The 72,089-nt window shown below is 33.8% G+C and overlaps 2 protein-coding genes and 3 pseudogenes across 5 annotated transcripts in view; 4 read left to right on the top strand and 1 right to left on the bottom strand.

Annotated features, from left to right (window-relative positions):
* The first annotated feature begins 5,391 nt into the window (after window positions 1-5,391).
* LOC120115274 lies at window positions 5,392-15,524 on the top strand (annotated as a pseudogene).
* A 5,707-nt stretch (window positions 15,525-21,231) lies between these two features.
* LOC120115270 (NADPH-dependent diflavin oxidoreductase 1-like) lies at window positions 21,232-28,191 on the top strand. 4 transcript variants are annotated; one of them, XM_039136015.1, is made up of 12 exons: window positions 21,232-21,413; window positions 21,505-21,582; window positions 21,687-21,791; window positions 22,291-22,382; window positions 23,153-23,337; window positions 23,610-23,707; window positions 24,609-24,683; window positions 24,767-24,877; window positions 25,706-25,840; window positions 26,428-26,547; window positions 27,121-27,337; window positions 27,441-28,191. In XM_039136015.1, exons 1-12 carry the CDS (start codon window positions 21,273-21,275, stop codon window positions 27,968-27,970), a joined length of 1,887 nt encoding a protein of 628 aa, XP_038991946.1. In that variant the 5' UTR covers window positions 21,232-21,272; the 3' UTR covers window positions 27,971-28,191. The 4 variants fall into 4 exon arrangements, with proteins under 4 accessions (XP_038991946.1, XP_038991947.1, XP_038991948.1 ...); XM_039136016.1 differs by lacking the exons at window positions 21,232-21,413; window positions 21,505-21,582 and having other exon boundaries at window positions 21,698-21,765; XM_039136017.1 differs by lacking the exons at window positions 21,232-21,413; window positions 21,505-21,582; window positions 21,687-21,791; ... (2 more) ...; window positions 23,610-23,707; window positions 24,609-24,683 and having other exon boundaries at window positions 25,706-25,850.
* Window positions 28,192-33,787: 5,596 nt separating this feature from the next.
* LOC120115273 lies at window positions 33,788-49,076 on the top strand (annotated as a pseudogene).
* Window positions 49,077-63,193: 14,117 nt separating this feature from the next.
* Window positions 63,194-64,444, bottom strand: LOC120115247 (annotated as a pseudogene).
* Window positions 64,445-66,322: 1,878 nt separating this feature from the next.
* Window positions 66,323-72,089, top strand: part of LOC120115269 (dihydropyrimidinase-like) — an 18,246-nt gene continuing 12,479 nt past the window's right edge. The window contains 8 exon segments of the mRNA XM_039136014.1: window positions 66,323-66,509; window positions 66,822-66,948; window positions 66,951-66,991; window positions 67,380-67,431; window positions 68,443-68,624; window positions 68,626-68,713; window positions 68,854-69,065; window positions 69,499-69,619. Of these exon segments, the coding sequence (XP_038991945.1) occupies window positions 66,429-66,509; window positions 66,822-66,948; window positions 66,951-66,991; window positions 67,380-67,431; window positions 68,443-68,624; window positions 68,626-68,713; window positions 68,854-69,065; window positions 69,499-69,619 (904 nt within the window). The 5' untranslated portion in view covers window positions 66,323-66,428.

Raw genomic sequence — 72,089 nt, 5'->3', positions numbered from 1 at the left:
CTGTCGGATTGCTTGTTGTTGGTGAAGTCTTTATTTCAAACACAGATTAATCACATAGCGAGAATGAAATAAACAATAACACTAAAATATATTTGTTCTACTAAAGCAATGTATAATACCAATAGAACTAAAACAGAAAAATTATATACCTTCTTTCTTGTGTCCTATAAAAAAAAGACAGTAGGAAATCTAAGTGTAAGACAACTCTGTTTTCTTAGGAGTTTAGTGTTTAAGGTAAAATCACTACGTTATTTCAAACTGACATCATGTAGTTTTCTAGGGACGGGTTATTACTTGATGGTTCCTGTTAGTGAACTTCCTATTCTTATAATGAACTATGTTCTTTTGCAATCCCTTAAGATTTTATTTCTTTTGCAACTATTTTGTAGTCTGGAAAGAACAGAGCAATCCTTGGAGAATTCCACAGCCGTTGGTGAAGAGAAGAAACCAGATATTGAGGTCTCTAGCTCAAAAGAGAACGTATGAGTTCGCGAAACCAATATTTAATCGATAATTTTTCTGAACTCGTTTCTTTATTATACCGATGAACATCGAACAAATAATTTTGAATGTAGATTGGTTATGTCAGTGATTGTTTAATTAAACGGTTAGACAATCTTTCAATACATTTGTCTCCGGTAATATTTTGATTGTTGAGTTGCTCATATAATTACAGGAAAAGGGGGATTTGATCCACAATTTACATGAAAAAAGAGAGGAAAACGTTGTTATGAACTTCATATGTTTTCCTTTTGTACAGATTACATAAGGAAATAAACACAAACACGCCAGACTGTACATGAAAATATGTTTTTCTTCTTCCTTTTTCAAGTTATGCCTCAGAAAAAAATCAAGGATCAATCTTCTTTGTTGCTAAATGAACAAAGAACAAAAAAAAAATTTGGATCCAAGCTTCTTCTCAAGATAGCCTCAAGTTAAAAGAGTTTGATCTTTTTCTTCATGAGTTCATGTCTTCATGTTGGTGGGTCAGTGCTTGAAAGCAATGACGGTGTCGATAGTCATCATTAAGATATGATAAAAATCATGTCTCAATAAGCAAGTTGTGTATATTTATTTTGCATGTTGATATGTTTATGTATAAGTATATGAATGATATATTTATGAGTCACATAACATCATTTTGCATAATTTGTATGTTACCTACATGTGCATAACTTAACCCCTATTACATAATTGGATTAAGGGTTTAGGGTTTAGGGTTTAGTGTATATGGTTTAGGGTTTAGGGTTTAGGGTTTAGGGTTTAGGGTTTAGGGTTTAGGATTTAGGGCTTATTACAAAGACATTAATTAATCGACTTGGTACCGATTTATGAGGTAAGTACAATATAATATTTTGATATTAAATGCTCAAACCCTTGATATTTATGATATTTGAAGCCGAAACCTCAAAATAATACAACATTTTAAATAATCACTCTATTTTCATATATTTCTTAAAATAGATTTTTAAGATATTAATGTAAGTTAAATGAGTTTTTTAAATTAAATCATATTTTTATTTTATTATATTTTTAAAATTTTATAGAATTTTTAATGTATTTTTAAAATTTTATAATTATCAATAATGTATTTTTAATATATTTTTAACAATGTAATTTTAAAAATCTAAAATTATAATATAATATTTTTTCGAGCTGCTCACGAACTTTTCGAGTCGAATATCGAGAAGCTCGTTTCGGCTCGTTAAGAACTCGAGTGGAGTCCATTCGATCCGAGTATTTATCGAGCCTTGATCGAGTCGATCTTGAGTAGCTCGCGATCTGTCTCATCTCATTTACAACCCTAATTCTTAGTTTCTTTAGTGATTGTCTGAGAATCTTTTGAGTTAGACATTAGAGAGAGAGAGAGAGATTATTGATTTCTAATTTCTTTAGTGATTGCCTGAGGATCTTCTGAGTCAGACATGAGAGACAGAGGTTATATTATATTCTAACCAACACTAAAATGTTCACATTCACGTGCAGAGTCTTCGTGGGGTAATATTTAGGGATCAACATGAGTCAGGTTAGGTCATGTTTTTTATTAATTTGATTTAACCCGAAAATATAAAACATTTTATCTAGGTTTTCGATGACTTCACCTGTTCCAAATTCGACCAGAGTTTTTTAGATAAAACCCGAATAAGACTGGACCTGACTCAAAATAAATATATTTATTTCACTTTAAATATATAGAAAATATTTTTATTCAATAAAAATATGGATCTAATTGAAAAAAATAATATATAGACGATTATTATTATAATATCCTTATATATATAAGGTATTTTTCGGGTCAAGTTAGATATTTTTTACCCTAAACTCAAACCCAATTTTTTTTAAACAAATTGACTCGATCGGATCGAGTCGGAATCTGTTGGGTTTGAGTCTCATGTTCATTCCCAGTAACATTAATTTACACCAGAATTTCCAATTTTTTTTATTAATCTATGTAAGATAGTATTTGTTCAAAGATAACTCTTAACTTTTTGACATTAAACGTTCATGTCTTAGGCATTCATGGTACTTAAACCTAAAACCTTAAACAATAACATCAATTTTTTTATCACTAAGATCATTTGATTCATGCAATTTTCTATTTTTTTTAATTATAAAAATATAATAATTATCGCTTGACGACACCTATTCAATGACTCGTCGACTTCTGAAATTTGATTAAATTAAGGCTTTGGTCCGTATATTAATATATGAATATGTATGAGCTCCCAAACTTTATTTATAATTCAAATTACTAAATTTACGATTGAAGCATTTACTCCTTAATCACAAAATTCTAAATTTTAGGCTTTAATAATTCAAAGTTATTCTGAATTTAGTCCTGATGATTTAAAAACTCAATTCAAATATCAAAAAGTAAATCTCGAGCATTGAAAATCGATTTATTTATTAAACTAATTTTAGGGATACTACAAAAATACATTTAAATTATAAAATCAAATACCTATATAAACATATGCAACAACTTTAATATATTAACTCAATATTTGATATACTAGTTATAAAATAATTCGTAAAATATTTAATATCGTATTTAGAAAAATGAATTTCATTAAAAATCAATAGAGTATTTTCAATCCTCCAAAAATCATTTAATATTGATTAAAATAAAACTTTTATAAAAAAAAGTCATATTCAATTGTTCGGTTCGAACGTTGAAATTTTAAGTGTGGATGACCTTTCTAATCTGATTTGCTCTATCTGCTAACATTAAGATTCGAATTCCTAATTTTACTTAAAAATCCAATGAAACCAACTGTAGGTGTTACATGTTTGGTTATTGAAGACGTCAGATGATTTGATAAACATTACTCAATGAAAAATTTCAAGTACGGTACATACAAGTTTAAGACATCAACCAAGAAATTATTGAGAAAATATTATCTTTTATAATTTTTATATTTAATAATTGTTAAATACTTTTATTCTTATTCTTTTATATTTTTACGTTTTTAATTATTTTTATAATTTGTACTAAATTAAGTCTTTAGTGTGCATTTGGTTCACAGAATGTAAGATTATTAGTGGGAATGTAAGATTACCAAAGAATAGGATTACTGAGAATGTTGTATTTTGTGTTTGGTTGGTTTAGCAAGAATGTAAGATTATCGTGTTTGATTAAAGGAATAAAAGATTATTGGAATGTATATTTGACCAAATTATCCTTATTATATATTTGTTTTTTTAACAAGTTGAAAAATATTTATATATTTTCTTTAAAAAATTTAAATTCATAAAATTTATATATTTTTTTACAAAATTGAAAATATAAAAAGGTTTAATGAAATAGTAAAATTTTATTTTAACATCTGAACTTTATATAAAATTTTAATTATAGACTTTTTTGTAAATCTAAAATAGTTTAAGGATAAATTTGTAATTTAACCTTCGTAGAATTTTTATTATTCAATGAATGAAGAAGGATATTTTTAAAAAAAAATTAAGGGCATTTTAGTCCAAAACGCCGGTAATTCAACAATACCTAAGGAAAGGGAGGTAATGACATTCCCGGTAAAATACCTCAAAAAATCTACTATTAGTAATAAAATATTACCGATAATAAGATTTCCGACCAACCAAACATGGGAATGTAGATTCTATTCGTATAGGAATCTCACATTCCTTGAATAAAAAAATCAAACAAAGTAATGATCAGTTAAGTACTCTGTGTAGGTAATACATGTCACCATCATAGTGATTCTCATCTACATCAATAAAAATTAACAGCAAACGTGATCAATATTAGTAAGGATTAATTTTTATTTAGAGCTGAAAAACTCTTAAGCTAAAAGAAAATAGGGTAAATTACAAGTTTAGTACCCAAACTATCAGTTTTAGTTCATTTTACCAACTAAAATTTTATTTTTTTTTCAAAATCATACTTAACATTTAGTTTTTGTTTCATTTTAATACCACCATTAAAAACTTAACATTAGATTTTAAAAAAGTTGAAAGTTTACTGACCAAAACTTATTGTTTTGGTACTAAGCGCGTTAAGTTTTTAACGAATGAATAATAAAATGAAACAAAAACTAAACGTTAGATATACTTTCGAAAAAAATGAAAGTTTATATACTAAAACGGATCAAAACTGATAATTTAAGTACAAAATGTGTAAATTTACCCAAAAGAATATATCACACAACCAATTTAATAATATATTTAATTAAACTTTGATTTCTAATCAAATACTATAATCTTATTTTTTTTGTTTCGGAAAGAATATACTTAGAAGTGGCCTAAAAATATAGCATAATGCAAGGGCTGGTTGGATTTGAAAAATATAGTTAGAAGTGGGCCAAAGGAAGCATACATTAGCAAGACATTCTACTTATGGATGGGCATGGGCCCGAATCGACAGATTCCGACCTGATTCGATCGGGTTGGGTTTTTTTTAAAAATTTAGGTTTGAGACAGGTCATGTCAGATTTTTTTAAAGGTGATGTTCGGGTAGAGTTAGATTCGAGGTTAGGGAGAAAAATATCCGATCCGACTCGACCCGAAAAAAATATAATTTTACCTTATATATTTAATAATTATTACATAATATCCCTCTATATATTATTTTTTCAATTAAATCAATATTTTTATTGAAAAAATAATATTTTTATTGAAAAAATAATATTTTTATTTATTTCGGATCAGGTTCGAATTTTATCTCAAAAAGTCAAATCGGATTTAAATCGGATGAAAGGTATATATTTTTTAAATCGGATCGAATTGGATAAATGATATAAAAATTTTAGGTCTAATTGGATTAGTCTAAACCCGTCTCAAACCCGACTCACGCTTACCCCTAATTCTACTTCTCAGTTACGAATGGACTAAGGACTAAAACCAATTTATTTATTTATTTAACCCAATCGACGCCCAATTACAATTCGTTGCTAACGGCAACGACGGCAGCGACGACGAGAACCTCAACCCTTTATTTTCACTGCAACACAATGAGCTCATGGCCGCCCATTCACTCGAGTCCGATCTCGACTTTGCCTTCCATCTCCAACTACAAGAAGCCCTCTCCGCTTCCCTTTCTATCCACACTTCCCAACCACAGCCGCCGCATCTGCCTCCCCAGCCCCCTATTCAAACCGACTCCGCTTTCTCCTTAACGTCCCAAGATCTATCCAAACTCCAACAAGAATCGCTCGATCACAAGTGCTTCCTCCTCGAAACCCAGAAACTCAAAGAAGACCTCAAGCGTCGAGTCCACGACGAGATTCGCGCGTCGGATTTCGGAAATCCCGGAAGAAGTCTGGGCGAACTGGGGCGATTGCTTTGAACGTCCTTTCGGTGAAGGGTGTTCTAAGGACCTGTGGTTGGATGGAACCGACTGCGAAATGGACTTCGTCGATGATGTTTCCGACGACGATGTGTGCGAGTTTCGTATTTACTTTAAGGGGTTGATTAGTGAAGAAAAGGTTAAAGACAAGGCGTCGAATTACGCGGGTATCGGCGTTGCGATTTGTGATTTTAGGGATAATTTGATCTTGGAAATTACAAAGCCTTTAGTTGGTGTTGGGTTGAGCAAACAAACGGTTGAGCTTAAGGCGTTGATCGAAGGGCTTGACGCTGCTTTGTCTTTGGAGCTTGGCAGGGTTGAATTCTACTGTGATTATTACCCCATTTATCAATTCGTAAGTTCTTTTTCATCCTTTTTACCATTTTGTTTCAATATATATATGAGTTTGTCTATTTATATATGTTCCCGCTGCTTGCTAATCTTGGTAAAATGTGATGTTGCATTCATTTGAAAACATGGATTTTGAATACCGTGTAGATTAGTGTAGTTCTGGTGTGCGGTGGCCTAACCTAAGGCTAATTTGGGTCAGTCCAACCTAAAAAATTATACAATTGATAATAATTTCGGTTATAACTGATAACATTAGGGTTTTAATGTAAAATGTTACATATCTACTCTGAAAAGTTACAGGATTTGTAATAAGTTCGGATACAACGAAGAATGTCTTGATGGTAACTATTAAGTTGCATCTGGAATGGTTATACAATTTATATGAAATGATACCCAATTTCTCTAAGAAGTTACCCTATTGGTAAATTTTCTGGTTACAACCAATTTTTTTTTCCTTTTTTAGGCCTTATTTTAACCTGTTGTATTTTAGATTCATCTGGTAGATTATGTGGTAAAAGCATTTACTTTCAACCTCTTTAAATGTATAATCATCTTAAATCATAACTAAATACACGATGCATACATTTCATTCTCACAGCCTTTTCGGCATATGAAATCCTTATACATTTTTTCAATTTCATGTTTCCAATGATAGCACAAGAAAATTTTAAGAATTGATTGCCTGAAGTATGTAGTACATAGTTTTTTGAAAGATGATATTTGTAGTTTTAGGTTTCTATAGGGAATAAAGAGGTTAGGTTAGTATAGCATTTTAGTCCTTGATTCATTTTATTTGTAGTAGACATGCTAGTGGAAATGCTGGAACCGACTTGACTCTTGTGGAAATTTTATCTTTTATTGTCGATCATATGTGTTTATCTATTAGTTTTATCATTTCAGGGTCACTGAGAATTTGGTGAGGTTATCTTGTTTGGAAAATAAGTACTAGGATTTTAAATTGGATAAAATGTGGCAAACTATAGAGAAGGTATGGTGTTCTGAAGGTAAGCAATTACACATGCGAAAACTCAGTTGTAAAGTGTCAAAACATTGGTGAAACACTCTTTAACCATGTATATAGCTGGTAATACACATGCCAAGTTACTGTCTTGCTTATATCTGACTACAAGTTTTGGTACCATCTTGTTGACCAGTTGTTTTAATTAAAATCAGGTTATGATGTGCCTAAGCTTGGGCCATTTAAGTTTTTTTTTTGATAGGAATAGTAGGCCTCACTAAAAACCCCCTTCATGATTAACGGAACTTGAAAATAGTTCCTTAATCAGCGGAAGGAGGAAAAGAGTGCCCTAGGAGTTCATTAATCTTAAAACATTACAAAGTAATACAATGTCTAATCTCCCTCCAGAGATAAAAAGCCAAAAAGAACCAGCCCTTAATAGAACATAATACTCAACCAATACCAGACTTAGCTAGAACATCCGCCTCTATATTGGCTGTTCTACTAACCCATCTAATAAGACCTTCATAAACACTAAGCTTTTGAATAATTTCCTTAACAACTTGAACATAAACGACAGGACAAGAACCAACATCCTTGACCCAACCAATTGCCACCTTACTATCACTCTCGATAATCAATCTCTCTTTAAATTTGTGGCGAATAGATTCATAATAAAATAACCCCTTTAGGATAGCTTTCAATTCCATCAAAGTTGGAGGTCCCGGACCAGCAGGTCTTTGAAGGAGCCGAGAATCGAACCAGAACTATCTTTCAGAACGCCACCTAAACCACTCCTCTTCCAATCGCTAGAAGTAGCCGCATCCACATTAAGTTTAATAAAACCTTCTGGAGGAGGGGACCAAGGAACCTTAGATGAAATCCGATTAGTATAAGACGAGCAAGAATCCACTAAGGACGGGTCGGCAATAAGAGCATCCTTGGAAATAGAAATCTGAGTTTCCCTAGCTAGAAACCATGAAGCAAGCCTGCACCTAGCTAGATAGAATATTTCTGCTCGATCAAACTTCCCTCCTTCAAACACTATATAATTCCTAGTTTTCCATATTGTCCATAAGACCACTCCAGGGATAAATGACCACATCAGAGAGTTGGTCTTTAGGTTAGTCCATGCTACTAGGAATTTTTTTGCATCTTCATGAAAAACAGACTGAAAATTCCAATAACCCATGAATTTAGTCCATATTGGCCAAACAACCGAACATGAAAAAAATAGATGAGATGAAGACTCTTCTTCTAGATTACAAAAAGGACACATAGAATCATTTATGCCCTGAACACCTCTCTTAACCAGAGCTGTCTTCACTGCCAGCTTCTTTAAGATAACTTGCCAAAGAAAAGTCTCCACTCTTGGAGGCAGCATGCCCCTCCAAACAATAGATTTCCAAAAATTAGCTTCCTCCAAATCAGAAATACCCGAATAATATAGATTGGCACATGATTTAACATTGAAAACCCCTTCTCCATTCCCCTTCCACAACAGTCCATCAACCGCATCAGTAGAAACAGAAAATTCTGAAATAACAGCCATCAAGTTTAACCATTGTTCAAATTCCCAGTCATTCAACTCCCTTCTCAACTGGACGTTCCAAAACCAGCCCCCAGAACTGTAATCCCCAAACTGAAATAATCTTCCAGTTTTGTTCACTGCAATAGAGAATAGTCTAGGGAACATGACCCTCAAAGGATGATCCAATGCCCAATTGTCTTGCCAAAACCGAATATTCCTCCCATTGCCAATTTTGTAGCTATAATTGCTTCTGATACTACAGCCCATCGAATCAGCTTTAAAATGATTATCACCAAAGATCTCCATATCCAAGAAGATTTAGGAGAAACCTTACTATCAAGCTGCATCAATGAAGAATCCAATTTGTATTTAGTGCAAATCATTTCCCTCCAAACTGCCTTCCTCTCCATAGCAAACCTCCAAGCCCACTTTTCCAATAAAGCCCTATTCATCGTATTTAAATTAGGAACTCCCAAGCCTCCTTCAATTTTTGGTTTACAAACGTTGGACCAGCTTACCCAATGGATTTTCTTTCTCCCACCTCCTCCACCCCATAAAAAATTTGACATAATAGAGTTTAGGGTCTTGTATACTGAAGCTGGTACCTTAAATAATGACAAATAGTATATAGGAAGTGAACATAGGACTGATTTAATCAAAACCAGCCTGCCCGCCAGTGACAAAGAAGAGCCTTTCCAGCCTGCTAACCTCTTATTGAAGCTTTGAACCACTGGATCCCACAGAATGTTAGAATTCCTGTGTGGACCAAGAGGGAGTCCCAATATTCAGAGGGAAAATAACCCACTGAACATCCAATCGTAGCTGCCCAATCCTTAATTTCCTCTTCCCTTAAATTCACCCCAAACAATTTGCACTTCTTCAAGTTCAACTGAAGTCCAGAAATAATCTCAAACACTCGAAGCACCCTCTTCACATTCAAGATCTGTTTTGTCGACGCACCACAGAATATTATAAGGTCGTCAGCAAATTGTAGATGTGTTAAATTAAAATTCTTCTCCCCATTTGTAATCATCAAACTCGAAAAGAGACACCCTGAAACAGCTTTAAGTATCAATAAATTCAATAGTTCCCCAACTATATTAAACAACAACGGAGACAACGAACAGCCTTGACGAAGACCCTTAGCCATTGGGATTTCCTCGGTTGGAACCCCATTCACCAAGACTGAAACAGTTGCTGAAGTGATGCACTTCGAAATCCACCCTATCCATCTAGAACCAAATCCCATTTCCTTCATAATTCTGAACAAAATAGGCCAGTCAAGAGTATCATATGCCTTCTTGAAATCAGCTTTAAAAACACATCCTTTTAAACCATTCTTCTTCCAAAAGTCAATCCCTTCATTGGCTATAAGGGAACAATCCAAGATTTGTCGACCGGGAATAAAAGCGAATTGACATGGACTGATCAAATCTGAAATGCAGCTCCTAAGTCTCCTTGACAGACATTTAGAGAGGATCTTGTACAAACCACCCACTAAGCTAATAGGTCTAAAATCGTCCAAACCACCAATGTTTGAAATTTTCGGAATAAGAGTGATGAAAGTGTGATTTATTCCATGTTCCCAATCCTTTCCCAAGTAAAACTTCTTAAAGAAGGTCATAATATCTTCCTTAAGTACCTGCCAAAACCTCTTGAAAAAACCCATATTAAGCCATCGGGACCCGGAGCTTTGTTACTTCCACAAGACTTCACAACATCCCAAACTTCCTCCTCTGAAAATTCCTGCTCTAAGAACTGATTCTGCTCCAAAGAAATTCTGGAAAAATCCAGATTTAATTCATCAATTTCTAGAGTAGATCGGTTATTGTAGATCTTAAAAAATAATCCTTCACAATGTCCTTAATAGCAATTGGGTCTTCAACTATTTCTCCTCTAAAATTAAGTGCCACCAGTGCATTCCTCTTCTTCCTAACCGTAGCACAGGAATGGAAGTATTTAGTGTTGCGATCCCCGTCTTCAATCCATTTAGATCTCGAATACTGAAACCAAATCTGCTCTTGGATCTTGTGCAGCTTCCACAATTCTGCTCTACAATTATTCAACTCAGTTAATACCTCACTATCGACAGCACCCTGCTTTTGTTGAATATCAGCCTCTATCTTCGAAATTTTCTTCTCTAACTCAGAAATCAAGTCTCCTGGATACTTATCTCTGTTTCCAGACCACTTTTTAATTGCATGTTTGGCACTCCTTAAAAGACTAAAAGCACCTGCCTTCTTCTGACTTTTCTTAGAACTCTGAATAGAAGAAATAACCATATCCTCAAAACCCTCCTCATCCATCAAATAGTTGAACATTCTGAACGGTTTTTGACCCCAGTCCACTCCTTTATTCACAAGAATTATGGCATTGTGATCTGACAATGATCTTGGTAAAAGAGACTGTGAAATGTCCGGAAATAACGCTAGAAATTGACTGTCAACCAAAAAACGATCTAATCTTACAAACGTGGGATTCTCTTGGTTATTACACCAAGTGAACCTTCCCCCATTCAAAGGAAGATCAATTAAGCCCGTATGAAGAATGAAGTCATTAAAGATCTCCATTGAGCTCCTACTTTGGCCTCTGCCCATCTTCTCATTTTCTTGTAAATAAACATTGAAGTCCCCTCCCACACAAACTGGAAAATTCTGTCCACTAAGAAAACTGCTTAATTCTTCAAAAAAACCAGCTTTCTCTTCCTCCACTGCTGGACCGTATACATTAATGAAACCACAACTGAAGTTTTTATTCCGGAATTTACCAAAGGTAGCTATAAATCTCCTACTAATAAACTGACTCTCCAACTCAAAGATATTGTCATCCCAACAACACAACAGGCCCCCCGCTGATCCAACTGAAGGAGATTCCAAAACTCCTTTAAGCTTATTAATCCCACTTCTCCTAAAGAAAGACCTCTTAAATTTTTCAGTCTTAGTTTCTTGCAACCAAAGGAAAGTAGGATTTAAGCTAGTGACTAAATTCTGAACAGCCCTCTTTTTTTCATTTTTCCCCAGACCCCTAACATTCCATGAACATATTACTAACTTTGACATCTTCATAAAGGGAACAAGGTACAAACAAAACCCTCAATCAACCAAACCTTGATTAATCCCAATCAAGCCTTTCTCTAGAGCTATGATTTTTTCCAAAAATGCTTCTTTCCCTTCCTTAAAAGATACTCCCAAAAGCTTACTAACCTCCCAAGTTTCAACAGCTTCTTTCAATAAACTCGAGAAAGCTGAGGAGGATGCTGTATCAATGCTCACCTGGTCAAGAGCTTCTCGAAACAGGATCCTTCTAGCTCTCCTCTTCCTTCTAATTAACAAACCAGATTTGGGTCTTAAGCATTCACCTTCAGAACAGTAACCTTCAATCTCCCGCTCTACGGTCCCATCCCCAAGACCATTAACAGAGCTAGGAAGAAGACTCCCATCAGCAATGAGCTCTGTTGAAAAACAAATCTGATTTGCAATGCTGGAGTCCACATCCAACTTCCTCTGCCCCACCTTGGTGCCACCTTTTTCATTCGTAAAGTTCAACAAATCTCCATACCAATATCTTCTATCCCTCGACCTGCTATAGACCCTTTTGCAACTGCTCAAACTTCTAGTTTCCAGCACCTCACTCTCAGATGAGACCTTTCTTCTAGAGCGGTGTAACTGTCTCCCCCTTGAGATGTTTCCTAAATTAGTTGTAACCGGATCAACCAACCTTAAACTTTATTCTTCAGCCTCTATTTCTGCATTAACCACCTCTCTGTAATTGGGCTCTTCTCCAATACTTTAAACGATTTCCTGTTTTTCCCATCTAAATTAAGGTTCTCCACAAAATCCCCAAACTTATTAACTATATATGCAGGCCCAGAAATGAAACCCGAAAAATCTTTTGACCCAGACTGCCCAGAATTTTCAGAATGGGCTTGAGACCATCAGCCGAATAATGTTGACTTCTAATCCCCAAACCTGCAAACTCACCAACTTGTAGACTCCCAACCTTTTGACTTTCTGGCATACTACATTTAATACCTTTCCTATCTAAGGGAAGCCTAGCTAGCTGTCTATTCTCACTAACTCCTCCAGAACCACTGAACACACCCTGCTCAATCCAATTGTCCACTGACAGACGATTTTTCCTTGCTGCACCTGCCTCCCCTTCCCCATGATCTGACAACAGCCTGTCTACCTCCTCCTCAGACCTAATTTCTTCAGAAAATGCCTCATCGGAATCCTCCACCGGAAAATTACTGAAAACGAACTTGAATACTCACTTGCTGATCCAATCTTAATACTTACTTTGAATGATCTTCCATAAGATCCAAGAGTGATCACCTCTGGAACATCAAAGGGGCTTTCCACCCTCAATAAAATTCTTGCCATTGTAAGGTCTTCTCTTTTCCTTGTACTCTCATGAATACCTACCACTTTGCCCCATCTCCCAGCCATTTTCTCAAAGAAAGATTCATTCCAGCATAACAAAGGAACCCCTATTAATTCTGTCATGCAGAAGGCCATGGGAACTCCGGCCTCATTCAGTAAAGGTTCCACTCGTTCAAACCACTGTTTTAAAACCTCTTCCTTTTTGCTCCATAAATCCAGCATCTCCTCATGGGAATTGAGAACTAAAACGCAAGAGTTCCAAACATAACCCCATCTAGCAATTTGAACATCATAGCCTTCCTTAAATAAGGCATTCCGAATGAACTCAACTTGAAACGAGTATTGATAATCCCTGTTAACGACCTCTTCACCCAATTGGCACTTTCTGATGGAATATGCATCTCCATAATGTTTTTCTTGACATTCCTCCTTTGGACATCCTCAGACAATAGTTCTTTATACCCCCTTGTAATCCCATTTGACATCAGAGCATCCCTATAAGTTCTATCGTCCCTTCTACTTCTGATAATATTTTCTCTTTCTCTTGATTTCGAAGAATCTGCAAAAATCTGACCTGAAGCCTCGTTTGAAGAAGTAAGCACCACCCTTGACCTTGAACGATCATCCTTAAATCTGGCAGGACTAACTAAGATCTTCCTTCCATCAATCACAACCCCATTTAACTCATCAACAGCCCTCCTTAAATCTTCCTCCCTCTTAAAATGAACAAAAGCAAAGGTGGAAAATCTGTACTTAGGATTTCTAATTTGATTGGGAATGAAAACTCTCATAACCGGACCATGGACTAAGAATAATTCCTTAAGAGTATGACGAGAAACCCTCCTGCTCAGATTGTCGATAAACGCCGACCAACACTCATCGGGAACTGACTTTTTTTAAAATTCTCTCTCTCTACGTTTTTCTCTCTCTCACTCATTTTTTTCCTGTCAATTGCTTTATTGGGCCATTTAAGTTTTTTGGTTGATAAAATATTAGCTTTGATTAAGTAATGTCAGATATTCATGTCACAAGATTGAAAGAACACGATTGATCATACTTGGTTTTAATTGTATTTGTTCATTGTAATTCAATAAAACCTTGTGAAACCTCTTTACTCTCAAATAAAGAGCCAAGAAAAATGTTGTTCCTTGATGTATATGGCAATACAGGTTACTCGGAGATGGCTGCCAAAGCAGAGGAAGATTTTGATGTTAGTTAATCAAGTATTACTTCTTCAAAGAAAATTTACTTGTTGCAGCCCTACACTTGTCGCGCGAAATGATGTTAAATATGCATTTAAACTTGCAAGGGAAGCAATATTATCTCAGGTCTCTCGTCTTTTAGAGCAAAATGAAAGCAAGACAGTGAAAGAGACTTGCGTTATATGCTTAGAAGATGTTGATTCTGGGAGCATGTTTTCAGTTGATGGATGCATGCATCGATACTGCTTTTCTTGTATGAAACAGCTTGTGGAGGTAAAGTTGTTACATGGAATGTTGCCCAAATGTCCTCACGAGGGCTGTAAGTCTGAGCTTATTGTTGACAGCTGCAGAAAATTCATGACCCCTAAAATGATTGAGACATTGAAACAACGAATGAAGGAGGCTTCAATTCCTGTCACAGAGAAAGTTTATTGCCCATATCCTAGGTGCTCGACCTTAATGTCGAGAAGCGAGGTTTCAGAATATGCTAAGGATGCACTTGTCGGTATTGAAAGATCCGGTGCCAGGAAATGCCTTAAATGTCATGGCCTTTTCTGTATCAACTGCAAGGTTCCTTGGCACAGTAGCATGACATGTGAAGATTACAAAAGAAAGAATCCCCTTCCCGCAGCAGATCTTAAGCTGAAGTCACTTGCAAGTATGAACTTGTGGCGCCAGTGTGTGAAGTGCAACCACATGATAGAACTTTCTGAGGGTTGCTACCACATGACTTGCAGGTATTTCATTTTGGTTATGGCTTTTTAGGTTCTTTTCTGTTATTTCTTTTGAAGTATTTGTCCATACAAGAGATCTCATCACGTGTCTGTATGGGTTTCAACATTCAGCACCAGTGCCTTGAATACTTGTGTCTTCATTGTGTCCCACACACACACACGTCTTGAAAGTTTCCCATAGACTTGTCTTCGTGTTGGCAGCATGCATGTGTCGTATCCATAGTGTTTACGTACTTATGGTCGCTTTGTTTTGGCAGATGTGGGAACGAGTTTTGCTATAATTGTGGTGCTGAGTGGAAGAACAAAAAGGCAACTTGTTCTTGTCCACTTTGGGAGGAGGATTTAATTTGGTATGGAAACAGAGATTCTGATGAAGAGGAAGAAGTCTCTGATGAAGAGGATGTTGACTACGACGACTGGCTGTTCTACAGATGACTCTAATCCTGCTTTTCACCATACTCTTCTAATCTTGTTTTGTACATCTGTGTAAGTATGTACATCTCTCAATATCTTAGCAATTAATACATACTTACACCAGTGTGAGTATGTACATCTATCAATATATTAATACTAAAAGTAAACACATAATTATATTAGTGTAAGTATGTTTATGTATTTTTAAAGAAATAAAGAAATAAAAAATATATATATCAAGTTATTTGAGTACAAATTTTACTGAATATATATACATTAGATAATATAAAATTTTATTTTCTATGAACTTTTATGTGAACATTTTGACTTTAATATTAAGATTTTAACTTGTTAAAAATATATATATCAAGGATAACTTGGTAAAATATATATTTTTCTTATCTTATATTTTATCAACCAAACATTATAATCATACCCCTATCAAATAAATCAAACAAGATAATATAACAGTCTCAGTAATATGTTAAATAATATAATATTCTGATAATCTTATATCCCGATAATTTAATAATTGAACTTTCAGTTTTTATGCAATGGTTCACATAGATCTATCAAATATCTTTTTAAATAAAACTTGCTTGTGCATTGTTATCGACTAAAAACCTATATGTAAGAGACATAAGCTAGTAGAAAACTATGGTAAATTTAAGCGTAACAACCGAATTAATCGAAATCCCTGACTCGCGTACCCCAACTCGGACCTGGCTGAGGATAAGGGCCTTTGACAGGTCCATGAAAAGGAGAATGGGTCACGTGATAAAGCACATGCCATGTTGCTTCAGTTCTTTTGCCCTGGCTGAACTGGGAAGTGAGAAAATTCCCAAATCTCTCCATCTCCATCTCCTTTTCGATTCCATCCGAAGAAGAAAAACAAAGGTCGCCGGCACAATTACGTTCACCAGTCATGAAAAACGCCTGTAGTTTCTCTGTTCTCCTCCTCCTATTCTTGATTTCAATATCCGTTCAGTCAGAAGAGGAAGTTATTGCCCTAACTCCCAACACCTTCTCCGACTTTGATGTGAAATACAAACCTAAACATAACCTCTGATAATTATTAATGGTTATGATGTGAAATATCTGAACGTTGGCATTCTTTTGTATTTATCAATAAACCCATTTCAAATGGGAATAGTCAAATTTCATTACGTCCATATGCACTATTTGTTTCTTTAATTTGAAAAAAGTGACAATTTGAAATTTCAGAAAATTTACATGTTGCACTTCATTTTATATTCCTCAGCTTATTTCAAGCAAGAATGTCATTTTTATAGCCAAAATGCCACTGTAGAGCTCTACCCTGCAATGGGGAAAATTACTGAGCTTTTTGGGCCATTCTGCCTCTCAACATGACTAATCTTTGTAAAGGCTATTTAATGTGGTATTGGGTTTTGTTATGATTTGCATGGGGATTCATAGAAGCCCGATTTTAGTTTACGAAACTGCTAGAACTTTCTTTTTCCATTTTGAGCCATTTGACTGGACTTTAATTGATTACGAGTCTAAACCAGGAAGCAGAATAAATATGTTCCATTTTTTTTCTAGTTGATCTTATTTTGTTGTATGCCACATCGTAGGTGTTTAACCTTTCACCATAAATATATTTGGGTTTAACTTCTACGTGTGATAATAAGCTTCAGTTAATAAAGATTTCAAAAGTCCATGTCTCAGAACTATTTTGGTGTTGAATTATTCTCCCTGCTGCATGTTATGCAAATGACCAGGGAAAAGGAATGTTGAATCGCTAAAAGCATTTGCGTTGGAAGAAGCAGAGAAGGCAGCAGAAAAAGCACTGCTAGGACTGATAAAGAGCTGTAATCGTTCGGAAAGGTAAGCACATAAATCTCTTCATTTTGCTTATATGTCCCATGAAATAATTGGCCTGGAATATCTTATATGAAACCAAAATATGATGTAGAAAAGCGCAGCTAATAGTTTTGACAATATGCATGACCATCTAAGCTGCACACCACATAGAATCTCTTATTCATGCTTTCCTATTTTTGGTGCACAAGTAAGACATGAAATCTCTTGCATTGGATGAAGTTGCGAGTATATATAACACACAATACGCTGCTTATCAATTTCATTCCCACCTTGTTTTGTAGTACCTTCTGTAATTCAGCATGTTCTCTGATTATTATTCGATTCATAATCATCGTGCTGGGATGCAACTTCCAGCAGAAAACTGTGATTGTTCACGAGGGGATGCTTAAATTTCGAAGACACCCCAACTTACTCATGTTCTTTGCCTTTCCGGATTTTGTTAAGAATATGATGCTTCTTCATTTTCTTTTAAATTCTTAAACTTGTCATGTAGGCATGGAAATCAATGGCCTTATTAGTGATTGTAACTGGTGAGTTCCTTTTACAACTATTTGGCTGTTTTTGAATTAGTCGTGGGTCTAAAATATGAGAATCTTAAATCTTTTAATCTAGTAAAACAAACCATTTTCCCTGGAAGGGAAAGAACAGCATTCAAAATTCATAATTTGCTTTTGTATTAATTTTTTAAGACCCAATCTGTAATATATGAAGTCAGAAAATGGCCATTGTTCATTATATTTTTAAGATGGCAATTATAGATATTCAAAAGAAATCAATTCATAAAATGTCTCCGGTAAGAAATTAATTTTATCAAAATACTTCCATTGGGAGGATGTATTTGTAAAAATTGTGTAATGTATAACTATCGTGATGAGATTGAGTTTAGCTTAATTGGTATTACCAATAATACATTCTATACGAGGACGTGAGTTTCAGTATACTTTAATAAACTTATTTATAAAAGAAAATATTTAGCTTTGTATCAAGTAAAATAAAACAAGTATTTTACCAACAAATGATTACTGGTAAACATATACTATTATAGTATTACTAGTGAGTAGTGGCTAAAGGGCCAAAAATTCTTCATTGGTATTTTAAAGATCGTGGTTTAAATCTTGTTGATGTAATCTCTACCAAAGAAAAGACATTTAGAATTTTATTTTGCCAAATTAATATTTTTAAGCGATTAAACTCATTTTTATTGAAAATAAAACAGAAAAATAAAGAAAATTGTTATACAATACAAAAAGAATAATTTAAAATATAATTAGAGTACGATAAAAGAACATGAATATACTATGCAATTGCAATTTTCTCAACTTACATTGTAGATACGGCGACTTATATTTTTAATAAGGTAAACTAAGTTTTCGTTGAAATAGATTACTTAAAAAAATTAAGTGATTATAAGATAATATCTATTCATATTCTTTCTTTCTTTCTTTCTTTTTCTTTCTTTCTTTTGTTAAATTGAAAGAGCTAGTTTATAAAACTAGGCTAGCAGATGCTAGTTTTACAAAGGTGGTGCAACACAATCTCTATGGAGATGATCATGTAAATAACTTGGAGGAGAGACATGATGGAGCATCTCCAAATGATCTTGTGTTGCATGTTTAGCCAACGCGTCTGCAGAGTGATTTGCTTCTCGAGGAATCCAGACGAAATCAATTATCCATGCTTGCTGCTTGAGTCTTGAAATAGCACGGGCTACCAGTAAATGACTGTTTTGTGCTTGAGGAGCATTGAGAATCGAAATAGCACGGGCTAGCGGTAAATCGATTATCTATTCATATTATTTCTTAATCATTGACAACACATACATATCTTATAGATGTAACTATTTGAATTTAAAACTTCTAAGGAGAACAACACTCTCTTTAACTAATGAAATCGTTGGATGAGTTTACACTAAACATGAAAAGTTGAGCATTCTCTTAATATTTCTATGATACTCGTATATATTAAAATGTCACCTATAACGTCTTATTTTTGCCATTAACTTGCATGCACATGTCATTATTTTAGATTTAAGGGCCTAATGATATAATTAAAGTTGAATCAAATTATAGTGTTATAATTAAATAAATGAAATTTTAATAATATAAATAATATATTATTTAAAGTTAAGTGATATCTGGCCTAATTTTTCAGTATATTAATAATATGTTAAATATGAAGGTGTTTATAAAATTTTGATAGTGTAACTGAAATAATCTTATAAATTTTCATATAAATATATTAGAAGTTTAAATTGTTAAAAATAAAATATATCACAAGAATGGTTTAATACTTTACATAGCATTAATCTTATATTCTTTCAATCAAATTTTTTTTTTTTTTTGGATACAATGCTTTTATTTATCCAAGAAGCAAAAAACTGCTACAGTATACCTCAAAGCAAAGGGTCATCCCCCTAAAACAAGATAAACCCCAGCACATGAAAACTATTAATTACAAACAAGCAAACCCCTAAACTACACTATACCTCAAGCATCCCAAAACTTTTTATTTACAATTTTTGAACAAACAATGTGTCTACTTCGGACCTTGATCTCAATTACAGCCCTAATCAATCCAAAAACCTCATCCATCGATCTAAATCTCTTTCTCAACAACCTATGGTCCTCTCTTCCCAAACACAATAGAGATGAGCACTTTAAGCTGTCTTGAGAATGAACATACAAAGAGACTTACCCTTTAGACAAGTGTAAACTCAAGTCAACTCCTGCTCCCAACTAAGGACATTTCTGTTGGCATTACACAAGGTCTTTTCCCAAATGCCCCGAGAAATGGAATACTAAAAGAAAAGGTGGTTTCTAGTTCCCAACGCATCATCACAGTTGACACAACGAGAATCAACCAAGATATTCATCCTCATCAATCTGTCCTTGGTGTGCAAGTGATCCAAAACAGCTAACCATGCAATAATAGCATGCTTCGGAGTGTGTATGGGAAACCAAATTAGTCTCTTCCAAGCGAAATGGGCTTTCTTTTCGTATCTCCCCCATATCCAGGCAATATTAACCCGTTGCCCACTCGGAACAACAACAAAAACATTGTCAGCCTCACTCCTAAGATGAAACAGCTTCTTCAAAAATCCAACTTGCTTCATCTTTACAATTAACAATCCAAAAACCAACACCTTTAAGCACATAAACATGCGCCCAGGCCACCCAGAGGGACCTTTCACCAGCAAGGAGCGCCCGAATCAGCTGCAACTAACAAGCTCTATTCTAAAAACGAATATCCTTTAACCCAAGCCCCATTCAGATTTCAAAGAACACACAGTATGCCAATTCACTTTTGCCTCCTAGCATCACTACCCTTCCAGAAAGATCTCATGCATAATTGATTACTCTTTAAATAACACCCTTAGGCAAAATCAATTGTTTTCACCAGAAGTTAGTGATCCCTATCAACATAGATTTAGGGACTGTTTGTTTGTCTCTTAATGGAACCATTCAGCACTGAATGTTGAACCGTTCAGCATTCAACGCGTTTGTTTCGCATCTCTGAATGATTCAATGTTGACTGATTCAGCAAAACAATGTTTAATGATTCAATACAAAAGTACATTTTGAATGATTCAGAGCTATTATCAAACAACATGGCACATTCAGAACTAATTCATACAGAGCCTCTGAATCATTCAGCGCTTAATCATTCTGAAGTAAACAAACAACCCCTTAATACATTTTAACTTACCAGCATAACTCAACAGTTTACTCGACCACTGCCCAAACTTAACCCTAATCTTCTTCAACAAAGACAAGCAATCTTTTTCGATGATTTACGAGTTAAATCTATTTAAAAAATTTTTTTTAATAGTATACTCAAACCCAAGACCTATAAAATAACACCACTTTCTTCCCTTAACTATACCACCTACACTTCTACCACATAATTCAAAAATGATATTTCAAAACATAATATTGCATATTTCTCTGTTGGGCTCAATCGGTTCTCTACAAATCTCTGGCCCAAAGCAACTCCCTTAATTCTTAATTTCTTTTTTCATAGCTCTCTTCTTCTGACATTGTGAGTGTTTAGTAAGAATGGAGATGAAGTCGAAGAAACTACTGATACTATACGCAACTCAAACGGGGAACGCATTGGATGTGGCCGAGCGTATTGCTCGAGAAGCGGAGCGACGAGCCTGCAGCGTCTTGATTCGTTCAACCGATGAATACGATGCTGTAAACTACTCTACTCATTCTTTCTTTTTCGTTTTTATTTTCCCATTAAAAAATATATGCTATCAACTAGTTACTTTATACTGTTTTTTAGAGCTCGTTGCCTGCAGAGGACACTGTAATTTTTGTTGTTTCTACCACAGGCCAAGGGGATCCTCCAGATTCTATGAAGGCAAGGTTAACCCTAATTAGTTTTCTTCAAAACCCTTATTTTTTGTTATTGAGTACGTCTCAAAGTTCTTACCTTTGACTTTCCTGATATTGTATATGTTGCAGGTATTTTGGAGGTTTCTTCTGCAAAGAAATCTTGGCAGCCATTGGTTGGAAGGAGTTCATTATGCCGTGTTTGGATTAGGTGATTCTGGTTACCAGAAATATAACGTAATGGTTTTCCACAGTTCATTTGATTTCATTTTTCATGTGTTAGATTCTTTTTATTCTTCATTATATGGTAGATTGGATCAGCATAGTTAACATTCCTCTACTTTGAGAAGGCAGAAGTAAATGACTTTGTAAACTTGTCAATGACATTACAAATAATATCAGATGCCTATTTGCAATAGCATGTTACTGTTGTTCATATTTCTTCTTGAAGGCTACTAATTTCATCGAATATGTATGATTTGTGTGCTCAAGTGTCCATTGCAAATGACAATGACATTGAATATCTTTTGAATCCCTGGTATTTGATTTGTTCAGTTGTTTGCTGAAGTGGACGCTTATGGTGTTAGAACTTATCAAAATTTATGCCATAAGCTATGAATTAGGTTGCTTCCTAAAGGTTTCAAGTTTCAGTTTCTACTAAATTGTTTGTGATGATTAACATAGTTCTTGGTGCATAATTGGGAAAAAAACTTAATTTGGCATTTGGTGTCCGCAGTTTGTTGCAAAGAAGCTCGATAAAAGACTTTCAGACCTTGGGGCTACAGCTGTTATTGAGAGAGGTTTGGGAGACGATCAGCATCCTTCAGGGTATGGTTACTAAGTACTTTTAAGAATAATATCATTTAACTTGTTGAGATAGCAGTTTCTTGATCTGCAATTGTTCTTACCGTTCTTAATTTTCTCAGTGCTCTGTTTCCTCTGAATAGTTCACTGTTGAGCCATCAAAACCAGTTAGAACTTAGAACCTGCTGCAAAAACCTCATACTGAAAAAGACAATTGTATAAGGTTATTTGGAAATAAAATGTTGGGGGAGTGCCTAAGAAATTCTAGATTTTTAGAGAGGTTTAAGTGGTTTATACATGATAATCTAGATTTTTAGAGAGATTTAAATGTTCTTTAGTTAATGGCTATGTTCTTTGAAAGCTTCACTTTTAGTGCCAAGAATTGATAGAGATACGTCAACATTGGTATCCTGAAAAGTCTTTAAAACTTTGGAAACCATCTACCGTCCTGTAGAGCTAATTAGATAGCTTAAGGCAGCTTTGAGAAACCTTGTGGCTATGAATATGTATGGCACAAAGACATTTTATTGGTTTAGAAACATATCTTTGCAACGGATGCATTCCAAGATCACCCAAGTTGATGTGACAGGTCTTTGTGCCAAGTAGACTCTAGAATCATTTACATTGAGTTGCAATAAATATAGATTCCTAACTTTGCCCTTAAAATTTTCATGATATTGTATTCTTAATCGGAACTTTTCATGTGCTTAGTTTAAAAGGAGAGATGAAATGAAACTTGACTAGTATAATTCTTTTTCCTTCAAATTAATCGAAAAGTTAATTGATATTTGCAGGTATGAAGCTGCTTTGGATCCTTGGATGTCATCATTGTGGAGTGGGTTAAATGAGATCAAACCCGATTTCTTTCCTGAAGGTCCAAATTTCTTGGTTCCGGTTGAGGAATTAATTGGCCAACCTAAATTTCAAGTCACTTTTCATGACATAGACAACGTGGATTCCCAATTATCAACTGCAACAGGTAACTTGGATAAAAAGTACAAGGGTGGTGAGCTAGATGATGCTGAAAATATGAACAGACCAAAACCAAATTGTAGTTCAAGTAGTTTCTATTGATTCTAGCTGATTAGTTTCTTTTGAAGTTTTGCCTTCTATGTTTCAATTACAACCAATGTCCTTTCTGATGCGCAAACCTTGTCCACCGGATTGATTTCTAGATATAGTTACTTCATCTATTATCTTTTCTGCCTTTTCCTTTTCCTCTGAAAACATACTGTCTTATGTTTCTCTCAGATTTTAAATACCTTCAGATGCAAATTGGGAGGGCTCGCTTAATGTCCTCTGGAAAAGTTCCTCATGAAAAGAGCAAGCCTGATGCCTTTCTTAAAATGGTATTCGACTTTTTTATTATCTTTTCTATATTGTGATAGAAATCTAAGTTATTTGATTCAATGCTCTTCATTTTAAATTACATTTGCTGACCCATCTTGTTCAATCCACTATCTAGAACCTTTGATATGATGCTAAAAGATGGTTGTCCTAATCTGAAAGCAAACATCAACTAGGACCATGCAATGCCAACTATATGCTTTATTCTAGTTGAAGAACAATATTTTTTTCTTTCATATTGTGTTCTCCAGTAATTTTCACTATTATGTAGCAGGCTTTTGCCGATTGAATGTCTAAACTTTCTATAAAAGCAAATAAATGTGCTGCTGAAGAAAGAGAATATATCCATATGCATGTGAAAGAAACTTGAAATGCAAGTAAATGGGACAGTTTTTCACTGGACTAAAGTTACTTCTCCCTTTTTCTCATCAACAGTAATGGCTAGAAACTTTGGGTAGAATGCAATCTAGATCTATCTCTTACTTATTGCAAATTTTTAGTGCTATTCTGTGATTTTGGTGGCATTGCCTTAGTTCAGTTTCTCTTTTTTTTTTTATACTTACGACTGTATGGAAGTTTTATTTATTGATTCTTGCCAGTTTTTATAATAAAGATAATTTAAGTTATTGCTTTGAATTAGAACCCTATTCTCTGGCCCATTGTTGCATTTGGCAGTTTCAAAATACTAGTAGACAGAAAGAAAAATACATTTATTAAAATGATATATGCGTGTATCTGTATAAACCTGTTTTTACACGGGATCATATTTATCTACCCTTAATGATTTTTAGGATTTGTTTCGAATACTACCCATGGTTGGTCTTTCGACTGTTAATGAATATTAATTTATGGGATAGTTTGCTCTGTCTTTTGTATCTCCGATGTTTTAATATTCCTTTGCAGGTGAAAAATTGCCCATTGACCAGAGAAAGCCACGAAAAAGATGTGCGTCACTTAGAATTTGAATTTGTTTCTCAGGTAAGTTGTTTCTGTTGCTGCCATTGAATTCCCTGTACAGCTGAGCCTTATTAATTGCGTAATTTTTTTCTTATATATCGTAGGTAATTCAGTATGAACTTGGTGATGTCCTAGAGGTTCTCCCTTCACAGAGTCCTGCAGCTGTTGATTCTTTCATACAGCGCTGTAACTTGGATCCTGAATCATTCATAACAGTAAGTTCTTTTGCATATTGGCAAATTGTAGTAATCCTTCTTTCTGATGGCACTGTTGATTCATATGTTGATATTTTAGCTTTGTATCAACTGCATGCTCAAAGGATTTTATGGAACACATTTAGGGATTTGTCTTGGAAGTAGAGAATTATAGTTTATTTGAGAAAACTTACAGCCAAAAATATGTTTGGATTTTGGACTAGAGTTTATAAAGGAATTGAAGGGAAACAAAAATAGGGGTTTTTGACGGAAAGAATGTTTCATTCTGCATGACTAAGCTAAATGAAAGGAAGAGATTATGAAAATCCTTTGTTAGTTATGGAGTGGAAACGAAATGAAAGAGTATGTTGTGTTTGATTGCTCCAGTTATACCTTTCTCGGTTAAATGATAAATTATCACATGAATAATTTTAAATTAATATGTGAAATATGGAAGTTGAAGAACAAAAAGGAGTTTCAATTAAAGAGTTATTTACTGCTTGCATTGGTTTGACAGTATTTCACATCCATAGGATAGAATTCTCCTTTGTATGATAGTTAATATTGCCTGTTTTGGTTGCCTTAACTTCTTTGGCATTGTACCTATCACATGCATGAGAAACCTTGAAACATTAAGTTTCTATATACTAACCTTCGTGTGCTGAAAAATAGGATGATTTCAGCGCCATCCTAGAGAATGGAAAACGAGTATGATAGTTATATTGTCTGTTTTGGTTGCCTCGTCATTTTTAGTTTTGTACCTATCACGAGCATAAGAATTAAGAAACCTTGAAACATGAACTTGCTATATACTACTAACCTTATGCTGAAAAATATGGTTGATCTCAGGTCCATCCTAGAGAAATGGAAAATCACCTTCTTGTTAACAGGTTAACTGCTCTGGATGTACCCATTAAATTAAGAACTTTCGTGGAACTGACGATGGATGTTGCATCTGCTTCCCCCAGGGGCTATTTATTCGAGGCAAGATCCTGTATGTTTTAACTTTAGTTTTTATATTATGGTATTTGACTTGCAGTTTCACTATCAGAAGTTCATCTTTGAAAATAACTTAAAAATGAAAAGTGCTACAGTTGCATATACATTTTTATCAAATAATTGTCATATAAGTAGATGCTTTTCAATTTGGGTATTAAGTTTGAGATGATGGATCCATTTCATATAGGTTTATGTTTTAAGCAGAATTTCTGTGACACATGTGCCAACCTCTATTTTGTCAAAAACGGATTGTACGACACTTCCCTACAGGTGCTTATAGCTTCTGTGTCCTTCCCTTGTGGTAGTGGTTCCCGTGACACAATAGTATCTTTGACACAATCATGTTGTACATGTATCGAAGTTGTTTAGTGGATTGGAATTCACTTGACAGTATGGTTCAATTTGAAGTAACCATTTATGAAGTTCATCATAAATGTATTCCCATTAATATAATTTCAGGGTTTACATTGATAAAGGTCTTAAAATGATTTTTGAGGAAAAAAGGAGTGAAGAAACAAAAAGTTTCACTAAGGTTTCCATGTGTGGTTCCAGTCTGACATCAATGTTCGCAGGTTATGAGCTTCTTTGCAACTGCTGAACATGAGAAAGAAAGACTTCAGTATTTCGCTTCACCTGAAGGAAGAGATGATCTTTATCAGTACAACCAGAAGGAAAGAAGAACAGTTCTGGAGGTAAAGTGAAGTAGATTTAGTACATAACTGGTATTTGTGTATTTTATTGCTCGTTCTGTATTCTGATCTTTTCAAATTTTATTATTTTTCTCTTTAAGTTTTCTTTGGTTGTAGAGGAAGAAATTTTAGAACTATCCGTACGGAAATGAATTTTTTTTTTACATCATTCGGTTCGGAAAAAAACTCAGATATTTTAGTTGTAGATTGTTATGCCAAACTTAATATCCAATTGTTCCTAGAAATGTTGTATTCTTGCATCTTATGCATGGCTCAATCTTTTTCTCTCTCTTCTTTTTATCATGTTTAATACATTGACTGATTAAATGACTAGGATAAGTTAAGATAAGTAAGTGAATATTATTAGGTCATACTATCCTTTCTTATGTTTAGCTTGTCTGAGATTTATTAGTGATAGGATAATTTTTATTCCATGTTTTTTGTGTTCAGAACATCGAAAGTAGGATAACATTACAAATTACCCTCTGTATAAGTTCTTTACTAAATATTACATGATTTTAAAGAAGATTCCAACTTCCACTGAAAATAAAATTGATGTCAATATTTGTGATAAAGGTATTGGAGGATTTCCCTTCTGTGAAAATGCCATTTGAGTGGTTGGTGCAATTGGTTCCACCACTGAAAAACAGGGCTTTCTCCATTTCCTCTTCCCCTTTGGCTCACCCAAATCAAGTGCATTTGACTGTGGATGTTGTCTCATGGACAACACCTTTCAAGCGGAAAAGGAGGGGCCTTTGCTCGACATGGCTAGTCAGTCTCGATCCCGAACAAAGTATGAATGTGCTATTACATGGCTCAGAATTCTTTGCTTTCCTTGTTCCATCTGTATGCATATCATGTGTTAGTCTTACCAATATGGCATTTTGCTTAATCAGGGATTGACATTCCAGTATGGTTTCATAAAGGTTTGCTGCCTCCCCCACCACCTTCACTTCCCCTCATTCTCATTGGACCCGGAACCGGCTGTGCACCTTTTCGCGGATTTGTGGAGGAAAGAGCTGCACAGAGTCAATCTAGTACAATTGCTCCAACTCTTTTCTTCTTTGGTTGCCGAAACAAGAATAATGACTTTCTATATAGAGATTTGTGGTTGTCTCATTCACAAAACGATGGGGTGCTTTCAGAAGCCAAGGGCGGTGGGTTTTACGCTGCCTTCTCGAGGGACCAACCTCAGAAGGTTTACGTGCAACATAAAATGCGGGAACAAAGCCAAAGGATTTGGAATTTGCTGTGTGAGGGAGCAGCCATCTATGTTGCAGGATCTTCAACAAAGATGCCATCAGATGTCATGGTAGCCTTGGAGGAGATTATATCGAAGGAAAGTGGTGCTCCGAGGGAATCGGCGGTTAGATGGCTTAGGTCTTTAGAGAAGGCCGGTAAATATCATGTTGAAGCTTGGTCTTGAGGACCCCCAGCCCTGCTTAACTTCATTATGCTGCGAACGAAGAGATCAAAATTGATTGTGCTGAGGCAATATGGAACCATATAAAAGCAGCAATTTGATTTGCATCTTATGTATTGTACGTTTGGATACGCAAAATTTGTTGATCGGGAAAACGAAAATATACAGAATATCAATACTATTGGTGAGGTTGCCAAATAAACCCAGTTGGATACTATTGTTGTGACATCGAGCGAGTAAATGTGTTGGTTTTGCTTTCTGTAGGTGTCAATTTTCCCTAATCATTTGAACAATCAAGGCGATGAACATTCTATTCGTATGATAATTTGATATAGAAATTAATCAAATTTTCAAACAGAAACATTTATTAATTGGAAATTTAAACTTCGATACCCAAATAACAAAATCTTTATAAATTAATAATCTCAAGAAGATCATAACTTTTTTCAGGTATTAATTAATTGATAAATTAATAATTTATCAATTTAAAGATTCCCCCAACTCAACGAACTTATATTATTTTTCATGAATAAAATATGTACATCATTGTATTAGCTAATTGAATGATGTTCATGTATAATGAGACTAGTGGCTTTAGCTATTGCAACAAAATGAATGTCAATCACCTATTGGATTACATGGGTGAAAATGATGCATGCTGATCCAAAGTTTAGAAGAAATTATAGCTAATGTTGTTGAAAATCATATTGAGAATGAAACTGAAGATGATACATTAGAACTTTTGGATGTAGCAAAGAAGGTTAGAGATGGAATAGAAGCAAATAATAGAATCATATTTTATTAAGTCGTTCTAATTATATTTGTAATTTTATAGAATTATTAATTTATATTATAGAAAGCCTCATAAATTTATATAAGAGTCTTCTAAAATATTATTATCTTATTAATTTATCAAAAATATTAGTTTAAATATCAGGATAATGTCAAGATAAAAAACTATTATTTTAAAGAGGCCATTAATCTATAGAAGTTCTACTGTGTGTCGAAACAGGTCTTAGATTACTTTGAATTGATTGGATAAATTTTTTAGGAGATTATAGGATAGGTTTAAATGTTTGAACAATGATAAGGGTAAGAACGAAGGGGTTTTTTGTTCATTATTGGTGGATAGTATTTAATTCAAATTCAGATTTACATAATAATATTTGGATAATTTGTAGATAGAAATAAATTAAAATTTAATGATTCACATAGTTAATATTGATTCATTTTCATTAATATTTATTACTTTGAAAATCTACAAAATTTATATGAAAATAAATAAAAAGCTTAATATCTATAATGTATCCTATCCTTGAGTAATTTTGCACCTTTCAATATTATTTGGTCTATTTAACCTCTTAATTTTAATTTATCATTACTTTAGTCATTTGACGTTTTTCAATAGAAAAGTTGTCACGTGGCCGAATTGGGTTATACCACGTTTGCAATAAATACACGTGATAGAACTTAATTGGATCATATCATCATTTTTTTTAAGGAAATCGCCATAGGATAAAATGATAACGAAATGAAAGTAGAGGGATAAACTAATTAAAAATAATAATAGAAGGGTCAAAGTGGAAATTTCTTTAAAGTAGAAGAGGTATTAAACTTAAAAGAAATGAAAATGATGCCTTTGAAGAGAGAGAAAACGCCTTAGTGCTTGCTGGACACGGCAACCTTAATCAGAAACCGTTGGATCAGTGACTACTAATATCCAACTGTAAGGAGAGAAACCCTAAAATACAAACGGGTCCCTTGACTAGGGGTGTTCACTATCGGTGTAATACCCTAATTTAGAGGTTAAATTTTAGGATTATAAAATATTAAATTTAAAGTGGTATTTTGGAAGAAATTGAGAATTTAATTGTAAAATCGTTTTCCATTTTCTCTTCCCCTCAACCCTTCTTTGAGCTCTGATCTATTCACCGTCCGGCCATCGTTCGACGATCCGAAATCACCATCCTGTTCGTTGTCGACCGATGAACAAAACCCTTCAAACATCTCATCGTGAATCGACGTCGTTTCTTGTAAATCTTAAGCGGAAGTATCGTCGGTTTTAACTCAATTTCCATTGGTTTTTCGTCGATTCAGGTCAATCCGACCACCCATTTCCGACACCTCCCGCACCATCGTGTTCCTTGCATCGTTCCGAGTCCACTGGTGTCCTCCGTGTTTTCGTCGTCGCCGGCGTGTGGAGGGGTGAGGAAGTCAAAGTTTCCGACGTTTTGGAATCGAGCTCTCCACCGTTCAAAATTGTGAACCGAGCTTGATAAGTGTCTCAAAATGCCATAAATATTTTTAGAAAATTTTCGGGTATTTTTCAGACACCGTAGCAATGTTTACGCGCCGCCCGTGCGCGTGAGGGAGGTTCGAAAACAATTGGGGCAGTTGACCCGGTTTGACCCGACCCGTTTGACCCGGTCCGACCAAACCCAACCTGTTGACCATTGACCCGACTCGTTAACCGTTGATCGTTGACTTTGACCAAAAAGTCAATTTTTTTCGAAAAGTCATATTTTATGTGTTTTAACATCCTGAGTCAGATTTCGAAGTCCGTTTCGTCAAATTCGAACCCGATAAGCTATTTTTGACTGACTAATCACCCGATTCGATCTGTTTTTTGCACTTAAGCTTCGTTTTTAATGAAATTTCTGTTGATATGTACCCAAGGAATTATTAGAAGTTGATTTCAAGATTGAGGACGTTCGAATGAAGTTTAAATCGAGGTAATACATTACTACCTCTTTATGCTTTATAGAACATGTTAATCGAAAAATGAATGGATGTATGTGGTTGAACTATTATGCCTATTTGATTATGGATGGACTTGAACCGAATACTGTTTAAGCGATAAATTATGAGAATACTTTAATTAGGTAAAATTAAGAAATTGCCCTTATGTTGTAATAAGAACAAGAATTGACTCTGGAAGTTGGATAAGAATTTTTAAAGACATATTGATAGGATGAAACTACTGATGTGTACAGAAAATATTGGTTTTGCTTAGGAAATCTGGATAACCGATTTCTAAATCCAATATGGCTTGTACAAGATACTAGAAGTCTGTTAAAGAATAATTTAAAGTTTAGAAATTATCCGGGAAAGCGATTAAACCCAGAATTTCTAAATTATAATTATCCTTGTTAAGAACTAAAATTATATGGTTAGGAAATTATGAAAATGCCCTTGAGAGGTAAAAATAGTCCGAGTTGACCATGAACAAGAAAGTACTTTGAAGATTCGTACTTAACTCGATAAATTACAGATTTCATTATTAAGATCATGTCTTTGTATAGAAAATTCCTGGTAACATGCTGTAACATCTGAGAAAGCACTTGACCCAAAAATCTCCGAGTTATTAATAAATACCTGAATAATAATTTATCGAGGGTGATATTTTGTCAGAATAGTTCGAAGAAACTGACATAAATGATAAGTTTGAATTTAAAAATAAGATCGAACGGAATGAATTATTGTAATATACTGGATCTGTAAAATGACCAAAATATCTCTGGAATGGAAATGACAAAAAAATCACCAAACTCAAGAATGATTTGATATTCTCGAGCTATGAAATTAATGGAATAAAACTGAGCACCAGAATGACCAAAATATCCTTATGGCCTATACTAAGTAGATATTTTGGATTAATTAAGGAATCCAAGTAAATATGGGTGTTGTACTACCCTTAAAAGTTATGGAACACAAGTTAAGTGAGCTGATCAACCTTAATGATATGTCAATACATGAACAGAATATATATTACTTGAATGCGTGTTTGTTTTCTTAAGTTTGGCTCGATGATAATTTTGGAAGTATTCAGCTCAACTCAACTCTAGATCGCATTCAGTACTAAGAATGTGATATTTGTTCGACAAATCAACCACGAAGACCTAACTGAATTGAATTAAAGTACAATATGTATCCGAAATTCTAAAAACGTCTGAATTACTCTGGAAAACTCTGAAGTAATCAGGATAGACTTGACTGTTAAATGAAATAAGTAACATCAATGACTGAGGATTAAATAAGTGATTTGGATGAGTATGGAAACATTAATGAACATACATGATGTAATGTTTTTATGAGTCATGAACTACAAATCAAGCACGTCAGCATTTCATGATATCGTGGAAGCGTGGAAATGAAATAAAGAGCATTGGAATATCTGTTAGTTTCCTTAAGATATATTCAGCGATGATTCTGAAGATGATCTACGTATATAAATTTTTTGTATTAAAAAGTAAATACCCTGGAAGGACAATGAATTGACCAGTCGACAAGCATTAGTTCTGGGAGTTATTCATCTGGAGTTGTTCGATAATCCAATAAATCGACATAGATTGTAAAGGTTCTAAATTCTCATTCTCCCTTATCAGCTCAAACCACTCTGGGCATATATGAAAACACAAGTAACTTATATGTAAATGATTCTGAATACCCTTATGATTACGTTGAGCTTCCGAAAAATGTCCGAATAAGATATGATCCTGATAAATCATATTTTGAATAACTGATGATTATGTCAGTTAATGAACTCTTCCAATAATGATTCTAACTTTCGATATTCTATCGGTAAATTGAAGATCCGTGTTTCTTCACCTGATAAGATTATCCAATATCTCTAAATAATATCTGGAAACTCTAGTGTATTTCCTACTCACATGAATATTTTATCTGATTTCCTATTTGAATTTTGTTCTGACATCTGATATGAAATCTGTTCTGATTCCTGACATGGATTCTGTTCTGATATCTGATCTGAATTATGATTTGTTTTCTGATATCTCTGTTTATTGACAGTAAATGTTTTATTTGGGGGTATTGTTGGAGGAAGTATATCTGCAGGTTCATCGGCTTTTTGCTCATGGCCTTACTGTTGTACATGGGGTGTATGGTTCTGGGGAACCTACACATTATGATGTGTTCGGTTGAAACGATTAAACCTAGAATCTCTAAATATTTCTCTGAACTGAAAGCTCATTGTCTGTTACTACCTGAAATTTCAATAGGATTTCCACTCAACATAAAGATCTATAGATGTTTGAACCGATAAGGAAATATATGTTATCTGTATCTGCACGTTCTTCAGCATCATCTGGTAATTCTGTATTACTGGGCTTTCCAAAACTCACTCTGTTACTCACCTTTTCAGGTTAAAAGAATCGTACCAGTGCATCTATACATCAATAAAGAAGTTCTTCGGGCGTTGCTTGCAGATTATGATACATGTGATAAGGGGGCATGCAATTGTATTTTGTTTTATATCTGAGTCTGAAAATCTGTTTTATTTTTGCATACCGATTAATGATTTTATAGGTTTACATGTTTTAATAAAGTTTTAAATTTCCGCTATTTTTATGGTGGGCCGCTCTGGTGGCCCTAATATGACACCTCGGATCGGATCGGGTTACCCGCATCGGTCTGAGGGGGTTACAATCGGATATCGGATATTATCCGATCCGAAATTTCAGATATCCAAAAATTTGGATCACTAAAATTACAATCCGTAACTGATCCAAAAAAATCGGATACGGATATCCGAATTTTCAGATCAGATATCCGAATATCCGAATTCGATCCGAACATAAAAATTAATTTATCAAAAATTAAATACATGAACATTTTCTTGTTTTTTAATTGTATGCTTGTTTATTTAACATAAATATACTATTGCATGCACTCACTGTCATTTCTTCTTTATTTTACTTTCAAAACATTTTGTTGTTACTTAATACCTTTGGAGAAATAACAAACTATAAAATCTGTAAACAATAAATACTACTGCACTGTGATTGATGCTCCTGGACACCGTCACTTGATCAAGAACATGATTACTGGTACCTCACAGGCCGACTGTGCAGTTTTGATTATCGATTCCACCACTGGTGGTTTTGAGGCTGGTATTTCGAAGGACGGTCAGACTCGTGAGCATGCTTTGCTTGCCTTTACCCTTGGTGTCAAGCAAATGATTTGCTGCTGCAACAAGGTAAAAGTCTTATGTATCTTTGGTTGATACTTGTTTGTTGTTGGTTGACATTGTTGCTAATTTTCTATTTGGTTAATACTCGAAGGCTTGATACGATGAAATTGTGAAGGAAGTCTCTTCCTACATGAAGAAGGTGGGATACAACCCTGAGAAGATTCCATTTTTTCCGATTTCCGGTTTTAAGGGTGATAACATGATTGAGAGGTCTACCAACTTGGATTGGTACAAGAGTCCTACTCTTCTGGAGGCTCTTGACCAGATCAATGAGCCCAAGAGGCCTTCAGACAAGCCTCTCCGTCTCCCTCTTCGGGATGTTTACAAGATAGGTGGTATAGGATGTAATACCCATAACCCGTATAATTATACCTATATAGATTATGGATGTCATCCGAATTTCTAAAACCATTTCCATTTCAAAATCGATTTAAAATTTATTTTCTTAAAATGGTAACTGATATTATAAAAATATCATATCATATAAATTATGTTTCGCTATAACAAATATAATTCAAAAGATTTTTTATGAACAGTGAACAGTACCGAGAACAATGAACAGTATATCGATGCACTGCTACAGTAACGTGAACAGTGTATCGATGCACAAAAACATCGAATTAAAATTGTGTATTGATGCACTGCTACAGTATTTTCCGAAAAATACATAAAATTCACAAAAATTAACCTTTCATCACTATAAAGTTTCCATTTTGTTTCCAATTTAATTCAACAAAATAAATTGAACATTATTAATTACATGCCACTATCTAATTCAAATTCCATCATAGGATGTCTTACTGATATTGAAATATATTCCTCGATGCTTATTGTCACTTTGAACTTTTTACTCACCACTGTCTTTTTACCTACGTATGAAAATCATCACACGCTAAGTATATACTTAGTGAGGCAATTTAAAACAGTAAACAGTGCAATACAATTCATGCATGAATTTCAATGTCAAATTCCAAAAATGCCATAAAATCATGTTACCAACATATCCAATATTTCATCAATATACTTACCATTTAATCCATAAGCTCGTAAGCTTATTTTACCAATATACTTACCATTTAATCCATAAGCTCGTAAGCTTATTTTACCAATATACTTACCATTTGTTCCATAAGCTCGTAAGCTTATTTTACCAATATACTTACCATTTATTACATAAGCTAGTAAGCTTATTTTACCAATATACTTGCCATTATTACATAAGCTCATAAGTTTATTTTCATGATTATCATTTATTAATCAATAAACCATAAATCATAGCCCATAGTATAACTGTATGAGGAACCCGATATAGGAGTTAAATATTGCACCGAAGTGATGAGGTCGAGCTTTGCTCACCTAATAATGCACCGTAGTGTTGAGGTCGGGATTTACCCACCTAGTACACCGTAGTGTTTGTATCGTGTCTTCACTAGACACTAAGGCCTGCACTATATGCCTTCTCTAGACACTCTAGTGCTACCTAATATGTTGCTGCTAGACTCAATGGCAAGTCATTAATACCACTGAACCTCAATAACATACTTGGGCATATAGTCAATTTTATTTGATCCATCCATGGCAAAGTATATCAATTCCATTTAACATTGGGCAGTTCATACCCGCAATATCATTCATGATAAAAATATATATGTTCATGATAACATCATATGCAAAAATCAGTGATCAATGCATTTTATATTCCACCTTTAACATATTTAGAATATGCCTAATATATGATAAATGACATAATATCATGCTGCTATAAACAACGTTGACTTATCGCAAGTCTTCCTGATGATGTATAAAGCATCCATGTATAATTTCATGCATGTATTGCACTCACCTTGACACTTTATAATTTTCCAAATTTATGCCTCACTATTCCACAATAAACCCTTTTTATACTTGACATGCTTCAATCGCAAATCAATGATCTGTATAAATCACAAATCATAATAATACATATTAGTATTGTACTAACATAAACGTATCCCAAAATAACTTTATAATATATTTGAAACTCATTATCTATCAAAATACTTAACTCTTAATAATTCCTTTTAACATTGGAACCAACTTTTCCAATTTACACAAAATAGTATCTTACCATTTAACTTCAATTCCAACCATCCTAAAACATATTCAACATTTAAACATTTCTTTTCATTTTCTAATCCCTTCCACTTATATTCTAAAATTTCCATTTTCAGACAATTCACACTACCTTTAAAGAATCAATATTCTGTATTGATATACACACTAGAATTTAATTCCATTTCTTCCGTTGAAACCTATACTTGAATACGAATCTATCCATATAAATAAATCCTTATAATTCATTATGTACAATTTATGGTGAATTTTCAAATTTGACCAACAGAATCTGTTTTGCAGAATCTGCTGTCCGATTTTTCTGACCTTTCCTCGGTTAAACATTCATATCTTTTAGTATACACCTTGAAATTGATCCTCGTTTATTTGAAACAAAACTAGATCAATATATGAACACAAATATATAAAAATAACCTCGAAATTATTTTTATATAATTTCTGGTGAATTTTCGAACCTACTGCCAGATTCAAAATCCAAACTGTTTTCTTTAACTTCATTCTTAGGTTCTTCATCAATTCTTACAACCAATTCTTTAAAATCACTTAACTCTTCACAACAAATAAAACACAAGAATCGACATCCCCTTCATCAACTCAAGATGAACTTGAACATGAACCCTAGTAATATTTATGTCAAAATGTAGAGAATTGAACGTATAACATTTTTCCTAACTACACTGAGTCTAATTCTCAAGAAACAGCTTCAATATTCAAACTAAAAATGTTTACCTTTCTTGTTTGAAAGTTCCGGCCCTTGAAGGAAGAAGAAGCTGGAAATGCTCATCTATGATTGATATTTAATGATAACTAAATCTATCACATGTCAATATATATTATAATGGCATTTTTTTATTCAATCCAATAGGAATTTCCATTTTTTCCATTAATGAATCTCCATATTCACCATGACAACTCATCCTTATCATCTTTCAAAGTCAAAGATGAATTATTTTGACTTTAATTTCTGAAATTTCCCATGAAATTTCAAAACTAGCATTTTGGTCACTAAATTCCACTGTTTCGATTAAATCTGAAACATTGCACATATCCGTACCAATTTCTCTGATCTAAAATATTAAAAGAATATTTCCAACCATTTTATATCATCCTTCAAATTTTTGTAAAATTCCAATTCAATCCGAATTACCGATTCAATGGTTTAGTATTTTCTCCCATATAAACTTCATACGGAGTCATCTTGTTACTCAATTAATAACTGTTATTGTAGGAACATTCTACTAAAATCAAATACTTTTGTTTTCCCTTAATTCCTTGGAATCAATCACACATGCTCTTAGCATATCTTCTAATATCTGAATAATACTTTTTGACTTACCATCCATCTATGGATGAAAAATCGTACTGAAATTCAATCAAGTACCCAAAACTTTATGCAAATATTTCCAAAATCTTAAAGTGAACTTTGGATCTGTGTCCGATATAATGGAAACTGATTTTCCTTGTATTCGAACTATCTCCTTAATATATAACTATGTATATTTATCCAATGCATAATCCATTTGCATCAAAAATGAAATGTGTCGATTTAATTAACCGGTCACTATCACCCAAATGGAATCCTTTTTATTTGATGTCAAAGGTAGCCTTGTAACAAAATCCATAATGACTCTTTACCACTTCCACTCTAGAATATAAATCACTTGCAACAATTACGAAAGCACTTGATTCTCAGCTTTTACTTGTTGACATGTCAAACATGTAGCAACAAACTTAATATTGTTTCTTTTCATAACTGGCCACCAAAATGACTCTTTACATCCTGATACATTTTGTTCCTACCTGGATGCATAGTCAGTGGACTATAATGTACCTAAGAAAGAATATCTTTCTTCAACTCATCACTATGAGGAATACACATTCTTCCTCGATAAAATAGACACCCGTTAGAGTTGACTTCAAAGTCTTTAGTCTTAATTTTTTTCCACCAGTGAAATATTTTTTTAACAATCTCTCATTTTTTTCTATTTTTCTTTTTTTTTTCTTCTTCTATTTTTTTTCTTCTTTGTTTTTTTTTTATGTTTTATACTATATTTTTTTAGCTCTTATGCCATATGCCAAGACAACATGACTAAGAAAATCAACTTCTGATAACCAAAACTTACACTTTGACAGTTTGACATATAACTTTTTATCCTTAGGTATCTCGAGCGCAATACGAAGATAAGCATCATGCTCTATCTTTGTATTCAAGTATACCGGAATGTCATCAATACAGACCACCTCAAATTAATCCAAGTAAATTGAAATACCCGATTCATCAAATCCATGAATGTTGCCTGAGCATTTGTCAAACCAAACGGCATTACCACGAACTCGTAATGTTCATACTGTTTTCTGAAAACTATCTTTGGAACATATTCCTCTTTAATATTTAACTGGTGATATCCCATTCGAATATCAATTTTAGATAAAATTGCTTCTCCTTTTAAGCTGATCAAACAAGTCATAAATCCTCAAAATAGGATATTTATTCTTGATAGTTACTTTGTTTAACTATTGATAATCTATGCATAATCGCATAGATCTATTTCTTTTATAAACAATACCAATTCACCCCAAGATAAAATACTCGGTCTAATGCATCCTCAATCTATCAATTCTTGCAATTGGTTCTTTATTCTATTAACTCAATTGCAACCATTCGATACAAACCCATAAATACAAGATCAATGCCTTGATAACCATTAATATTAAATTCCACCTCTCAATCTGGAGGTAACCCAAATAATAAATCTAAAAAGATATATGAAAATTCCTGAGTTATGGAAATATCATATGATCGTACTTCAGATACTTTAGTATCTATCACCTTAGCTAGAAAAGCTATGCATCCTTTTTATATCATCTTAATCGCAACCATTGCTGATATCACGTTAGTGATGATTTCGCTTTTTCATCAATCATTAAAATTCTTAACTTCTCCGCATTTTTCTAAATTAATCGCTTATTGCGACCATTAATCCAACCTTAAAGCAGAAACATCCAACTCATGATCAAAATGATCTAAAACTCGTTAATGATAATCCCATCGGATTCAACAGTAACATATGCTCCTGAATCTTTATTGGACATTTATTATTTGTCTAACACTTGTATTATGATAGTGACCTATGGGTCTTCCTCCATTATAACATTTTTTTATCAAATTGAATTGAATATCTCTACCTTAGAATTCCTTATTTTATTATTAAGGAAATCTATATAACTTTTCCAGATCCAAAGATAATATTTTCAAACAGTTGAAACATTTTCAATCTCAAATGAAAGCCTCAATGTTCACATCGTTCAATAAGAAAACTTGACAATTTGTAGCAATAACTTGCCAATAAATGTAACACCCATAACTCGTATAATTATACTTATACAGATTATGGATGTCACCCAAATTTCTAAAACCATTTACATTCCAAAATCATTTTAAAATTTATTTTATTAAAATGGTAAGTAATATTATAAAAATATCATATCATATAAATTATGTTTCGTTAGAACAAATTTAATTCAAAAGATTTTTTATGAACAGTGAACAGTGAATAGTACCGTAAACAGTGAACAGTGTATCGATGCACTGCTACAGTCACGTGAACAGTATACCGATGCATAAAAAAATCGAATTAAAATTGTGTATCGATGCACTACTACAGTATTTCCCGAAAAATACATAAAATTCAAAAAAATTAACCTTTCATCACTATAAAGTTTCCATTTTGTTTCCAATTTAATTTAACAAAATAAATTAAACATTATTAATTACATGCCACTATCTAATTCAAATTCCATCATAGAATGTCTTACTGATATTGAAATATACTCCTCGATGCTTGTTGTCACTTTGAACTTTTTACTCACCACTGTCTTTTTACCCACGCGTGAAAATCATCACACGCTAAGTATATACTTAGTGAGACAATTTAAAACAGTAAACAATGCAATACAATTCATGCATGAATTTCAATGTCAAATTCCAAAAATGTCATAAAATCATGTTACCAACGTATCCAGTATTTTATCAATATACTTACCATTTAATCCGTAAGCTCGTAAGCTTATAAAACCAATATACTTACCATTTGTTCCATAAGCTCGTAAGCTTATTTTACCAATATACTTACCATTTATTCCATAAGCTCGTAAGCTTATTTTACCAATATACTTGCCATTATTACATATGCTTATAAGCTGATTTTCATGATTACCATTTATTAACCAATAAACCATAAATCATAGCCCATAGTATAACTGTATGAGGAACCTGGTATATGAGTCAAATATTGCACCGAAGTGCTGAGGTCGAGCTTTGCTCACCTAATAATGCACCGTAGTGCTGAGGTCGGGATTTACCCACCTAGTACACCGTAGTGTTTCTATCGTGTCTTCACTAGACACTAAGGCATGCACTATGTACCTTCTTTAGACACTCAGTGCTACCTAATATGCAGCTGCTAGACTCAATGGCATGCCATTAATACCACAGAACCTCAATAACATACTTGGGCATATAGTCAATTTTATTTGATCCATCCATGGCAAGGTATATCAATTCCATTTAACATTGGGCAGTTCATACCCGTAATATCATTAATGATAAAAATATATATGTTCATGATAACATCATATGCAAAAATCAGTGATCAATGCATTTTATATTCCACCTTTGACATATTTAGAATATGCCAAATATATGATAAATGACATAATATCATGCTGCTATAAACAAGGTTGACTTATCGCAAGTCTTCCTGATGATGTATAAAACATCCATGTATAATTTCATGCATGTATTGCACTCACCTTGACACTTTATAATTTTCCAAATTTGTGCCTCACTATTCCACAATAAACCCTTTTTATACTTGAATTGCTTCAATCGCAAATCAATCATGATCTGTATAAATCACAAATTCATAATAATACATATGTTAGTATTGTACTAACATACACGTATCCCAAAATAACTCCAAAATATATTTGAAACTCATTATCTATCAAAATACTTAAATCTTAATAATTCCTTTTAACATTGGAACCAACTTTTCCAATTTACACAAAATGATATCTTACCATTTAACTTCAATTCCAACCATCCTATAACATATTCAACATTTAAACATTTCTCTTCATTTTCTAATCCCTTCCACTTAAATTCTAAAATTTCCATATGCAGACAATTCGCACTAGCTTTAAGGAATCAATATTTTGTATTGATATACACACTGGAATTTAATTTCGTTTCTTCCGTTGAAACCTAGACTTGAATAAGAATCTATCCATATAAATAACTCATTCTAATTCATTCTGTACAATTTATGGTGAATTTTCAAATTTTTCCAATAGAATCTGTTTTACAGAATCTGTTGTCCGATTTTTCTGACCTTTCCTCGGTTAAAAATTCATATCTTTTTGTATACACCTTGAAATTGATCCCCGTTTATTTGAAACAAAACTAGATCAATATATGAACACAAATATATAAAAATAACCTCAAAATTACTTTTATATAATTTCTGGTGAATTTTCGAACCTACTGCCAGATTCAAAATCCAAACTGTTTTCTTTAACTTCATTCTTAGGTTCTTCATCAATTCTTACAACCAATTCTTTAAAATCACTTAACTCTTCAAAACCCATAAAACCCAAGAATCAACATCCCCTTCATCAACTCAAGATGAACTTGAACATGAACCCTAGTAAAATTCATGTCAAATGTAGAAAATTGAACGTAGAACATTTTTCCTAACTACACTGAGTCTAATTCTCAAGAAATAGCTTCAAAATTCAAACTAAAAATGTTTACCTTTCTTGCTTGAAAGTGCTGGCCCTTGGAGGAAGAAGAAGCTGGAAATGCTCATCCATGATTGATATTTAATGATAAATAAATCTATCACATGGCAATATATATTATAATGGCATTTTTTTATTCAATCCAATAGGAATTTCCATTTTTGCCATTAATGAATCTCCATATTCACCATAAAACCATGACAATTCATCCTTATCATCTTTCAAAGTAAAAGATGAATTTTTTTGACTTTAATTTCCAAATTTCCCATGAAATTTCAAAACTTGCGTTTTGGTCACTAAATTCCACTATTTTGATTAAATCTGAAACAATGCACATATCCATACCAATTTCTCTGATCTAAAATTTTAAAATAATATTTCCAACCATTTTATAACATCCTTCAAATTTTTGTAAAATTCCAATTCAATCCGAATTACCGATTCCTTATCTGACTTTAACCCATTCACTTTAAGTTTGCAAAAGACTTTTTGCCGATCAAATATCATCTTGAGATTATCTTTAATTTTATTTACTTTATCCTCAACCTTTTTCAATAAATATGGGCCAACAAGATTTCGATCTTTTAACTCGAACCCATTCAATGGTGTTCGGTATTTTCTCCCATATAAAACTTCATACGGAGACATCTTGTTACTCAATTAATAACTGTTATTGTAGGAACATTCTACTAAAATCAAATACTTGTCTTTTCCCTTGATTCCTTGGAATCAATCACACATGCTCTTAGCATATCTTCTAATATCTGAATAATACTTTTTGACTTACCATCCATCCATGGATGAAAAATCGTACTGAAATTCAATCAAATACCCAAAACTTTATACAAATATTTCCAAAATCTTAAAGTGAACTTTGGATCTCTATCACCCAAATGAAATCCTTTTTATTTGATGTCAAAGGTAACCTTCTAACAAAATCCATAGTGACTCTTTACCACTTCCACTCTGGAATATAAATCACTTGCAACAATTACGAAAGCACTTGATTCTCAGGTTTTACTTGTTGACATGTCAAACATGTAGCAACAAACTTAATAATGTTTCTTTTCATACCTAGCCACCAAAATGACTCTTTACATCCTGATACATTTTGTTCCCACCTGGATGCATAGTCAGTGGACTATAATGTGCCTAAGAAAGAATATCTTTCTTAAACTCATCACTATGAGGAATACACATTCTTCCTCGATAAAATAGATACCCATCAGAGTTGACTTCAAAGTCTTTAGTATCAATGTTTTTCCACCAGTGAAATATTTTTTTAACAATCTCTCATTTTTTTTCTATTTTTCTTTTCTTTTCTTTTTCTATTTTTTCTTCTTTTTTTCTTCTTTTTTTCTTCTTTTCTTATACTATATTTTTTTAGCTCTAATGCCATATGTCGAGACAACATTACTAAGAAAATTAACTTCTGATAACCAAAACTTACACTTTGACAGTTTGGCATATAACTTTTTATCCTTAGGTATCTCGAGCGTAATACGAAGATAAGAATCATGCTCTATCTTTGTATTCAAGTATACCGGAATGTCATCAATACATACCACCTCAAATTAATCCAAGTAAATTGAAATACCCGATTCATCAAATCCATGAATGTTGCCTGAGCATTTGTCAAACCAAACGGCATTACCACGAACTCGTAGTGTTCATACCATTTTCTGAAAAATATCTTTGGAACATATTCCTCTTTAATATTTAACTGGTGATATCCCATTCGAATATCAATTTTAGAGAAAATTGTTGCTCCTTTTAAGCTTATCAAATAAGCCATAAATCCTTAAAATAGGATATTTGTTCTTGATAGTTACTTTGTTTAACTATCGATAATCTATGCATAATCGCATAGATCTATTTCTTTTATAAACAATACCAATTCACCCAAAGATAAAATACTCAGTCTAATGCATCCTCAATCTATCAATTCTTGCAATTGGTTCTTTATTCTCTTAACTCAATTGCAACCATTCGATATAAACCCATAAATACAAGATCAATGCCTTGATAACCATTAATATAAATTCCACCTCTCAATCTGTAAGTAACCCAAATAATAATCTAAAAACATATAAAATTCTCGAGTTATGGAAATATCATATGATCTTACTTCAGATACTTTAGTATTTATCACCTTAGTTAGAAAAGCTATGCATCCTTTTTATATCATCTTAATCGCAACCATTGTTGATATCATGTTAGTGATGATTTCACTTTTTCATCAATCATTAAAATTCTTAACTTCTCTGCATTTTTCTAAATTAATCGCTACTTGCGACCATTAATCCAACCTTAGTGCAGAAACAACCAACTCATGATCAAAATGATCTAAACTCGTTAATGATAATCCCATCGGATTCAACAATAACATAAGCTCCTGAATCTTTATTGGACATTTATTATTTGTCTAACTAACACTTGTGTTATGACCGTGACCTATGGGTCTTCCGCCATAATAACATTTTTTTATCAAATTCAATTGAATATCACTACCATAGAATTCCTTATTTTATTCTTAAGGAAATCTATATAACTTTTCCAGATCCAAAGATAATATTTTCAAACAGTTGAAACATTTTCAATCTCAAATGAAAGTCTCAATGTTCACATCGTTCAATAAGAAAACTTGATAATTTGTAGCAATAACTTCATGGTAGTTAATACTAAATTCACACTATCAAACAAATTTACTATATTTCCTCTCACTACGAACTTGACACTTTTCAAGTTCTTGAGAATCAATCTCGATCTATACAATAATTCATTACAGCATGGAAGGTTAAACAATCTATTTTCACAAATTTACCTTCGCAAGGTAACTCTATCAAGTTTTATGGACTTGATATTTATTCTCAATCCAACTCATAATCATTTGATTCACCAATAACTCAACTTTCTTTAAACTTTTAGCGGACAACTTATTACCGCTTATTTATTTCCTCTTGCTCAAATCAACAATGATTTAAACAATTTAATGTTTAGCTTAAATATTTCTCACTTATTTAAGCTTACCTAGAGGAACCTCAGAATCATCACTAGATTCAAAAATTTCCTCTGGATCCTCATCCGATTCAACTTTTCTTGTAAACCGTTCAAAATTTTTAATCGATTCTTCCCATTCAGAAACTTCATTAAAAGCTGGGGCATTTCTTCTACAAAATGGAGAAAAATCCCTTATAACATCCACCCTTCTAAGGTGTTTTACATAAGTCGTGTCGGTCCCTTTTTGTCGATTTCAACCTCGACCTCCTTTTCAACATTTTCGATTTTCTACCTTTATCTTTAGTTCCAACATCTGAACATAGTCGGAATCATCATACTTTAGTAAAGAGTAACTTTACTCCCAGTAAACATCATCACAATATATATACAACTATCAGTAACTTTTGACATCTTAGTGGCATGTATATACTTTTTAACTCAAAATAAACTCCGTTTAGTCCTAGAATTGGCTAAACATGTAGCTCTGATGCCACTAAATGTAACACTCATAACTCGTATAATTATACCTATACGGATTATGGATGTCACCCGGATTTCTAAAACTATTTACATTTCAAAATCAATTTAAAATTTATTTTCTTAAAATGGTAACTGATATTATAAAAATATCATATAAGATAAATTATGTTTCGTTATAACAATTTAATTCAAAAGTTTTTTTATGAACAGTGAATAGTACCGTGAACAGTAAACAATGTATCGATGCACTGCTACAGTAATGTGAAAAGTATACCGATGAACAAAAACATCGAATTAAAATTGTGTATTGATGCACTGCTACAGTAACTGCTACAGTATTTTCTTAAAAATACATAAAATTCACAAAAATTAACCTTTCATCGTATAAAGTTCCATTTTGTTTCCAATTTAATTCAACAAAATAAATTAAACATTATTAATTACATGCCACTATCTAATTCAAATTCCATCATAGAATGTCTTACTGATATTGAAATATACTCCTCGATGCTTGTTGTCACTTTGAACTTTTTACTCACCACTGTCTTTTTACCCACGCGTGAAAATCATCACACGCTAAGTATATACTTAGTAAGACAATTTAAAACAGTAAACAGTGCAATACAATTCATGCATGAATTTCAATGTCAAATTCCAAAAATGCCATAAAATCATGTTACCAACATATCCAATATTTTATCAATATACTTACCATTTAATCCATAAGCTCGTAAAATTATTTTACCAATATACTTACCATTTGTTCCATAAGCTCGTAAGCTTATTTTACCAATATACTTACCATTTATTCCATAAGCTCGTAAGCTTATTTTACTAATATACTTGCCATTATTACATATGCTCATAAGCTTATTTTCATGATTACCATTTATTAACCAATAAACCATAAATCATAGCCCATAGTATAACTGTATGAGGAACCCGGTATAGGAGTCAAATATTGCACCGAAGTGCTGAGGTCGAGCTTTGCTCACTTAATAATGCACCGTAGTGCTGAGGTCGGGATTTACCCACCTAGTACACCGTAGTGTTTGTATCATGTCTTCACTAGACACTAAGGCCTGTACTATGTGCCTTCTCTTGACACTCAGTGCTACCCAATATGCAACTGCTAGACTCTATGGCAAGTCATTAATACTACTGAACCTCAATAACATACTTGGGCATATAGTCAATTTTATTTGATCCATCCATGGCAAAGTATATCAATTCCATTTAACATTTGGCAGTTCATACTCGCAATATCATTCATGATAAAAATATATATGTTCATGATAACATCATATGCAAAAATCAGTGATCAATGCATTTTATATTCCACCTTTGACATATTTAGAATATGTCAAATATATGATAAATGACATAATATCATGCTGTTAAGTAAAAGGTTGACTTATCGCAAGTCTTCCTGATAATGTATAAAACATCCATGTATAATTTCATACATGTATTGCACTCACCTTGACACTTTAAAATTTTCCAAATTTGTGCCTCACTATTCCACAATAAACCCTTTTTATACTTGACTTGCTTCAATCGCAAATCAATCATGATCTGTATAAATAAAAAATTCATAATAATACAGATGTTAGTATTGTACTAACATAAACGTATCCCAAAATAACTCCATAATATATTTGAAACTCATTATCTATCAAAATACTTAAATCTTAATAATTCCTTTTAACATTGGAACCAACTTTTCCAATTTACACAAAATGGTATCTTACCATTTAACTTCAATTCCAACCATCCTATAACATATTCCACATTTAAATATTTCTCTTCATTTTCTAATCCCTTCCACTTAAATTCTAAAATTTCCATATGCAGACAATTCACACTACCTTTAAAGAATCAGTATTCTGTATTGATATACACACTGGAATTTAATTCCGTTTCTTCCGTTGAAACCTAGACTTAAATAAGAATCTATACATATAAATAACTCCTTCTAATTCATTCTGTACAATTTATGGTGAATTTTCAAAATTGTCCAACAGAATCTGTTTTGCAGAATCTGCTGTCCGATTTTTCTAACCTTTTCTCGGTTAAAAATTCATATATTTTTGTATACACCTTGAAATTGATCCCCGTTTATTTGAAACAAAACTAGATCAATATATGAACACAAATATATAAAAATAACCTCAAAATTATTTTTATATAATTTCTGGTGAATTTTTCAAACCTACTGCCAGATTCAAAATCCAAACTGTTTTCTTTAACTTCATTCTTAGGTTCTTCATCAATTCTTACAACCAATTCTTTAAAATCACTTAACTCTTCAAAACCCATAAAACCTAAGACTTGAACATGAACCCTAGTAAAATTCATGTCAAAATGTAGAGAATTGAACGTAGAACATTTTTCCTAACTACACTGAGTCTAATTCTCAAGAAATAGCTTCAAAATTCAAACTAAAAATGTTTACCTTTCTTGCTTGAAAGTGCTGGCCCTTGGAGGAAGAAGAAGCTGGAAATGCTCATCCATGATTGATATTTAATGATAAATAAATCTATCACATGGCAATATATATTATAATGGCATTTTTTTATTCAATCCAATAGGAATTTCCATTTTTGCCATTAATGAATCTCCATATTCACCATAAAACCATGCCAACTCATCCTTATCATCTTTCAAAGTCAAAGATGAATTATTTTGACTTTAATTTCCAAAATTTCCCATGAAATTTCAAAACTTGCGTTTTGGTCACTAAATTCCACTGTTTCGATTAAATCTGAAACATTGCACATATCCATACCAATTTCTCTGATCTAAACTATTGAAATAATATTTCCAATCATTTTATAACATCCTTCAAATTTTTGTAAAATTTCAATTCAATCTGAATTACCGATTCCTTATCGGACTTTAACCCTTTCTAATTGTTCTTTACTAAAATTACAATTCCAAAAGTATGATTTCCATAAAGCTCCACTTTTAAGAGTAAACCATCTATTTATGGAATAAAATTCTTTTTAGGAAATTTATCACTTAATTCCCTAAACTTTTTCCTAATTTTCTACTTTGACCATCAAACTTTCAAATTTTTCATTTTGGTCATTGTCTAAATTTTTGGGGTATTACATAGGAACTGTCCCAGTCGGTCGTGTTGAAACCGGTATCTTGAAGCCGGGTATGGTTCTGACTTTTGATTCTTCTGGTCTGTCCGCTGAAGTTAAGTCCGTTGAAATGCACCATGAAGCTCTTAAAGAGGCTCTTCCTGGTGATAATGTCGGGTTCAATGTTAAGAATGTTGCTGTCAAGGATCTCAAACGAGGTTTTGTTGCATCGAATGCCAAGGATGATCCCGCAAAGGAGGCTGCGAACTTCACTTCTCAAGTCATCATCATGAACCACCCAGGCCAAATCGGAAATGGATATGCGCCGTTCCTCGACTAACACACCTCCCACATTGCGGTCAAGTTTTCGGAGATGTTGACTAAGATCGACAGGCGATCTGGTAAGGAACTCGATAAGGAAGCCAAGTTCCTTAAGAATGGTTATGCTGGTATGATCAAGATGGTTCCTACCAAGCCAATGGTTATCGAGACCTTCTCTGCGTATCCGCCTCTAGGGCGTTTTGCCGTTAGGGACTTGCGACAGATTGTTACCATCGGCGTTATCAGGAATGTTGAGAACAAGGACCCGACCGGTGCCAAGTTCACCAAGTCTGCTGCCAAAAAAGGTGGGAAGTGAACCGTGCTGGCTAAACTGATTACGATATTCGCAGATGGAGCATTATACAATCATAATAACAGATTGACAGACTTTATGGTTTATGAAATAGTTGGTTTCTTATGTTCTAATATGTTGTCTGGTATTCGTTCTCAGTATTGGGTGCTTGATAGACGGTGGCAGGTTGTCTCGTTTTGGTCATTTTTAATTGTATTTTGTCCTTTCGAACTTTTGTTTATAATTTTTGGTTTTGCTGAGGAATCATATTATTTTGTCTTCTTAAGCACCCATCCTTAAACTGACGCTGATGTTGCCACAGCCGTCGTTGAATTATCATTATCCATCAATTCTATTGTCAGTCCTTTGTTGTCATCGAACGCCTACCTGTTTTCTATTAAATTTTAGGGTAAAGTAGAGTGCAAAGCTCTTAACCTTATGGTCGTGGGATCGAGTCCAACGGTGGATAATTCATAATTCTGACTGTCGGAGGTCTTCTACGGAAGCTGCTCTCAACCTGGTGTTAGGGGCAGCCTACTACCTTACATCCCCCTCACCCCATTACATATGGGAATAGGGTCAGCTTAATTTATAGTAAAAGTCACTAAACTTTTCTAAAGATTTTATTTAGGTCTCTAACTTTTAAAACTTGCAATACAGTCCCCCAATATTTAGTCTGTTTGTAATATGGTTCCCTAACATTTAGTCTGTTTATAATATGGTCCCCGACCGTTTGACGCTGTTACACTTCTGTTAATACGTTTGCAATATGGTCACTGAACTTTTTAGGCACTTGCATTTAGGTCCCCCAACTTTTAAAACTTGCAACATAATCCTAAATTTCATTCTAAACCCCAAATTCCTTTTCGATCTCAAATTTTCTTTTTGGCTTCTCTCTTCTCATTTCCAGCGTAACTTTTCATTCGAGGATGCATGAGAAATTCTAATCTAACTTTGAATTATGTGGAGGTGTTGACTTGAATAAGGGTCAATTTAGAGAAGACCCGACCAAGGGACTATTGGGACCATCAACGATTCAAGGTGTAATGTTAGATACATGTCATCTCAAATGAAGCATAGATGTTCGATGAAATGCTTGTGAGAAAAAAAATGGGGTTAGAAATGCAGAGTTGACAAATACTACTAAGATAAAGTAAGTATCATTGTTGAAAGTCACCAACAAAACTGGAATTATTTTGTATAAATGGCATATAATAATTTCTTCGTTTGATCCTTGTGCTTAAAGATTTTCCAACAGATGATCAAATATAATGAAATCCCAAAAATCAAATAAAAAGTAATGAAATTTAGGATTGTGTTGGAAGTTTTAAAAGTTGGGGGACCAACATGCAAGCACCTGAAAAAGTTCAGTGACCATATTGCAAACGTACTAACGGCAGTGTAATGGCGTCAAACGGTCGGGGACCATATTGCAAATAGACTAAATGTTGGGGGACCATTTTGCAAATAGACTACATGTTGGAGGACTTTATTGTAAGTTTTAAAAGTTGGGGGACCTAAATGAAAGTTTTAAAAAAGTTTAGTGACCATTACTATACTTTATCCTAAATTTTATTGTCGGTCATTCATCCATAATTTTCTTTTTCTTATTAAATTATATTGATTATAAAATAGTATCTATATTTTATTATTTGATATAAACATTTAATCACTTCTATTATAGTCACCGGTACTTAAAGATCTTTAGAAATAATAATTATGTCTTTAACTACTGAATAAATTTAATTCCTACTAATACCATAAATTTTTAAATTCAAACTTCTAAATTTTCATAAACGTAAACTCTTTTGTTATTATCTCAATTTCATAAATAAAATTTAAAATTTATATCTTTATAAACTTTTATTCTCTAGATCTTTGTACTTGAAGCCTTAATCCTATAACTCAATACCGTTATCATTGTTGATCGTCGTCATAGATGAACATCCACCTACTCTTGTTCGACTCTTATTGTCGATCATGCTCTTGATATATCCAAATTCTTTAAAAAATTTAAACTCAAGGGAGATATAAAAAATATAGCCTTACGATTTTAAAATGTTTTGTGTAAAATAAAAAATTAAGATTTCTTTCCAAATTTATGATTTTTATTTTAAAAATTTAAAAATTAATTCATGTGATGGATATCGATTGATTGTTTGTCTTTTAACCATTTTTTCATCAATAGTGACAAAATTAATTTTAAATGGTATCTTAAAAAAATGTTAGATTTAAAAAATTAAATATTTAAAATTAACAAGAGATACGGATTTAACCTTTATTTAATTAAATATAAAATTTCTTTAGCCTTATTCTTTAATGTAGCTATTTTAATTAACAAAATTTGTTTTTAAGCCAAATAATCATTAAAATTTTACCTAAGTATCGAGTTTTGGTTGGTTCTTATTTTTTTTAGACTGACTTTATTTACACTTGAAACGATTATAAATTGAAACTTTATATATCTATTTTAATAAAAAAAAAATTAAATATTAAAGAAAAAAATGATATAGTTTGGATACCTCTACAGGTTTGTTCTTCCAATAGGGATTTCACAATGTTGCAGCAAACTATAGATATAATGCAGCTTGTCGGAACTGTCTTTCGGTTGGGCCCCGGAATTGGGCTTCGACTTGAAAAATGTGGATTGGAGTCGCCACCGACCATTTTAAAACGAATTTAGGTGGGTCGGACACCATCTTACTTGATCTGCGTTGTACCAGAAACGTGTCGGGTTCGGGAGTCGGTTACGGCCATGGAAGGATTAGCACCCTTGAACCGCCCTTTCGGTACCAATTAATTTGCCGGTTGTCTTAGTTGCGAAAATTTAAATTAGAATTAAAATACTCGATTCAAATCATTTACCTTTAACTAGTTAAAATTGTCCTAAAAAGAAAGTAAAAAATGTTAGATAAAACAATACTAAATAAATTGAAGAGAAAAATAAATAAATTAAGAGAACAAATGTTAAAAGTGTGTAATATAATATACACTTAATAAATACTCAAATGCATGGCCATAAATGGCTGCACATCTCCACGTGCATTTTAAAAACTTACTCCCCCATGTCAGTCTGATGCAATCGTTAATAATTCCACGCTGAGAAGGATAACCATCAATTGCTCCACAACCTCAATATGAAAGCATGAAGACATTACATTGTAACCTCTGTAGCATTATACGAACCATTTCCAGACGGTGAGCAATGTTTCTAGCATTCTCTTGAAAAAAAATAGGATGGTTGGACCTCGGCAATCAGGAAAGAGCTTGATGAACCAAGAATGGAGTTTGATTCCGTCGGAGGACCAGAGCCAAACCGTCTTTCAGTTGGGCCCCGGAATTGGGCTTCGACTTGAAAAATGTGGATTGGAGTTGCCACCGACCACTTTAAAACGAATTTAGGTGGGTCGGACACCATCTTACCTGATCTGCGTTGTACCAGAAACGTGTCGGGTTCGGGAGTCGGTTACGGCCAAGGAATGATTAGCACCCTTGAACCGCCCTTTCGGTACCAATTAATTTGTCGGTTGTCTTAGTTGCGAAAATTTAAATTAGAATTAAAATACTCGATTCAAATCATTTACCTTTAACTAGTTAAAATTGTCCTAAAAAGAAAGTAAAAAATGTTAGATAAAACAATACTAAATAAATTGAAGAGAAAAATAAATAAATTAAGAGAACAAATGTTAAAAGTGTGTAATATAATATACACTTAATAAATACTCAAATGCATGGCAATAAATGGCTGCACATCTCCACGTGCATTTTAAAAACTTACTCCCCCATGTCAGTCTGATGCAATCGTTAATAATTCCACGCTGAGAAGGATAACCATCACTTGCTCCATAACCTCGATATGAAAGCATGAAGACATTACATTGTAACCTCTGTAGCATTATACGAACCATTTCCAGACGGTGAGCAATGTTTCCAGCATTCTCTTGAAAAAAAAATAGGATGGTTGGACCTCGACAATCAGGAAAGAGCTTGATGAACCAAGAATGGAGTTTGATTCCGTCGGAGGACCGGACTCAAATACATTGGTTTATTTTTTGAATCCCACTGAATCGGGGTTGTTGAATTGTGATGGTTTCATGTGGGGCCTGTAAAAATAATAAAAACAATAAATAAATAAATAATATAACACAAAAAATATATATATATATATATGATATGTTTTATATTAAATATTATAATGGGATGAAATTTGGTGTCTACAGCTGCCCCTTTTTGCTCATTATCGTGTAACAAAAATAGAGCAAAGATTAAAAGACACAGATTTCGTCCTTATTGAATATCCTCTGACGTGGAGTGCAATATGAAATGACTCCCTCATCGTAAGGTTGAGTTGAACTGAAAGCTTATGTGCACGATATCCTTCGTCGTGAAGTTGAAACCGAACTTAAGCTTTTGGTGAGTGGCCTCTGAATCGTCTTCTGTCTCAAGATACTTTGTCGTGAAGGTGAAACTTGACCTGAGGACTTTGGTGTTGTTGTGTTATAGATGACTCATTCGTCGTGAAGTTGGGTCAATCTATTTGTGAATTTGGAATCGTACAGGGCCCCTTCGTCGTGAAGTTGATCCTGAGAATTGGATATCCTTCGTCATGAAGTTGAAATCCAAATATTGTTCCGAGTCCAATATCCTCCACTGTGAAGTTGAAATTGGCTCTGAAATTGAGAAGTTGTTTGTTGACAACCAGCGGTCCCTTCGTCGTGAAGTTGAACATGCGTTGTCTGGAGTCCAATATCCTTCGCTGTGAAGTTGAAATTGGCTCTGAAATTAGGAAGTTGTTTATTGACAACCAGCGGTCCCTTCGTCGTGAAGTTGAACTTGCGTTGTCTGGAGTCCAATATCCTTCGCTGTGAAGTTTAAATTGGCTCTGAAATTGAGAAGTTGTTTGTTGACAACAAGTGGTCCCTTCGTCGTGAAGTTGAACATGCGTTGTCTGGAGTCCAATATCCTTCGCTGTGAAGTTGAAATTGGCTCTGAAATTGAGAAGTTGTTTGTTGACAACCAGCGGTCCCTTCGTCGTGAAGTTGAACTTGCGTTGTCTGGAGTCCAATATCCTTCGCTGTGAAGTTGAATTTGGTTCTGAAATTGTGAAGTTGTTTATTAACAACCAGCGGTCCCTTCGTCGTGAAGTTGAACTTGCGTTGTCTGGAGTCCAATATCCTTCGTTGTGAAGTTGAAATTGGCTCTGAAATTGAGAAGTTATTTGTTGACAACCAGCGGTCCCTTCGTCGTGAAGTTGAACTTGCGTTGTCTGGAGTCCAATATCCTTCGCTGTGAAGTTGAAATTGGCTCTGAAATTGGAAAGTTGTTTATTGACAACCAGCGGTCCCTTCGTCGTGAAGTTGAACTTGTGTTGTCTGGAGTCCAATATCATTCGTTGTGAAGTTGAAATTGGATATGAAATTGGGAAATTGTTTATTGACAACCAGCGGTCCCTTCGTCGTGAAATTGAACTTGCGTTGTCTAGAGTCCAATATCCTTCGCTGTGAAGTTGAAATTGGCTTCGAAATTGGAAAATTGTTTGTTGACAACCAGCGGTCCCTTCGTCGTGAAGTTGAACTTGCGTTGTCTGGAGTCCAATATCTTTCGATGTGAGCTCCGAAATTGGGAAATTGTTTGTTGACAACCAGCGGTCCCTTCGTCGTGAAGTTGAACTTTCGTTGTCTCGAGTCCAATATTCTTCGTTGTGAAGTTGAAATTGGCTCTGAAATTGGGAAGTTGTTTGTTGACAACCAGCAGTCCCTTCGTCGTGAAGTTGAACTTGCGTTGTCTGGAGTCCAATATCCTTCGTTGTGAAGTTGAAATTGGCTCTGAAATTGAGAAGTTATTTGTTGACAACCAGCGGTCCCTTCGTCGTGAAGTTGAACTTGCGTTGTCTGGAGGCCAATATCCTTCGCTGTGAAGTTGAAATTGGCTCTGAAATTGGGAAGTTGTTTATTGACAACCAGCGGTCCCTTCGTCATGAAGTTGAACTTGCGTTGTCTTGAGTCCAATATCCTTCGCTGTGAAGTTGAAATTTGACTCTAAAAGCTGCAAAAAATTATGTATGTGGAAAATGATAAATATGATACTCTAAAATTTATGCATAAGATGCATGTAACATGAATTGGATATATTTAATCTCCTGAAAAAAGTCTGATAATTTGCATTAAGATGTTGAATCCCCAAATGATGCCCCAATATCCAAAAATGCCCCAATATTTGATGTTGAATCTTCAAAGATGCCCCAAATGTTCCTCATTTCTTGCTTTAGCATTGATTCTGAGCATGAGTTTTGTGTCTAAGAGTCACATGTCATTTACCAAGATCCACTCTAGAGAGACTGTATTGTTTGAAAAAAAATGTTTTTCTTTCTCTTTTATTTTCAAAGTTCTGAAAATATCAATAAAGAGTTTTGAAAAATGTTTAATCAAAAGTTTTGAAAATATTGTCTCTTTCACGGTTTTACAATTGAGACGAATCATAAAACTAGAGTTCATTGGATATCAAAGAATTAATTACAATGTTAATCCTTCAATAAATTATAGCTATTTGACACGTGCCAAGATCAAAGCTATCTTTGGGAAATGGTTAAGTAAGGAAAGGATAAAAAAGGTCTCAGGTTATTGTGTTTGGTCAAAGGTTTGGTATTTGTGCTCAAAGGTTTGGCATTTGATGCTCAAAGGTTTGACGGGGTAGCTTGCATGCTCCTCTACTAGAAGTGTTCTCCAACTCCCAGCTTTCACGGTCACATTTGGATTGTGCGATGCCTTATCAAGGAATTTGTGTGATCGCCTCAGTTGCACAATTTTTATATTCGAGCCGTCTTTTCAGGTTTTCAACTCGAATCCTCCTTTGGTTTCAAGACATTATTCAGGATTTACGTTTTGAACCCCCCTTTGTTATTTTTCTCTACCATGCATTAATTACATTGTTTTTTTGCAAACAAAGATTAATCCTGATGGGCGGGATGAAATCTGAAGATAGTCTCTTCTGTTTAGAAATCCATGTATGATTAGAAGGGACTTTTAAGGCCCGTAATGTAGGTCAGGGTTTATGGTTATGAAAGAAAAGGATAAATAGGCCCAAACAAGTGTTTCAGGGTGTTGAACCAAGGATCAATTCATTCTGATGCCTTCAATCATGTCCTGCTCAAAATGTCTCTATCTTGATGCTCTATGATCTTCGAGTGAAGTGATTCAATGATTTAGGAATGTTTGTGCTTGATCAATCTCATAATTTGAAGCTTGATGCGCCATTTGTCTTTAGGGAATCTTTGCATGTGCTTTTTTGTCTCTTTTTCTTTTTGATTTTTGTTCTTTCTTTTTTGTTTTCTTCTTTTTTGCTTCTTTTCTTTTTTTGGTTTTTTCCCTATTTGTTCTAATTGAATCTTCGCACTTGGCATTTGGTTCACCTTTTGGTATCTCATCTGAATCAACGTCTTCGCTCATGTGAGCATATTTCTTCCACCTTGCCCCCAGTGTGGAGGGTGATCCTTGGTTAGGGTTGAATCAGAAGAAAAATACTACAGGCTCAAAAGGGGACACAAGGGATATATTTTTTCTCCTGTTGTGAATGGATAAAGAAAGAAAGTCGTTCATCATTTCATACATGTAAATCTTCACAGAAGAGGTATCCCCAGGGGGATAGATTTTCAAGATTAATTCTATTCACATGAAAACAGTGTAATTAATGTATGATATAATTATTTTGAATGAATTCTTCTTCTTTTTCCCCCAGATGTCTCAATGTTCAGGCTCCCCACGAGATGCCCCAAATTGTGTCTTAGAAGAGTGCTCATGTTCAAATGAACAACTCAATGCCTTGGGTTTTAATGGTATTAAAATGTCAATTTTGAGTCTAAAAGACAATGGTGTGACTTTATTTGACTCAAAGAGATGTATGGGTGTATCAAAAAGATAAAGGCAATGTTCAAAAATTTCAAAGGGAGGTAATGTCAAAATTTGGTTTTTTTGGTAATGACCATGAGTTATTTTGGGTAAAGAATCGAGATATTTTATCTTGGGGTTTGAGACAGGATAAGAAAGGTATAATCTTGCCATATGTCAAAAATCTATAATTCTTGAAGAATTAAAAGAATCCTTAATTCATTTAATATTTGAAGAACTAAAGATTAAAATGTGTTCAATCGCTCCACCTTAGAAAGTAGCATAAATTCAATCCTCTAAAAGATTAAGAAAACATGAAAGATCAAAGACATGTTCAAACAAAACAATGCTCTAAGTGTAACTGGTATATGCCATGCCCCCTTCTTCGGCTGTCCATGCCCCTGAATCCATTCAGTTTTAGATCTTGCGCTTCGGCGCCTTATAGTTCTCAGAGGAATGTTTGGAGCATCCTATGTGGCAACTGCAAACAACTTCAACATCGTAGCCCTTAGGATATGTGGACTCTTTTCTCAGATCATCCTGGCAAGCTTAGTCATATAACCAACTGATCAAGCTCCCATTGTACTGATTTCAGGTTTTTCTTCAATTGCTAAAATCTTGCTTCCCTGTGGTGTCATGTGGTTAAGACCACTTCATCGAATCCTCCGTGAAGAAATTTCATGTTTATGAAAATGCTTAAAATGAATGTAGATGCAAAATGCAAAATGCAAAAATGCATGAGATGTTCGAGGCATTGATCCGAAAATATGTTTGTTATTATAAATAATCTTTATTGGGACAAAAGTGTTTTATCTTTTAAGAGACAATAAACATATTTAAAGGTACATCCAGACTAAATCATCTAAACCCTGAAACAAGTTGACTAGTCTTCTGTCTTCGTGTGTCACCGGTCGAATACCTTACCGAACCACTCCGGCTTCTCTGGCTAAACCGTGCAAGTGACGAGCTATTTTTTGTACTTGTTCCCAAAAGTATCGAATGACTGCATCTCTAGCTTTCATCCTTTGCTGAATCGGAAACTCCATTGAAATCATCCATCAAAGGGATTATCCTAAGTTCATTTGCTTGTTTCTTGAATTTGTCGACAATGACTTCCAATTCAGCTATCGTTTTGCCATCTTGTTTTTGTCATCTTTGAATGGATTCTCGAGGTTAGTAAACTTTTTTCTCGTCTTGCCCCTGCCACCTTTGTCAACCCATTTTTGAAAAGTTAACTTTTGATGTATTTGATTATGGGCGTCATGTCTTCTTGATCGAATGTGACACATAGTTGTCTTGCAGATTGTCCTCATTTTCTTTCTGAGTCTTTTCTGACCATAACCGGACCCCTGCGTTTTTCACCTCTTGTATTACAACCTCTTTGTCCATTAATGCGAATTATTTATGTTTTAACAAACACGTTTTTTGGTGGATCAATACATCTTTTAAATGATGCAAATGATGAAAACAAAATAAAAGATAACCAAACAAAAAAAAAATAAAAGAGTTAGTGAGGTAAATTAAAACAATAATAAAATGAAAGATCCTACCCCACATGATATCTACCCGAACATGCTTAATATTCCTACCCGGACATGATTTTTATCCCGTATGCTAACTTCAAACAAATCCTAACCGCATATTTGTCTAGTTCGCATGCTTTGAACAGAAAATAAAGCAGGAAACAAAACAACCTAGGGTTTGGAATGAGGTTTTGGGGTGGGCTCTGATTCCCTGTACTTTCCCGGTTTAGGTTCTAAAAAAGGTACTCGAGTTCTCCTTTCCGGTGCCCCCTTGGGCTTACCAGACCCTTAGTCCTAAGCTCATCACAGGCTTGTGTGAACTAAGTTAAACTCGAGAGGACACATTCCCTTATGCCCGCACGGTGAATAAATCCACACGAAGACATAAGGTATATGAATCCCGAAGGCTACTTGCTAGGCCCGCACGGTGAATAAATTCACACGAAGGCGTCGCTTTCACCCCCACTTAAATAGGGTTTGGAGCTCGGGTATAGAGCCTGAGATGAAAACTTTGAAAAATCTGAAATCATTAAAAAATGTTAGTACAACTATTTATTTGAAAAATAATCAAAGGTAAATAACTGGAATCGAATAAATAAATTTAAAATTAAATTTTAACATTTTCGCATAAAAAGACAACTGAAAATTAATTTCGGCCTGACTCACTTACCTTTCCCCAGCGGAGTCGCCAAGCTGTCGGAACCGTCTTTCGGTTGGGCACCGGAATTGGGCTTCGACTTGAAAAATATGGATTGGAGTCGCCACCGACCATTTTAAAACGAATTTAGGTGGGTCGGACACCATCTTACCTGATCTGCGTTGTACCAGAAATGTGTCGGGTTCGGGAGTCGGTTACGGCCATGGAAGGATTAGCACCCTTGAACCGCCCTTTCGGTACTAATTAATTTGCCGGTTGTCTTAGTTGCGAAAATTTAAATTAGAATTAAAATACTCGATTCAAATCATTTACCTTTAACTAGTTAAAATTGTCCTAAAAAGAAAGTAAAAAATGTTAGATAAAACAATACTAAATAAATTGTAGAGAAAAATAAATAAATTAAGAGAACAAATGTTAAAAGTGTGTAATATAATATACACTTAATAAATACTCAAATGCATGGCCATAAATGGCTGCACATCTCCACGTGCATTTTAAAAACTTACTCCCCCATGTCAGTCTGATGCAATCGTTAATAATTCCACGCTGAGAAGGATAACCATCACTTGCTCCATAACCTCGATATGAAAGCATGAAGACATTACATTGTAACCTTTGTAGCATTATACGAACCATTTCCAGACGGTGAGCAATGTTTCCAGCATTCTCTTGAAAAAAAAATAGGATGGTTGGACATTGGCAATCAGGAAAGAGCTTGATGAACCAAGAATGGAGTTTGATTCCGTCGGAGGATCGGAGCCAAACCGTATTTCGGTTGGGCCCCGAAATTGGGCTTCGACTTGAAAAATGTGGATTGGAGTCGCCACCGACCACTTTAAAACGAATTTAGGTGGGTCGAACACCATCTTACCTGATCTGCGTTGTACCAGAAACGTGTCGGGTTCGGGAGTCGGTTACAGCCAAGGAAGGATTAGCACCCTTGAACCGCCTTTTCGGTACCAATTAATTTGCCGGTTGTCTTAGTTGCGAAAATTTAAATTAGAATTAAAATACTCGATTCAAATCATTTACCTTTAACTAGTTAAAATTGTCCTAAAAAGAAAGTAAAAAATGTTAGATAAAACAATACTAAATAAATTGAAGAGAAAAATAAATAAATTAAGAGAACAAATGTTAAAAGTGTGTAATATAATATACACTTAATAAATACTCAAATGCATGGCCATAAATGGCTGCACATCTCCACGTGCATTTTAAAAACTTACTCCCCCATGTCAGTCTGATGCAATCGTTAATAATTCCACGCTGAGAAGGATAACCATCACTTGCTCCATAACCTCGATATGGAAGCATGAAGACATTACATTGTAACCTTTGTAGCATTATACGAACCATTTCCAGACGGTGAGCAATGTTTCTAGCATTCTCTTGAAAAAAAAATAGGATGGTTGGACCTCGGCAATCAGGAAAGAGCTTGATGAACCAAGAATGGAGTTTGATTCCGTCGGAGGACCGGAGCCAAACGTCCTCGTAGGTGAGCCGGAGTCGGGCCGACGTTATCGGGCAAGACTTGGTTAGACCAGGCAAAACCGGAACGTAAACGATCTTCTCTTGAAACGCCACCAGCAACGCCATCTCAGATCTTTATTATTTAGTATATGTTTTCTTGTTTTCATCTTCTGATCCATAATCAACTTGTTTGTCGGATTTGGAATCAAAGGTCTCATCTTGCTGAACTGTAGCAGATCTTTGTTTATCTTGAAATCAACTTGTCCTGAGGTGTTTTCTTGTTGCACGCAATACCTCAAGTAAATCGATCATAACACATACAAACAATTGAACTTTTCTTAAAAGAGAGATTAAGCTCTGCAATCTTTGGATTAGGAACATCACATATAGACCGGTGTTCGATGCACAACCTTGTGATTAGCATGGATCCATAGCAGTAAGCTAGTTAAGATAATGAACTATTAATATTTCCCTTGTACAACATCAAATTAATGCCAAGTTCAGAGAGGATTTCGTGATATATACACATAGAGAAACCATAACCAATAGACAGAGTAATTGTATGAATTGAAAGAGAGAACAATTAAACACGAAAAAAATTGAACTTTACAATTGAGGAAAATGCAAGGGTGGAACTTGGGATAATCATCATCTTGGTCAACATCACATTCATAGATATAATAAGGGAGTGTTCCATCTGAAGAAGGCTTGCATTTTCCCTTTCCACATCCCACTTCTTTGCATACATCATCTGCAACAAGAACAAATACCCAGGTTAACAGAACACCCAAAGATCCCAAAACAAATCAACCAACAACGAAAGATGAAGAAAAGAGAAAGTGAAAAAGCCAAGATGTGTTCCGAAAGAGGAGATAAAAATTCGGTTTTTAGCAATGTTGAGGTGTCGAGCCCCCATTTTCCATTTCGTTCCCCCGTGCTTTCCTCTCTGATTTCGTCGAATGAATCCGGTATGAAACCCCTGATCATTTTTCTTTCCTTTTCTTCTCTCTTGCTTGCCTTTAAATAGCCTAGTGATTGGTTATTTTTAGAGACGTTTTAGTGTCCCACTTGGACTCAAATGCCTCAGTTTTTAGTGTTTCAATAGGACTCAAATACATTGGTTTGTTTTTTGAATCTCACTGAATCGGGGTTGTTGAATTGTGATGGTTTCATGTGGGACCTGCAAAAATAATAAAAACAATAAATAAATAAATAATATAACACATAATATATATATATATATGATATGTTTTATATTAAATATTATAATGGGATGAAATTTGGTGTCTACACAGCTCATGTAAATGACATAAAATACTATGCAAAATACAGAGAACTTTTATTATCTCAGCATTTCCTATTTTTCTATAAACACCTATAATAATATAACTTGAAAGACACTAACATTGCTATTCATCTTCACATTTGCTCTCTCTCTCTCTCTATATATATATATATATAAACCAGCTTATGGATGTTGAGATGAAGGTTTTGATGATCGTGTAGTCAGGGAAGACTTCATTTGAACAATGTTTTTTAAAATCTGCTATTCTAAGATTTAAAATCTAATCTTTATTTCATATTTTTAAGAAATTAAAATTATATTATTTTATATAAAAAGATATTAACATTTTTTATTCCATTTTATCCATAACTGTTCATATGAAAGCTATAATATAATAAACTTGAAAATTAAATAATTATTCTATATTTTTTACAACCATCATCTAAAATTAATAGTAAATTCAATATTTTTTAAAAAAATAATAATATAATAACTCAATTTTATAAAAAAAAATGAAATATAAAGTAAATATTAAATTATTATAAAATCCAGACAAATTTAAATCTTTATTGTCTTTGAATAGTCTAACGTGTTTAAAATGGTAGTATTTATGCAGAGTTTTTTTATTGACAACATACACATGTAGACACAAATGTTTGAATTAATGAAATCTAGGGAGAATAACATCTCATTTGAGATTTAACTACTTAGGTCACTCAGTGACCTTATATTATATTTATTACTATTTTTTATTTTGATTTAATTATTAATTTTTATTTATTGATCGACTAATCTAAATTAGATAATATAAATATCTATCATGAGATGACTTTTTCTATTCAACCTTTTTCATTTACAACTCAAATTTAAAATTTTGACTTTATTTAAAATATTTAACTAAATCTTAGAGATTTATTACTATTAATATATATAGACTAAATCTTAAGTTAATCAGTACTGCTACTATTGTTGTATCATAGGGTATAGATTCAAATATTCGAAGTATATAATATACTTTGATTCATACGTGGAAGAGAGACCAAATAATTTAGATATCATATAAGTGGAATGTATTGGCGAAAAGATCATGTAAAATTTAACGATGATTATGAAATTAGTAGGAAATAGAAAAGGCAAAGGATGAAAATGGAACTTACCGGTGGCCTTATCAAATCCAAGGAGTGGCTTAGTGTTTTAGAAATATGATTAAATTTAATTTAATATATTAAAGAAAAAAATTATAATTTTTGCATACTTATTATTTTTTAAAAAATAAAAATAAAATTTTAGACTTTATTTTTAAATTTATGAATCTACAACTGTCAAAGAGAGACCATGATGGTCGGAACTCGTACCCCTAATCTGTCGAACTTAAACAAAAACGGGTCGGGACCCATAATATAATCCGGGCTGGGCACCCCACTGACCGGCGTAGCCACATGATCAAAAAACCCACCGTGTTCATCGTACATGATGATCAACAAGGTCTGGTTCCACTGCGGGCTACTCCTCAACTCTCGTACACCTCCTTCACGAACATCTGCCCTTCATACACATCGTGCGACGGATGATCGTCGTTGGCCGGCTCCACCTTAGTGTCCACGTACCTCTGCTCCACCACAACGTACCCCGGCAGCTTCCCTTCCTTCGCGTGCTTCTTGAAGCTCAGCCCGTACGGACGGAAATTGAACAAGCATTTGAGTTTCCTGAGATTCTTGTAGAACAATGTGGACGGAATATTCTGGTAATATATTCCCCAGGATATTCCGGCGTCGTCGAGATTCTTGAATATCTTCCTCTCTGGATAAGCCTTAATTAGGAGTGACGGAATGTTGATCGTCGCTCCGGAGGACGTCGCGGAGTGGACGTAGAGGCGATTCGGCTGCGTGGATGACGGCACGGAGGCGAACCACCAGGTTAATAAATTCAATCAATGCATAATTTTCAAAAATTCAAATCCAGAAAACCAAAAAAATCAAATCGGAAGAGGAGTAAACAGTAAATACCGATCAAGTACGGCGAATTTCGAGACAAGGGACTTGTAAGCAGCGACCATTTCGGGGTCAAACCCATTCATGGAGGAAGCTTGTTGAGTGAAGCCATTCATGGGTGGAGGATTAGCGGAGGCGTTATTCGAGCCAAAAATATGCTCCCTAATGGCTTCGAAAGAGTGACCGGGATCGGAATCCACGAACTGAGCTTTGATTCTTGAAGAACAACCTCTCCGAGTTGGGATCAGCGGTGGACAGAGGGTTCCACTCAGTGCCATCAACACCGTTGATTTCGGGGTTGATTTTCTTCATCCATCCCAGCATGTGGTGGAAAGAGCGATTCTCCATGACTAGGACCACAATGGTTTGGATTGGGCCGCCATGGCAGGCGGAGCTGTTGGAGAGGACTTAGAAGATGGCAGCTAACATATTAGACTATAATTTTCTAGTGTTATTGCGCGGGAAAGGAAAGGAGAGAGAAAAGGGATTTGGAATAATATCATGTGGGAATTGACAAATTCTAAGCCCGTGAACTCCTTTTATATACATACATACGCGTCTGCTTTTGCACTTGTTTATCATTTTCTTCATATTTTCAATTGTCTCGTGAGGGATACACTGATTTTGGTTGGAATAATATTAACGCTTCATTAAAAAATAATTATTTAAATTATATCTCTCATTCATTTTGATTTTAATTTTATTCTGTTAAAGTCGGTATCAAATATTTTCAGAATCATTTTAGGATCAATTTTGTCATAAACATTAAAAAAATCAATCAATCAAAACGTAATAAATAATGTGTTTATAAATTTTTTAAATTAAAATTACTAATGTTTTAAAAATCTTAATTTCTTATAAAATTCTTAATCTCTTCCCCAGGGGAAGATCAGCCGTCATCACTATTTTTGAACGTCCAATTATTCATCGTCGAACTGTCACTGCGAACATCCCTTAGAAAATGTTTAGATTTCTATAGATCCCAAATATTCAAATTTCTAATTTTTAGTATTTTTCATTATCGATCGCCAACACTATTGTCAAACACTCATCTACCTATTATTGGACTCTCACTATCGATTATACTCTTATCGTCTCTCAAATTCTTTAAATCTCTCGATTTAATTATGAAATTAGGGTTTTATGATTTTTGAGGTGTTTTGAGAAAAATAGAAGATTAGGGTTCTAGAATTCTAGAAATGTTGTAAAATGATACTCGAAATCACTGTTTGTGTGATCTTAAAATGGAGTATCAAGATAAAGTTTGAAACCTCTGACATTCCTTATTGATCCTTAGTTTAAGAAATAGCTCACGGGTTTTACTGTCCGTTTTCGGTTAATCTTGAAATGATTCCATTTCGTGAGCTCGTGAGCGAGTGGTTAGGACTGAGTTGGATAAAAACATTTATCCTCGTTGGATAAATATCCTCTTAAAGACTCGATGATGTGGATTTAAAATCTTGATAGAGATTTATTATGAGTTTTTTTTTTTAAATTTGAAGATTTTATTTTTTTTAAAGGTTAAAAAAAATTTAAATCATATATTAAACATTGATTGTTGAGTATTTTTGAAAGATATATAATTGAGGGGGTAAAATATCTTAAAAAAATATTTTAAAGAATACAACAGAATAACTATTTATAATTGAGGGGACAAAACATATTCCGTACAAATAATATAGTTAAGGGGCAATAGGCATTTAACCCATTGCTTCTTTTCCTGGTGAGTGTTTTGAAATAGGAAAAATTATCTAATAAAGGAATTAACATGATGACACATGTCATATTTTCATTGGTTACTCCGGCCATATCAGATAAAAATTAAATGGAATAAGGGAAAGTATCAAATAATTTACTTTATTAAGTTCAGGAGTTAAAAAATTGTTTAGGTACCTCCAGCTAGGTTTAGGGTCAAATTGTGCATTAACTCCTTTTTATACTAAAAGTTCTTGGCTTTACCATTTAAGTAGATGTTATGAGAGTATATAATTTTTTAAAATATTTAATGTATTAGTAATATATAATTATAATATTATTAATAAATCATATAATAATATATCATTAAAAATTAATTAATTTTATTTTTATAAAAATATTTTATCACAAAATTATACATGATAAATCAAATATTAATCTTTAAAATAGTTGTATATGATATTTTTATTATTATTATTTGAGACAATGTATTCAGCCTTGTGAAAGATAAAGAATTACATTGGTTTCCTTTTCTACCATTATAAGTGGAATTGAAAGGCTAACAAGGGGTTTAACTATTGTAGGTAAATATTTATATATAATAAAGATTAAATATAATATTAATTACATATATATTTTACTTATTTAAGATGTACTTTAGAGATATTAAATTAACCCTTAAATAAAAATGAAAGAAAGCTAGCATTGACCTTAACATAAAGTTTTGGCCCATACGAATGTACAATAGAAATCCTCGTGGATTTGAAAAACTGGTCAAAATCAATCAAGCTGATGATATATATGAATGATCCATCTCCAACTTCCACGCTGAAGTTAAACTTTGCCTTAGCTCTGCAGAGATTTTGTTTTCATGGCTTATTACTGTAAAACTCTTCTCATACTCTCTTTTCTTGCTCTCTACGACTCTCTTCCTCTCTCGCAATCGAAACAGGTATTTCAAATTTTCTCCTCATTTTATCCAATTTCCGTCCGAATGAATCTAATTCAGAATCTGATATGATATCAACTCAAAAGTTTTTATTTTTTTGTGAATCATTGTTATGTAATTCTTCAGTGATAGAATTTGGAATTATGTTGGAAAAAAAACAAAGAAATTTTGATTCAGAGTAAAGTTTGCGGATAGACTTTACCCTTGTCCTACCTTGTACCTGTGTAGTTTAGTTTTAGTTTTAAACCAACAAATAAATACAAAGTGTGACAAAACTGCTTAAAGTGAATGTGCATTTTATTGAACTGTTTCCAGTTTTGTGATGCTGGGGTTGGATATCCTGAGTCAACGTGTGGATTTTCATCCACGTTGTCGTCGTCAAAGCTGTTGATTAAGGGAGGAACAGTGGTGAATGCCCACAATCAGGATGTAGCTGATGTTTATGTGAAGACGGCATTATTGTAGCCGTCGGGCCCAATATCAAGGTAAGGTCTTACCAATATCTCGGGCCCAATATCAAGGTAAGGTCTTACCAATATCTGAAATACCCAATGTCAAGCTTGGCCTGTTAGTTATAAATATAACCTCTTCTTTTGAAATATTTCCAAGGGACAAATCCATTCGCTGTGATTTTTGTGTTTTAAGTTGTAACATCTTATATAGGATTCTCAAACAACACGGAATTTCATGATATCAAACCCTTCTTTTTCATGGTATAAATATGTGAAAGTAGGTTTTATCTTTGCAGCAGTGTAGCTATGTTCTTACTTTAGTTTAAGGTGTTGCTTGATCTTGAGGTTCGATATTATGATTTTAATTTAGTATTTGGGTTACATGATTCAATAAACATGCTGAACTGTACTGTATTAGCAGGTTGATGAAGATGTCACCTTGCTTGATGCCACTGGAAAATATGTCATGCCAGGTTGTTTTCTCTTCTATGAGTATATGATAGATTTTGGGGGCATTCTTAGAGATTGGAATCGGATTAAATTGATGTCGTTTTCAGAAAAAATAGGGCATACTCCTATCATTTTAGCAGAGTTAAAAGCCATCAAAAGAGGAATAGACATCTTTGTGTCATCAGAATGGGTATTGAAGGGAAGGCTTATTATTGAATCTGATTGCAAGTTAGCTGTGGAGTGGTTGAAATATCAGGAGTCAGTTCCTCCTTTTCTTTTAAATTTTGTCAAGGATATTGCGGATGCGGTTTCTGAGTATGAGGTCATTGTGAGGTGGATTCCGAGAAGCTGTAATTGCGAGGCAGATTTGCTTGCAAAGGAGGGGATTGGGTAGTGGGTCACTTTTTTAGTACTGGGTTCGGAGGTTTTTCATCAAGGCGTTATAAGAGTGTGCTTAAGTTTTATGTATCTTAAAGGAGTGGTTCTAGTTTTATGTAATTTTTACATTATCAATATATTAAGGTTCTCTATTCCTCCTTCCCCTAGTAGGTTCTGACCTCATGGTAAGGGCTACTAAGAAGGAGGTTTTTATGAGACCTACTTTTCCTATCAAAAAAAAAAATAGATTTTGGAATTTTAACTGTGAATACTTGAGCAATTAGCTAGAAGCATGCTCTTAAAATCTTTAAGTGGATTACTTGAAAGAGTAACCAAGCATGTCCTACAGTTTATGCCATTAAGTTGGTGCAGTTCATTGAGTTTTTTAGAGTCTAAATGCAAGGGGTGTATTAACTCAAAAGTAACAAGATATATATACAAATTAACTAAACCTAAAGAAATAATAATCTGTCCGATAAATAAAATCTCTAATATTAAGCAAGTAACATCCTAAATAACCAGCTCATTTACTCATTAGCTGTTGGCAGTCAACACAAATAAATAACATTGTCAAATTATTTCCATTTTCCTGAAACCTAGTAGCTATATATGGCTTATTTGTTTCACCAGTTTACTAGCTCTCTGAACATTGACAGGAGGAATTGATCCTCACACGCACCTAGCTATGGAGTTTATGGGTACCGAGACCATTGATGACTTCTTTAGCGGTCAGGCTGCAGCATTAGCAGGTGGAACAACAATGCATATCGACTTTGTCATACCTGTTAACGGTAGCTTGGTAGCAGGTTTTGAAGCATATAAAAAAGAAAGCAAAGAAGTCTTGTATGAATTATGGCTTCCATATGGCAATCACAAAATGGGATGAATCAGTTTCAAGGGAAATGGAAATTATGGTTAAAGAGAAAGGTAAGCTTCTTCATCTTTGAGATTCGTTGTAGTGCCTGTGATGCAAACTTCTTTGACATTCCAGACTTCATAATCTGTATTTATTACCAAATTTGAATTATATACTTGAATGAAACTAATGGAATTTCATAAATTTATAGGTATTAACTCTTTCAAGTTTTTCATGGCATACAAGGGGTCTCTTATGATAAGTGATGAGCTTCTACTACAAGGATTCAAGAGGTGTAAGTCTCTTGGTGCCCTGGCTATGGTCCATGCTGAAAATGGAGATGCTGTATTTGAAGGACAAAGCAGAATGATTGATCTTGGTATTACGGGTCCAGAAGGACATGCCCTTTCCAGGCCTCCAGTGGTAAATTTTCAAACATGGTTTTGTATTCTATGTTACTAATAATTTCGTCTTTACATTTTTTGTTTGTTTGTTCTTTGTGATTGATTATCCTCTTTCTACAAGTCAGTCTCTCTTCTTGTTTGTGTAATTTTTTTGTCAGTTATATTGCTCTTTTTTCTGAATCTTAATATAATTTCTAATTACAAGCAGGGAAAATTGCTTTATTCCCTCTACTTTAATCACTGATGCGATGATCAACTGATACTGTGAAAGTTTCTCAGTATTCACTATTTTAGTAGATTGCATCAAACTGTTTTTATAGTCAGCAAAACAATTACCCTAAAGATATATTTCTGTCTTTATGTTTTTTTTTCCTTTAGATATTTTTCTGGTGTAGTCAACCATATTTTCTAGTCATGATTTGGCTTCCACTTGAGATTCCAATTTCATGCAGCTAGAAGGTGAGGCAACTGCACGGGCAATTCGTTTGGCGAAGTTTGTGAATACACCTCTATATGTTGTCCATGTAATGAGCATTGATGCCATGGAAGAAATAGCTAAAGCTAAAAAATCAGGTTTTGAAGTTCTCCAATATCTTAATTTATTTTCATTTTTTGTGAATACTTCTTTCTGTATTATCCATATGAGCAATTTGTTTCTCCTGTACATGAACTTTTCATGCATGCGTTGTTGTTACGGGTCAAATCTATATTAGGAAAGATCTTTCATTTAGGTTATTTAACTAAAGGTTGATTTTATTTATTAGTTTTTTAATTTCAGTTTGATTTGATTCATTTTCTTTTAAGAATAGGTTGTGAGAAGTCGAGGGAAGGGAAAAGAATTTTCCTGATCGAAAATTCTAACTGGAAACATAAAACACAACCTGTTCTAATAGGTTGTGGATTACAAGTTAAGAGTTCTACTAGGCTTCTCTTCTTCTTAACTTTTATCATTTTATCTCCTAAAACTTATCTTATCTCCTAAGAAAATAAAGCCTAATCATAAAATATAGATACATTACAAATAAATTAAACTATTAAGAGAAATTAAAGTCCTAATTATCTTCAGCTTTCTACATAGGTTCTCTTTTTGTGGTGAGCCTAGTCCTTATTTAAAGGGACATATGAAATAATAAAAATCATAAGAAGAATTTATATTGAAAATCATGGTTGATCGGACTCAACAAAAATGGTAAGTAATTTCTTAGACAGTGATCTAATTTCTTGGTAATTGGTGATCGAGGATCATCTAGTGTAGAAAACAGAGTAAGTCTCTGTTATTTTATTCATATATTCATTCAGTAGAACATATTACATATTTATATACAAATTATGCCACTAAACTAGGAAACTCTAAGTTAGGAAAGATACTAATCCTAGGAGATGTAATCCCTTGAAATAAGGGATTGAAAAACAAAAAATAATTCCAGAATCTCTTAACTTAAGGGATTGACAGCTCATTTCTATAATTCCTACAACCTTACACTTACATAACCTACACTCACCCTCAAACTAGTGTATATATGTTGTATATACCCAGTTTGAATGACAGCTCATCAAAAGTCACTCGTGGAAGGGCTTTGGTGAAGAAATCTGCCAGCTGTTTCTTCGTCGGAATGTACTGTAGTTTTGCAACTTCATTGTTGCCCTTCTCGTAAATAAAATGTCTGTCTATCTCAATGTGTTTCGTTCTATCATGTTGCACTGGGTTTTTTGCTATACTCATAGCTGATTGTCTGTCACTAAAAATCTCAAAATTCTTCGTCATCTAAGTCCAGTTCTGTGAGCAGTCTTTTAATCCACATTCCTTCGTATATTCCGAGAGCCATTGCTCTAAACTCTGACTCAGCACTACTTCAACTTGTTTCTTAGTTCTCCAAGTCACCAAGTTACCCCAAACGTAGGTACAATAGCCACTAACTGACCTTTTATCAGTTAATTCACCTCCCCAGCTTGCATCCGTATAAACCTTCACTGTTCTGTCTTGATTTTTTCTAAATATAAGTCCAGCTCCTGGGGTAAACTTCAAGAACCTTAGAATTCTGTTAACAACTTCCAAATGTTCTTCTCGAGGATCACTCATATGTTGGCTGACAATGCTCACTGAGTATGCAATATCGAGCCTGATCAGTAAAAGATAGATCAACTTCCCAATTAACCTTTGGTAGGTTTCCTTGTTTACTGGATTTCCAGTCCTTTCCTTGCAAAATTTCAAGCCTGGCTCCATTGGAGTTTCAACTGGTTTGCAGTCGAGCATCTCAGTTTTTGCAAGAAGATCCAAAACATACTTACGTTGGTTTATGACCAGCCCTTCCCCGGACCTTTCAACTTCCATACCCAGGAAATGCCTCATACTCCCTAAATCCTTGGTTTCAAACTCCTTTGCAAGATTCATCTTTAGCTTTTTTATTTCTTCTATATCACTGCCAGTTATAATCATATCATCTACATAGACAATTAGGAGGGTTATCTTACCACTCAGTGTAATTTTTCTGAATAATGTGTGATCCGCTTGGCTTTGTTTGAAACCATTCTGTGTCATAGCCTTAGCAAATATATCAAACCAAGCCATGAGAGACTGTTTTAAGCCATATAAGGATTTATTGAGCTTGCACCTAGTTTTCTTAGTGACCTTTCATTCTAATTCGGGAGGGACCTCCATGTATACCTCTTCTTCAAGGTTCCCATTCAGAAAAGCATTCTTTATGTCTAGCTGATGCAATTTTCAGTCCATGTTAACAGCTACTGATAACAATATTCTGATGGTATTCAATTTTGCAACCGGTGCAAAAGTCTCCTAGTAGTCGATGCCATAGGACTGAGAAAAACCTTTAGCAACCAGCCTTGCCTTGTATCTTTCCACACTCCCATCCGAATGATATTTGACTGTGAATATCCATCTGGATCCAATAGCTTCAATTCAAATGAAGAGTTCTTAAAGGCGTGGTCGAATTTTCGAGAGAAGCTGTATTGCTGGTTTCATTGGTTATCTCCGTTGTTGAATGAAGAAGGTGTTCCATTGGCATATTGCATGGTTGAGTTGGTT

The sequence above is a fragment of the Hibiscus syriacus genome, unplaced genomic scaffold (assembly GCF_006381635.1).
Source record: "Hibiscus syriacus cultivar Baekdansim isolate YM2019G1 unplaced genomic scaffold, ASM638163v2 tig00110260_pilon, whole genome shotgun sequence".
Taxonomy (NCBI): Eukaryota; Viridiplantae; Streptophyta; class Magnoliopsida; order Malvales; family Malvaceae; genus Hibiscus; species Hibiscus syriacus.
Note: the sequence above shows the minus strand (reverse complement) of the source record. Positions and strands in the feature narration are given on the sequence as shown.

Coding starts and splice junctions, on each gene's coding strand:
- LOC120115270 (XM_039136015.1), top strand. CDS start 21,273: ATGGAGATGAAGTCGAAGAAACTACTGATACTATACGCAACTCAAACG. Junction 21,583..21,686: donor ATCCTCCAGATTCTATGAAG/GCAAGGTTAACC, acceptor TATATGTTGCAG/GTATTTTGGAGGTTTCTTCT. Junction 21,792..22,290: donor CTGGTTACCAGAAATATAAC/GTAATGGTTTTC, acceptor TGGTGTCCGCAG/TTTGTTGCAAAGAAGCTCGA.